Below are 72,089 nucleotides of genomic sequence, written 5' to 3'. Positions count from 1 at the left end.
AGTGGAACCTATAGGTTTTCCGAGTAGCAACCAACAATTGGTATCAGAGCTAGGGTTTTGCCTCTGTGTATTTGGTATTTAGTTTAATTATGCACATGTCATACATAATTTAGGCAGGTTAATAGTAGGATGTGCTAACTTTGTGGATGCAGGATCCAACTATTATGGCTTTTAGTTATTATGTGTGTGATTGGACCCTTGGACATGTCAAGGGCATTTAAATGTGTGTGCATGATTGTATTCAAATACAGCAGGAGCTGTATTTAGTTTTATTAGGATTTTATTTTTGATCTAGATACATGTACATTCCTTTTATGGAATATAGGATCAAAATGTAAAATTCTATTTATGTCGCGGATCGAATCTTGCAAAGCGTGGAACCTTCTAAGGACCAGAGGCGCAGCGGAACAAGGAGCAAGATGGATGCGACAGCTAGACCCGGTGGTGGTGGCCAAATATGGCAGCAGCTTGGGATGACAACACACGGAGGACAACTAAAGATAAAAGCCATAATAGTTGAAAATTAGTTTCTCTATTGCTTTTATATTATGCTGTGTGTGCATGTTAGTTTACAAGTAAAGTAGGCTAGCATAGTTAAAATTCCTCATTTATAAATAACTAAGTGGGAGAGGGATTTTTAAATAAATCCCATGGTCTCCATTACTGGTTTGTAAGTGATGCAAACAAGTTTGCGCGTTGGCTCTGAGTGCCTTCCTCCATAACGGATGAGCTTGTTTGCGGATCACTAGAACAGACTTCTATTTTTGGATGACTATAGGAAGTTAATTAAGTGCGTGTGATCTTCCCCAACGGAAGGGGCATAATCTTATTAATGGACTTAGTGTCAAGTAATGGTATACACTTAGACACATCTAAAAGTATCCTCCCCAACGGAGTCACTGCTATTATTTGTGTGACCAAATGATACCAACTATTAATTTTATTTGTCAAAAAGTTAGGTTGACAAGATAATAAAATTAATGGGTTAAAACCCTCCTCTTACAAATGTTGAATTTGTATACGTCCACACTAACGTGGCATACAAAATTCACGGTGTTATGAGGTGTTGGTTAATTTAAAATAGTATTGTTTGAGGAATCAATATTATTCTAAATTTAGAGTTCTGACCAAAAGTTATTTGTGATTCTTAGGATGTCTTTCAACCCACTGTCCATCATACAACAGAATAGACTTACTGGACCAAACTACATAGATTGGAAAAGAAACACGGACATTGTTCTTCTTGTGAAACTTAAATGTCTTTCAACCCACTGCCCATCATACCTATTGGTGAATCTACCCAAGAGGAGATTGAATATCATAGGAAATGGGCAAAAGCAGATGAGATGGCGCGGTGTTACATTTTGGCTTCAATGTCAAATGTATTGCAACATCGACATCAAGATTTACCAACGACTATGATATTATGAACAATCTCAAGGAACTCTTTGGTCATCAGGATAGGGCTTCTAGGCAAGAAGCCATGAGAAAGATAATGACAGCCACCATGCAAGAGGGTACTCCTGTAAGGGATCATATCCTAATGATGATGGCTTATCTGAACGAGATACAGATCCTTGGGGAGAAATTGATGGGGAAACCCAGATCGATATGATCCTCCAAACGCTACCTAGAAGTTTTGAGCAGTTTCGCCTGAACTATAATATGAATAAGAGGGTTTATTCATTAGCGGAACTCTTGACAGGCAGCCGAAGGATTATTTCGTCACAATGCTCAAATTCACTATCTTGAAAATGGTTCTACTTCTAAACCGAAAGGAAAGAAGAAGAAGAAACAAGTTGGTTAGGAAAGAAAGTGAATAAATCTCAGTGTACAGTTAAAGTTGGAATGAAGAAGAAGGGCAAGTGCTTCATCTGTAAGCAGGCAGGACATTGGAAGGCGGACTGTCCTCGTAGGAACCAAAACAAAGGTATATCTCATACTCTAGTTGTTGAAACATGTTTAGCGGTGTTATCTACCAGCACTGGTGTGTAGATACATGAGCCACGATCATGTCTGCAATTCCTTGCGGGGGTTCCAGGAAACCGACGACTATCTCGAAGGAGAAATTACCGTCTACATGGGCAATGCTACTAAGGTGGCATCTGTGGGAGACGTCTACTTATCTTTTAGTATAAATAGGAATTTGGTTTTAAGAAATTGTCTTTATGTACCCAGTTTTAGAAAGAATTTAATTTCAGTTTCTAAACTGTTTTTAGATGGATATTCAGTTTCCTTTAGTAACGATGTAGTTATTAAAAGAAATAAAGTGATTATCTGTCCTGGTGCATTAGTTGGCAATTTGTATACTTTAAATCCAATATCTTCCACAAAGCAAAACATGGAAATTTATAACTCATCTTCTAATTCTAATAAGAGAAAAGAACCTTCGGAAATGAACCAAGCATATCTTTGGCATCTAAGGCTTGGTCATATTAACTTAAGTAGGATTCAGAGGCTTATAGCCGATGGACTTTTGGGTTCATTAGAATTGGAAAATTTTCCAACTTGTGAATCCTGCTTAGAAGGTAAAATGACCAAGAGGTCGTTCAAGGCCAAGGGGTATAGAGCCAAAGAAGTGTTAGAGTTGGTTCACTCTGATTTGTGTGGTCCTATGTCTGTCCAGGCAAGAGGAGGTTTTGAATATTTTGTCTCTTTCATAGACGATTATTCAAGATATGGATACATTTACCTAATGCGCCGCAAGTCTGAGTGCTTTGATAAGTTCAAAGAATACAAGGCTGATGTGGAGAAACGACTAGGTAAAAGTATCAAGACACTACGGTCTGATCGTGGTGGCGAATACCTCTTAGGAGAGTTTAGGAATTACTTATCGGAGGCCGGATTCAATCCCAATTGTGCGCACTGGAACACCCAACAGAATGGTGTGGCAGAGCGAAGGAATATGACTCTTATGGAGATGGCTAGATCAATGATGAGTTATTCAGAATACCAAATTCGTTTTGGGATATGCTCTGGAAATATGTTCTGAACTTAGTACCTTCTAAATCAGTTTCTTCTACTCCCATAGAATTATGGAATGGGCGAAAGCCCGTCTAAGACATATTCGGTTTGGGGTAGTCCGGCACATGTCTTGAAACCAGATCTTGATAAGTTAGAATCCGTATGAAGTTCGCGTGTTTGTAGGATATCCCAAAGGAGCGAAGGTGGTTTATTTTATAGTCCTAAAGACGAAGGTCATTGTTAGCACCAATGCCCGCTTTTAGAAGAAGACTATATAATGGATCACAAGCCTAGTAGCAAAGTTGTTTTAGAAGAACTTAGAGAGGACATGTCTACTTCAGTACCAACAATACAAGATGAAGTACCACAAGAGACCGCAACACGTGTCACACATGATACACAACCACGATGCCTCGTCGTAGTGGGAGGGTTGTAAGGCAGCCTGAAAGATTCATGTTTTGGGAGAGTCTTGAACTTGGTTCCGGGTAAACATGAACCTGATCCACGAACATACGACGAAGCACTCCAAGATATAGATGCGATCTTGGCAAAAGGCAATGAATTACGAAATAGAGTCTATGTACTCTAATAAAGTCTGGAGCTTGTAGAACCACCGATGGTGTAAAAGCCGTTGGATGCAAGTGGATCTACAAAGGAAAAGAGGGCAGACGGGAAGGTAGAGACCTTCAAAGCTAGGCTTGTTGCGAAGGATACACTCGAAAGAGGAATCGATTATGAGGAGACCTTTTCACCGGTAGCCATGCTTAAGTCTATCCGGATACTCTTATCCATTGCTGCTCATATGGATTATGAGATTTGGCAAATGGATGTCAAGACAGCTTTCCTTAATGGAAGTCTTGAAGAGAACATTCATATGAAGCAACCAGAAGGGTTCATTGAAAAAGGCAAAGAGCATCTAGTCTGCAAGCTCAATCGGTCCATTTATGGACTGAAGCAAGCTTCAAGGTCTTGGAACATCCGGTTTAATGAAGTAATCCAGTCGTACGGATTTATTCAGTGTCCGGATGAGTCTTGTGTATACAAGAAGTGTAACGGAAACGTGGTGGTATTTCTTGTACTATACGTAGATGATATTTTGTTAATTGGCAACAATGTCAAGGTATTATCAGACGTAAGGGTATGGTTGTCCAAACAATTTGATATGAAGGACTTAGGAGAGTGTGCACACATTCTTGGGATCAAAGTGATAAGGGATCGCAAGAAAAGAATGTTGTGTCTGTCCCAAGCTTCATATATAGATACAATCCTTGCTCGTTTTAGCATGCAGGATTCCAAGAAAGGTTTCTTACCTTTTAGACATGGAGTAGCTCTGTCTAAAGAGATGTCTCCGAAGACGTCGAAAGAGATAGAGGACATGAAAGCAGTTCCTTATGCTTCGGCTGTAGGAAGCCTAATGTATGCAATGCTATGTACGAGACCTGATATCTATTTTGCCGTGGGCATGGTCAGCAGATATCAGAGTAACCCTGGACAAGGACATTGGACTGCGGTAAAACATATATTAAAGTACCTGAGAAGGACTAGGGATTATATGCTAGTTTACCAAGCAGATGATTTGCTCCCTGTGGGTTACACGGATTCAGATTTCCAATCAGATAGGGACAATAGTAAGTCTACATCAGGCTATGTGTTTACTTTAGGAGGTGGAGCCATTTCATGGAGGAGTGTTAAGCAGAAATGCGTTTCGGACTCAACCATGGAAGCTGAGTATGTAGCAGCCTCTGAGGCAGCTAAAGAAGCAGTATGGCTCAGGAACTTTCTAATGGACTTAGATGTGATTCCTGGTTTGCCCAAAATCATCACAATTTATTGTGATAATAGCGGTGCAGTTGCAAACTCGAAGGAACCACGAGCTCATAAGGCAAGTAAACATATAGAGCGCAAGTACCACCTGATACGAGATATCGTGAAGCGAGGAGAAGTTGTCATCGCCAAGATTGCATCAGTGGATAACCTGGCAGATCCTTTCACTAAGGCCCTTCCGGCGAAAGCTTTCGATCGGCATGTGGAGGGAATGGGAATCAGATGTATGGTAGAAGATATGGCAGCTTAGTCATTAGTATAAGTGGGAGATTGTTGGAGTGTATACTGAAAGCCTAAGCTTTGTAAACATTCATTATGAATAAAGAATCACATTTGGTCAAATGGTCTACATTTGTTTGTAGTTGTTCATTTAATTTATATTGTAGATAACATAGTATGTGGTGTCACATACAGAAGATGATGTTATCAGTACCTTATAAATTATAAACAGTAGCTCACGACCAGAATGGAAAGGAACAAACCATTAGAAGGTCGTAGTGTAATTAGTTATTAGTTTATCTTGACTATATAATTACACTAGTACACTCAGAGTGTATTGAGTAGGACCATTTGAGGTCGTTCCTTTTATACTGACTTTATAAAGGAACAAAGACCTCAGTTATTATGGAAGCGTGTGCTCTTAATCCTAATATAATAACAAGCACATATATTTGATATTTATTTCTTTAATTTATCAATGGGTGAGATTTAGTTCGATGAATCAATAAACCCGATAAGTTGGGAAATTGTATCACTTATAGTGTGTGTTGTTGATTATAGAAGGAAACTGTGTCCTAGAGATACTAGGTTGATAATGTCCCCAAGAGGAGCTCATAAGGATTGTCATGTTAAACCCTGCAGGTGGACTTAGTCCGACATGACGATAAGGTTGAGTGGTACTACTCTTGGACTTAGATATTAATTAAATGAGTTGTCAGTAACTCACTTAATTAGTGGACATTCGATATCTTAAACACAGGGAGACTAACACACTCATAATAAGAAGGAGCCCAAAAATGTAATTTGGGATTGGTGCGGTAGTTCAATGATAGTTCTCTAGTGGAATGAATTATCATTGATAAAATTAAGTTGTGTGTTCGGGGCGAACACGGGATGCTTAATTTTATCGGGAGACCAAAACCAATTCCTCCTCTCGGTCCCTATCGTAGCCTCTTATTTATAGAGTTCTATACCCACCTATACCCACCTTCTATACCCACCCAATAGGGGCCGGCCAAGCTAGCTTGGGAACAAGCTAGGGTCGGCCTAGGTATAAAATTGGGTGGCCGGCCCTAGCTTGAACCCAAGCTAGTAGGGCCGGCCAAAATAAATTAAAAAAGAAATTTAATTTTAATTTTTATTATTATGTGGTAGATATAATTTAAAGAAAATTAAAATTAAAATATCTCTCTTGTAAAAGATTTACAAAAGATTAAAGAAAGAGATTAGATCTCTTTCCTTATTTGTAGATTGGAGAGATTTTTTATTTTCTCTTTAAAATTATTCACATGTTAATAAAATTAAAATTATAGATATTTCCTTTTATTAACCATGAAGAGATTTTTAAAAAGAAATTTTATATTTTAAAAATTCCGAAAACAAATTAGGAAGTTTTAATTGTTGATTAAAACTTGTCCAATTTGTTCTCCAATGATGTGGTCGGCCATTGATTTTAATTTGAGAAATTTTATTTTATTTTTCTCAATAAAATCATGTCAAGGAAATTGAGGAAATTTTATGGTAATTAAATTTCCTAATTTGCCTAGGCCAAGGAATATAAAAGAAGGGGTAGGGGTGCCTTCATGAGACACAACATCTATTATTCCTCTCCCTCTTTTGTTCCTTGGTGTGGCCGGCCAACCTCTTCCTCTTTTCCTCTTGTGGTGGCCGAACCTCTCTCCCTTCCTTGGAGCTTTTGTGGTGGCCGGATACTACTTGGAGAAGAAGAAGAAGAAGGAGAGAAAGCTAGCATCTCTTGGAGCTTGGTTAGTATTTTGGTTTTTCTCCTTTGTGAAGCTTTTCCTTTGTGGCCGAACCTTGCTTGGAGAAGAAGAAGGTGGTTGGTGGTTTCTCATCTCGGTAGATCGTTGCCCACACAACGTCCGAGGTTAGAAGAGGAATACGGTAGAAGATCAAGAGATTTTTCTACAAGGTATAACTAGTAATTTTTATTTCCGCATCATACTAGTTATTTATGGAAATAATACCAAATACAAGAGGCTTACGTTCTAGAATTTCGAATATGTTTTTTCGAAGTTGTGTTCTTTTGTTTTTTCTTTTCCTTGTGATTTGATTGTTCTCTTTGGTTAACCTAAAGTTATTTTAGGAAATTAAATATTAGCTTTCTATAAAAGGTTTTGTCTAGTCGGTGGTGGTTGCTCCCATATTCAAGAAGGTCATGTGCCTCGCCACGTCAGTACTGGGAACCAATTATGGAAATTAATATTTAATGGAATTAATAACTTAAGGAGACTTGGGTCGAACGTGTTAAGTTCCGCAGGAGATCCAAGTCAAAACCTAAAAGAACAAATAGATTAAGTTTTGGATCAAACGTGTTAAGTTCCGCAGGCGATCCAAAATTTAATTTAAAAGAACACATGGTAGCTAGGAAAAGGTTCAGACCTTTGTACAAAATTTTTGTACAGTGGAACCTATAGGTTTTCCGAGTAGCAACCAACATCAATTTCTTCAGTTGGATTAGCGACATAGAGTTTGTCCATTCTTAGGACACGACCTCCCGTCGCTTCACTCCAATTAATTACCTCAACATATCTGCTAAACATTTTGTCCTCCAGATCTGTTTTGGCTTTCTCTGCTCAGTGTCTGATCACCTGATTCACTAAGACTTTTCCTGCAATACTAAATTAGCCAACGCTAATAATGCTGAATAGTATAGTAAAACTAAACTTAGGTTTACCAAGATCCACTGATCTGGTCGACCGCACGCGGTCGACCAGAAACCTTTCGATCAACCTTGCTTGGAGTTCACTTCTCCAAGGTTTCTCATTACCTAAGGTGTAACGACTCGGCCCCTCGGCCCCTCGGCCCCTTGGGCGGCCCAACTGGCGGCCCATTTGGCGGGTCGAGTCGTTACAATAAAAAGGGGCCTTTTATTGTAACGACCCGACCCCTCGGCCCCTTGGTGGTCCCTTGGGCGGCCCAACTGGCGACCCCTTATGTCGTCGACCGACGACCCTCGGCCATGTCGTTACTCACTAGGTCTTCCCACCCCTGGCCAGTGAATTTTTGTCTTTCCCAGGATTCGAACTCTAGACCTCCAGGCTAAGTACTAGAGTTTATGAATCCTGGTAGCCAAGTGAGCGGCCTCACTTGGCTACCAGGATTCATAAACTCTAGTACTTAGCCTGGAGGTCTAGAGTTCGAATTATGGGGAAGGCAAAAATCCACTGTCCAAGGGTGGGAAGACCAGTGAGTAACGACACGGTCGAGGGTCGTCGGTCGACGACATAAGGGGTCATCAGTTGGGCTGCCCAAGGAACCGCCAAGGGGCTGCCAAATGGGCCGTCAGTTGGGCCGCCCAAGGGGCCAAGGGGTCGGGTCGTTACATAAGGTTACCTCCCCCTAAGATTTTTGCCACTTAGTTTTACTCGCCAAGACCTAAGTGTTGGTTTCCTGATGGCCGACTAGAGGGAGGGAGGGGGGGTTGAATAGCCTGAAATCGAAAGAAATGAACAACACCTTCCTCGAATTTTATAGCTTTATTAAAATAAACACTTACATAAAAGGGAATAAAAAACTAATTAAAGAAAGAAGAGGCACAGAGAGGTTTACTTGGTTTGCAATAAGAAGATTGCTAATCTAAGACATTGAAAAATTACAAAAGTCTCCTTCGGGCAGAGAAGGCTCTTACAGTAATTGACGCACTGAATTACAAAACTAAACTCAAATAGAATTGATTACAAGTGTTCTATTTAGCTTTTGAGATCATGACTGTATATATATGTAACGACCCGGCCCTCTTGGCCCATTTGGCGGCCCATTTGGCGACCCTCGGGTCGTCGACCGTCGGCCCTTATGTCGTCGGCCCATTTGGCGACCTCTCATGTCGTCGACCGATGACCCTTGGCCGTGCCGTTACTCACTAGGACTTTCCACCCCTTGCAGTGGATTTTTGCCTCCCCCGGGATTCGAACTCTAAACCTCCAGGCTTAAGTATTAGAGTTTATGAATCCTGGTAACCAAGTGAGATGAAACTGTAACGCCCCGCCCCTCCTGCTAAGGCGACGGGGGTTACTGACCATACTTAACAACTTAATACCTTATTACAGCGGAAGTCTTACTTGTAAATTATTTTGAAACATAGAGTCCATATGTCATACTTAACATTATTTCAAGACATACAGAGTAAACATGATAAAATGTCATGGAGTTATAACGTAGTAATATAAACTAGGCATAATTCCTATTAAATAAAAGCAGGTCTTTTTTCTTCTTTAGCCAGTCACTGCCACACACATCCTGCTAGTCCCTCCTGCTGCTCTCCTAGTTCATCCATCCCTTGCCCTTATCTGTGGTACAAAAAAGTAAGCTGTGAGCACTCATGGCTCAGTAAGTTCCTTTCCTACTCACAAAAATCGTATAGCATGTCAATAATCACAAAGCATACATCGTAGCATAAAGTATCATGACATAACATACATGATCATCGTACATGTCATAAGCATCATCATATATATCATGGCATAATCATGGCATAAACACAAGGTAGCATGGCATAGCATAACATGATCATCATAATTATCATGGCATATTCCTACGGTATATGCAGGGTGAACTCTTAAACATACATCATGACAGTTATGCATCATGTCTTTTTAAAATGTATAGCATAGATACTTAAACATAATCTCAATCATAAGAGGGGATCCCGGCTTGTACCACGTACATAAATGTGGGCGTCCTAGTAGGTCCAAGATAGCAAGTCTTGAACCCTACAAGGCATACATATACTAGGCCCGTTTCTTAGTCCATCGACCTAGGGGCACTTAGGAGCTCATCCCTAACGAGGCCCGTTTCTTAGTCCATCGACCCCGGGGCGCTTATGGAGTCCACCCTTGGTACAAGCCTTAAAAGTAAAATAGCATGTCATATCTACATAGTCCATATCACTCATGTCATAGTCATGTCATGAAGAGTGCTCTTGACCCACTTATAGGGAAGCAACTCTTTTAGGCATAGCTTAAAGCATGTATATTTGAGCACACAGCAAATCATGATTTTGAGCACACAGCATATCATGAACACATGCATAATTAAGCATACAACCTATCATGAGTTTAAGCACACAGCATATCATGAATTTGAGCACATAGCATATCATGAGTTTAGGCACATAGTATATCATGAATTTGAGCACACAACATATCATGAAGTTAAGCACATAGCATATTCTGAAATTTAGCACACAGCATATCATGAAAATAAGCCCATAGCATATCATGGAATTTAGCACACAGCATATCATGAAAGTAAGCACATAGCATATCATGAAATTTAGCACACAGCATATCATGAACTTAAGTACATAGCATATCATGAAATTGGACCTAACATACATAAATAAACATCACAGCATGTCATACTCTTAACATATCATAAAGCATTGCATGTGAAGTTCATGGGAGAACCTAATTAGGTCTCTAACCCTAGTAACAAGGGGTGGTCAAAACATGTAGAGATAGATTGGGTTATCAAGCAACAAAAAAAAACATGTGAACCCTAAACATTTATCATTTCTTAGAACATAAGGAACATCTTAAGCATGTTAGGTATAGGTTCCAAGCTTTCTAGGTTCCTTTTCATAACATGGACGAAACCCATTAAGCCTTTATTTTGGGTTATAAACATCATACAAGCATGAAAAACCCTAACAATTGTCACATCATATTTCATAAGAAACAACTTGAGCATGTTTGATTTAGGTTCTAAGTTCTCTAAGCCTTTAACCCCAACATGGCCGAAACCCTAGCAACATGTTTCTAGGTTACAAGTAACATAAAAATGTTGAACTTCATACCAATATCCCAATACATATCATGAGAAGCACCATAAGTACTTTTAGGCTAAGTTTCAATCTTCTTAAGCTTTTTAACCTAATGTGGCCGAATCTTGTTAAGCATGGGAATTAGGTTTCTAGTGGCATAATAGCATGAAGACCATAAGAATTTTTCTAGCATTCATTTCAAGGAATATCATGGACCACTTAGTTTAGAATTTGAGCATCCTAGGTCAAAGAAACAAGTGTGGCCGAAGTTATAGAACAAGATTTCAAGTTTGAAGCATCATAAGAACATTAGTTTACTTCATATCTTTTCATCAAGAAGATCATAAGTATCTTAGGCTTGATTTAAACTTTCCTAGGGTTCAAGTCTCAACATGGCCGAATCATCATATGCATAAAAAAAACATAGTTCAACTTAACCTAAGATCATGACATTTCATATTAGCTTCATATCTTGTCTTATGAAAATCATAGCATGCTAAATTTTTAGGTTTAAAGCCCTTCTAGGCCCTCAACTCTATCATGGCCGAAAGTTCATGAAGATGGAATCAAGTTTAAATCAACATACAAGTGGGAAAAACATTAACAACACCATCTACCATAAGGTACATATCATAAGGACAAGAGAGCATGCTTTGGTTTAGGTCTAGAGTTCTTCTAGTTCTTTTGTTCTTTCTTGGCCGAAAGTCTAAGCCCATAAACTTATGTTCTAACCAAACATTCTAGCATGAAAATATTAGTTTAACCCCCTTACCATCAGATACATATCATAGGAAACATCATGAGCATACCTAGTTGGTTTTCAAGTTCTTAAAACCTTTCTTTTTTTTGTTTTGTTTTTGTTTGGCCGAAACCCTCATGAAACAAACATAGGTTTTTCTAGCAATATATTTACATGACAATCATATAGCTATTGTACCACAGGTGAGGGGAACTTACATCCTTTCGCTTGTGGTTTTTCTTAAGGAGAAGAATATCCTAGGAGCTAAGAAATGAAGGAGCTTCTTCTTCTTGTGTCTCCTTTGGTTTCCTTTGCTTGGAAGGGCTTGAACTTGAAGATTCCTTCTCGAAAATTAGTTTTCTTGGAGAGGAAACTTGACTTAGTGTTCGGATCAAGGAGAGGGAAGACCTCTTAGTCTCGGTGAAGAAGAGAAAAGGAGGAAGGAGGAGGAAGAAGGAGAAAATGAGAGATTTACTTTCTCATTTTTTTTTTCTATTTATTCACCATGAGGGGAATTTATGCCTTCATTTATTCCATTTCTTAACTCTCCCATGTCCCTTCCCTTGGTTCTCACGAGAATGAGAAGAGGGAGAAGTGAGGAAGGCAACTTGCCTTCTTCTTGTTCCTTCTCTTAACCAAGAGGAAGAAGAGGTAAGCAAATTTGGTTTTCTCTTGCTTCTTGCTTTATTTTCTTTTTCTCTCCTTTAACTAACATTTTTATCTCTTCCTATCCATATGTTACTCTCTATCCTAGTGGTGATCATGCCATAAATCTTTCTCCATTGTTTGTGGGAGGTTCAAGGTTCAATCCTTGACCTTCTCCTCTTATCATATTATTATATATCTTTATTTTCTTTTCTTTTATCTCTAAGTTCTAGTGGAAATAATTACTCATGTACTTATAAAGAAATTCGTGGGTGTTACATATTCCAGGGGTAGATAGAATTTTATCCTACGCGTTAATCTAGATAAACTATTTTTGAAAAAATTAATAAAAAATTTAGACTTGGAAAAATCCTAAAAAATTTTATAACAGTTGAACAGTTATATATAAAGCAGATATAATTTTTTTTAAAAAAAAAATTATATTATTTTAAGTAGACATAAATTCTTTTCTACATAAAGACATATTTTCCAAAAAAATGCTCAAACAATAGTTATCAACCTCGAAAGATCTTGAAATATTTTTTTAAAATGTATAATAGCAAGTAACTTTACAAAAAAAAATATTTCAAAAATTAAATTTTTGAGAGTTTTTAATATTAAAAAAAAATTATTTGGATAAATAATTTATAGAAAAAATTCACCAATAGTAAAAAAAATTCAAAAAAATTCTCTTAGATAGAGAAATGATAAAGTTCCATAGAAAAATAAATTTTGTAAAAATAACTTTGTATGATATTTTTAAATGGACAAATATAATTTTTCTTAAACAATTCATACAAAATAATTTAATGGTCAAAAAAATTTGAAAATTTTCTATTGATAAGCGATGAAATTTTCTTTCTCAGAAAAATTAAATTCAAATATGATTTGGCCCTAACCCTATTCTGATTTGGCCCTTCCGATATCTAAAGTGCCAATTTAATCTTTGATCATTTTTAAAATTTGAATTCAAATATGTAGTATTTAACTTCTCTATTTGTTCTTGTAATTTTCATTTTCTAATTTTATTTTGTCAAAATCTTCTAATCGACAAGTCATTGATAGACTTCCTTTTAACTCATTATTTTCTTTTAATAAATTTTTATTTTCTATTTTTAATTTACAAGAATTTTTTGATAATATTTTTATAAACTTAAACAATTTGTCAAGAGGTAAAGATCGTACCTGACTTACCTTGTCAATCTCAAAATCTGATGCTCCTCTTGTAGAGCTACTTTTTTCTAATGTTCCTCCCCCTTCAACACTGATTTCTTCTGAAGACTCTCCCCCTTCATCGATGCTCATCTGGGACAAGCTTTTTGTATCTTCAAGTAGGTATTCGACTATAAGAGTTATCCTAGCAATTTCCTCGGTCTCGGATTCTTCTGACGATGACTCGATGTCCATCGAGGAGTTGGATTTGACTTCTTTTGGTTCTTCATAGAGCTTCAAGAACTTTTTCTAAAGTTCTTTTGCACTCTTGTATTTGCCAATTCTATCGAGACCTGAACAAGCAGAACACTCAGAAGGTGGAACATTGTTGCGCTGCTTCTTAGTCGATCAATGCTCCTCAAGTTCTTTTCCTTCTTCACTTTTGGGCATATTAAAACCATACTTAATCGTTAGTAAAATATTGAAATCAGTTTTAAAATATACCTCCATTTGACGTCTCCAAAATGCGAACTCCTCCTCGAATACTGGTGGGTGGATGCTAGCTCCGAACATTTCTTGTGTTTTGGTCAGTGGCTAGTCATTCTAAAGTGAACCTTGCTCTGATACCACTTGTTGATCCCTTGGAGGCCGACTAGAGGGGTGAATTGCCCCTGCACAAAAAATGAACACCCTTCTTGATCTGTAAAACTTGATTAAAACTAACACTTGCATAAACAAAATTTAAACAGCTAATTAAAGAGAAAGAGGTACCAAGGTTTACTTAGTTTACAATCAGGAGATTGTTAATCCAAGACGTTGAAAGCTTACTAAAGTCTCCTTTGGGTAGAGAAGTCTCTTACAGCAGTTGACGCACTGAATTATAAAGCTAAACTCAAATAGAATTGATTATAGTGTTCTATTTAGCTTTCAGGATCAGGGATGTATTTATAGCCCTGATCGGGGCGACTGGAAGGGTTCCATCCTGGCATGGATAGAATTTTATCCTCTTCACTATGAATTACACTACATCAAGTTTCGATAAGATTTCTGGTCCAGGCACCCGGACCCAGTCCGAGCACTCGGACCCAGTCCGAGCACCCAGACCCAGTCTAGGTGCCCGGAACAAAGTCAACCCTTTGTGTTGACTTTTTGGTCTAGGCTCTCGCTCTAGCTCCGCTTGATTGAGTGATTTCGTCCATTCAGAATAAGGCTCACGCGAACTCATTTTCTAGCATTCTTGAGTAACCTTCCGCTCCTACTTCTCATCCCTAGGAACCGTCGCATACTTCCTTCTCATCCGTCAGTGTTCTCTGCTCGATTGGGTGATTTCGGTCATTCGGAATAGGGCTCACCCGAACTCATTTTTCAACCATCTCAAGCAACCTTTCGCTCCATATTCTCGTTCCTCGAAACCACTGTGCACTTCCTTCTCGTCCGCCAGTGTACTCTTTCACAACGCCTTGCCCCTCAGATGCATCGAGTCCATCGACTCTCTCCCGTGCCATTCTTCTCTCTAACTACATATTTTGCTCGACTTCCTATGATCCTAAGCTCCTGCACTCTTAGATACAAAGGTTAAACCACAATAGGATCCAACTTGACTTGGTTGATTACATCAAAACTACCTCGGGGTACTTATATTAGGGTTACCTCCTCTTAAGATTTTCACTACCTGGCTTCATTCACCAAGACCTAGGGTTACTTCCCCCTAGGATTTTCCCCATCTGACTTCACTCACCAAGACCTAACATTATCTTCCCATAGGATTTTCATCACCTGACTTCACTCACCAAGACTCAGCATCAGATCGGTCCACCAAGGATTTGATATCGATTTCTCTAGACCTACCAAATCCTACCTGGTTTTCATGAACTGTCGAGATTTTCCTTGTCTAGCCGCGACTAGAACTTCCCTTACCTAACCATAGTTAGGACTTCTCTTACCTAACCATAGTTAGGACTCCCCTTGTCTATCTATAGTTAGAACTAGCCACTCGGTAGACTTCTCACCCTACCCTTGCTAGTCATTAAGTCAACCTTGACCTGACTAAACTTTATTAAACATATTATCAAACAAACATCAAAACCCTGGAGTCGATTGCACCAACATGAGGTGCTCCTCCCACTAGCTCCTCGAATGATATTGCTACTAACACAAGGGAGTTGTCACCCTCTCACCCTTCAATGAGGATTGTGCCTACTTCCTTCGAGGAATCAATAGAACCATTGAGGATAAATAGAAAAAAGTCATCATTGAGGATAAATAGAAAAAGACATCAACCTCAAGGGCCTCTGACTGACCCAAGCTTGCCAATTGTAGCTTTGACTACTCCACGTCCCCTTATGGCAGAGTCTCCACTAGCCGTGTCAAGTGCCTATCCAGGCGAGGTGGGGTCACAACAAGTAGAGTGAGTTGTACTCCTTAACCTATAGACTCGAGATCGTCTCATTGGCTTGACACTCTTATCTCCCTAACCTCTTCACACGGCGTCCCCCATGGAAGTGATTGCCCAAGTGTGCCCTGGGGACATGACCTCTCTTTAGAACCTTAGTCCTTTGTTATGGCAAGATTAACCAACTGTATGGCGAGTATTTGGGGTGATGCTAACGAAGCGGTGAAGCATAAGTCTAGTCGTTTTCTCTATACATAATCAGGGTAAGAATCTAATTGACTTTAATGTGTCAGGGCTGGATGATTACTCAAGCTTATTCTGATTAAATTTTGATACTTATGGTAGGTGTGGGTTGAGGGCATGAAGCTAACCTCTCGATTCTTTGACTTTCTTCGATCACACCGAGCCATGCAAGCTCGGTTAAATGAATTAGAGGCTCAGCATATTCCTCCTAGTTAAGAATTGGAGGAAGTGAGGGATGACGTGGAGAATATAAGAGTCGAGTTCTTGACCCAAATGGAGCAGATGTGCCAAACGTTGCGTCTAAGGTGGTCTCCCTCGAGGTACAAGTATAAGGGCAACCCAGAAGCTACATCTCCAACCAGCCTTCTTCACGATTTTCTGATAGGATCAATAAACTATATCAAGTTGATAGTGTTCCAATTCAAATGTCAAAGCATGAATTTCTTCTTGAGTGAAATCAACAGGATAAAATTTTGATGCAAGCTTGCAAATGTCGCCCATATTAAATTTTTTAAATGAATTAGTAAGATCTAAAACTGAACAAAGAGCAAGAAATTCACTAAATCTATAATTTAGTTTTATTACTTGAAAATCTATTACAATATTAAAAATATCATAGTGATAATGATGCTCAACTATGACATGATTGTTATTGACAATAATGACTAACTTTATAACCAAGGCTCATATTAGTCATCTCAATATTACATCGTTCACAAAAAACCTTTACTTTCTCAAAAAAAAAAATCATCCCAATCATCTTTTTTAAGTTTTAGAATGATGCCTTTTGTAGCGGGCCAAATTTTAAAGCATTCACAATATCTTGTGATTTATTTTGTAGAGTTTGACAAAGAATATCAGTGCTTTCTAAGATATTTTCCATCAAAAACAACACAAATACAAATTCAAAATTCATAATATGTTGCATAAACAACTAGCTTCCCAACATATTGCACTATTTAGCCCATTTTCACTAAGATTTTCAAGGATCTTACAAGTTGTTGCATACATGTCTATCAAGTTCCTAACAAAATCATAATGAGAGCTCAAACAAATAACACCAGGTCTATGCATTGTACTAATTTGATTAGCACATGTACCAGACTCATGCTCACTAATAGCCAATATATATGCAATCTCTTCTTGTTGAGCATATTGTATGAGGTAATGAAGTTTACAATAGAAGTCAAATAAGAAAAGAATTACCAAATAGAAGGCACATCCTTAGCGGCTGTAACTAATGTTAACTACAAACGATGAGCAAAATAATATACATAATAGACATATGGTCAATATAATGCTTGAAGCTCATTTCATTCATCATACATATTACTAGCATCATCATACTCTTGTCCTCTCATGTCGTGGATTTGAATATTATGTTGAACAAAGATATCATAAGTCGATTTCTTAAGGCTTGCCAATGTTGTGTCCTCAACACTCAAAATATTAAAGAAACATTCCACCAAAAAATCAAAATTATTAATAAATCTTAAAATAAGGGTCATTTATTCCTTTTTAGATTCATCTTGAGCTTCAGAAATAAGAATACAAAACTTGACATCTTCCAATTCATTTTGAATTATTGTTCTCACTTTATTAGCAAGAATATGCAATATTTCCTTTTGAATTTGCGGAGAAGTGTATTTAACATTTTGCGGGGCATTATGTAACTCAATTTTTGTAATTTCATCATTAAATGTGCTTGAAATTTTAACAATTCAATAAAATTTACAAGGTTTAAGAAACTCTCTGACTCATCATAGTATTTGAAAAAGCATCCTTGAGTTACAAGCCATAATAAACCTTCAATTGTTGCCTTTAGGCACACCCTATTCTTCACAATTTCTTTCATAGATTAGGCATTTATCACTTTGCCAATATTTTGTTTGGTTTCATCAAATCCTGAATGCACTTTACACATCTATTATGTGATGAAGATAATGAACCAATATAAATAAGAAATGCACATTGTTCTCTATCATTAACTCTTTTCCTATGATTAAATCCTTCAGAATCAAGTGTAGAACAAGTTAATTGATTACTTGTATTCTCAAAAAGAAAGCATGAAAAAACAATATGCTTGTCCTTTGAAAGTGAATCTTCTAGCCAAGGAAATTGTTTAAACTAAGCATATTGAAATCGATGATTTTGCTTTCCAATTTTTGTTCTTGGATACTAACAAGTTTCGGTTGATAAGACCCTACTTTGATATATGCTCTTCTAATCTCATCTCGCTCATCAACAAGGTATTCACAAATCAGTTTTCGTAATCTTGTATCTTATTCAATTGAAGAAATATCAAATTCTTCTTTTCTTTGTTCTATTGATTCATAATGATGTTGTGAATCGGAAGTAGAGAATCCAACTGCTAATCTAAGAGATATATCACATTGCGATTGATTATCATATTCAGATTGATCATGTCTTTTCCTAAAAAATGACAATAATATTTTTGACATTTTATTTGAAGGTTGTTGGTGTTCTATTTATAATCTAAGGACAGAAAACAACTACAAATTAATTATTTATAACCTAAGAACAAAAAACAACTACGAATCAACTATAACAAACTCAATCATATTATTTATTTTATAACCAACTCAAATACAATAGTAAATCAATTTATAATATCATAACATTCCTAATATTAGAATCCTAATTTTTAGATAATTTAAAAAATTCAAATAAAATCGCAACTACAAATCCAAAATTATCTATAATTTGCCACTTCAAGATAAGAAAAGCTAACTGCCTACTTGTAAAATCTAGTGCAGTACTAAAAATTGAAATATCTGAAACAAAAAAAAAGACTTAAAAAGAAAACAAATATGCAAATTGAAAATGTAAATATAGTCATAATGTCAATTTGCCTGCCTACACCTACCTATTTTATATTTTCTCTTTAATGTAAAATTTTCAATTAGGGAGTAATGTAATGCTTCTCTTTAATAGGGTTAATAGCTAAGGGAAAAATGTAAATGGAAAGAAAAAAACCAATAGTAAGCATCAAAACTTGCTGCGACGACTATAACTGAGAAAAAGGTTGTAAAATAAAACTCAATTGTTAAACTGGAAAAAGGAACAGAGAGAAAAGGAGATGATCTTAGACTTATTAAGTTGAATAGCTTGAAAAACGAAACCCAATTGAATGGCCCCTATTATTGTTCTGAGATTGTGTTTTTTAAGATTTGCTGCTCCTTGGTGTGTGGAATGACAAACAAAAGAAAGCCCTTTTTTCTTCCATTAATTGAAATGACATCATTTAGTGAGTAGGACTGGGTTGAATTATGATCGACTTGGTTGTTTTTAACTAGACTGGGCTATTTTAAAATTTTGAATTTGGGTTCAATATATTAACCTAAAAATTGCTAGCTTGGAGTCTAGTGTAGCCTAACACTAGTTACACCATTGCCAACGATTAGCTATGCGTCAGCCAGCAAGCTAGCCACCCTCCCTTGCTTTAAGTCAACTAGTCAAGGCTTTGAGGAAGTGGAAGAAGAGACTTCGTTGGAGCCATCATCATTATTGAAGTACAACGGTTAAGAGCACATGGAAGAAGAGAGAATTGGAAATTTGAATGGAAAAGAGGTAGATGGAAGGGAGGGACTCCATGGGGTTTTAGTTACACATTAGAAATTTTATTGCTAGTTGGTGGATTACTTGGTTTATATTGATGCACAAACATGTGAGTTGTGAACAACGAATAGGGGGAGGTTTTCTCACTTGTGGGTACGTAAAAGGTGTAAATTTAAGGTCTAGGTTGTACTAAACCAAGTTGCATGCGTCGAATGCCGAATTGGTGGGGGCTAAGCAGCATTAATGAGAATTCGTAATCACCGACTGAAACAACCGACGAGTGGCTAGTGTTTCAAAGCTGGCAAGTAAATCAACTAACATTTTACCATATGAATAAATTATTCTTTTTTGCATTAATGAAAATCCGTAATCACTAACTGAAACAACCGATAAGCGGCTAGCATTTCAAGGCTTGCGAGTAAAGACATTGAATGACCGTTTAGATTATTTGATTTGTCATTTGAATAGAATTCTCCCACTCTTAGGATATATCTTATTATTTAATTAAAAATCTGGACATTTTAATAACTAATTTTGATGAAGTCTAAAATGAACGTTAATATTTTTTTTCTTTTTATACTAAATTTTTTTTAAGACTTATTAGTAATTTTCCTTAGTTGTTTTTTATATAAAAAAATATGTACTGCCATGATTCTCTTTGGTTCCAGATCTTAGGATTGACAACACTGTGAGCGAAGAAGTTTCTATAAATACTTTGGACCGATCATGTTAGGAAATATATTTTTTTTATATTTTGGTTAAGATCAAATATAATATCTATTTTTATTATGAACTTAAGATTCGAGGTTTTTATTTCAAGAACATAGTAAAATTTTAAATTTATTTAATTTTTTTCAAAATTAGTAATGTGGGTGTGATTGTTCGGAATGAAAATATGTCATTTGATAATGTAGGATAAAAAAAATATAGGATTTTTTTTAATTGTGGAGAGAGTAATAAATTTTTATATTTTTTTATATAGTATTAATGTGATATATTAAGAATCATAATATATATATCTTACTATTTTATTAAAAATCTCCTCCCTTTACTAACTAACTTTGGTGAAGCCTAAAATGAATTTACGTTAATATCCTTTTTTATATTCACACTAAAAATAATTTCAAGGTTTATTAGTAATTTCACAAGCAAAATAATCAGTAATCTAGAGTTCGAGACTTAGCTGCGGCATATTATTATAAAATTTTCTCATCTTTAATTTTCTCTGGTTGTTTTATATAAAAAAATATAGTTCTCTTTAGTCTCACATCTTAGAATTGACAACACTATGATTAAAGAAGCTTTTATAAATAATTTAGGCCAACAATGTTAAAAAATATACTTTTCTTAATTTTTTTACTAAGATAAGGATAATATTAAATTAAATTATTTTTTTTCATAGGGAAGCCGTAAGGGTGGCATTCGAAAATCCAAACAATTCGGATTTTTAAAGACCCAAATAATTTAGATTTTCAAAAGTCAGGTACTTTACCCTAATAACTCTACTAATGACTCTATTTTAGTATTTTAATACTACAATACTTTAATTAATATAATTTGATTATAAAAAGTCAATGTAATTTCAATATATTATATTATACACGCGACGCGTGTGCATAATTACTAGTATATATAAAATATCCCCCTTTACTAACTAACTTTGGTGAAACCTAAAATGTATTTACGTTAATGTCCTTTTTTCCATTCACACTAAAAATAATTTCAAAATTTATTAGTAATTCCATAAGCGAAACAATCAGTGATCTAGAGTTCAAGACTCAGCTACAGCGTATTATTATGAATTTTTATCATGATTAATTTTCTCTGGTTGTTTTATATAAAAAAATATAGTTCTCTTTAGTCCATATCTTAGAATTGACAACACTATAATCAAAAAAACTTCTATAAATATTTTAGGCCGATTAACAAATATACTTTTCTTAATTTTTTTTTTACTAAGACAAGTGTAATATTAAATTAAAATAATTTTTTTCATAAGGAAGCCTGTTACAATAGTGCTGGGATTCTGATTAATCTTACTCAAATAATTAATTCTTGGTTCATAAGGGTGACACTAAAAAATTCAAACAATTCAGATTTTCAAAAATCTAAATAATTTATATATTATTATATTACACACGCAATGCATGATCACACTAGTATATATAAAAGATCTAATTACCCTCTAGATTTTTTTAAATATCAGATTACTTTTTAATAATTCTGAAATCTGAATCCATCTCATTTCGCCGCATAAGGTCGCTTTTTGATTAAACATGGACAAAAATATTAAAGGCAAGATAAAATGAAACGCTAAACAGGGAGCAAAGTTGATATTCTTAAAACTATGGGAGTAAAGAAAAATAATCGGGAAATCTCCCATTCCCTCTTCCCGCTCGCCTCGAGAAAGCAGCGACACTCCTGCTTCGGCGTCGTTGCCCTCTTCCACCGGCGGAGGACGAGTAATGATGCAGCCGGGAGACTGCGACGACCGTGATGACATCGACGCTTTCGCTCGCTTTCTCATCACTCATCACTCCCCTCAACTCCGTTCCATCCTCCTTTCTCCCGATCCCAATCTCCATTACCCGATCGTCGTCGAGTAACCCTTGATTCTGAATCCCTCGATAAATATTAAATTATGCTTAGCGCAAAACGTTTTCATGCTTGGCTCCTTTCTCCCAGATTCGCGGAACTATTGGAATTCGATCCTCCCCTCGCTCACCTTCTATTCTCCCATCCCTCCGATCACCTCCCGCACTTTGATGAAGCCGCTCGTCGCTGCCAGGTACTCTTACTTTTATGTTGTGTCCTCTCCTTCGATTTGGCAGTTGTGTGTTTTTGTCCCTTACTTAGGCTCTACATTGTTTGTGACAGGATGTCATTCTTCAAGAACCCGATTTTTCGGGTCATAAGTCCAGCAAGAAGTATCACGTTCATATCAGAATCAGCACCGCAGGATCCCCGCTGGAATCCCCAGGTCCACGGCTGTCCTAATTTTGTTTTGTTTTTTTTTCTTTCCTAGTGTCAGTCCTCTTGTTTAGTAGATGAAGCTAAAGAGGAAGATATTTTGGTAGTGCGTCTATGCTCTTTTCTTTTATTGAATCTTGTCTATGTATAGAGACGTTTCCAAGCATTGGGCGGGTGAGGGTTAGGCATCGAGGAATCCTTCTCACGCTCAAGGGGACTGTTATCCGATCAGGGGCCATAAAAATGATTGAGTGGGAGCAGATTTACGAGTGTAGGAAATGCAAGCACAGGTATGGTTAAATATTGTTCAAAACTCACCTTAATATATTTCCTTTGTCTGTGTTGTGTTGGGTGGTTGTACCTAATATACATGTCATTTGCCATGTAACTCACCATGTGATTGACACACTCTTCTTCCAGCTGACAATTATTCTCCTAAGCTGTTATGTGAAGAAAATAAACTTTGTTGCATTTTAGAGGAAGCCTTACCACACCCAGACATGTTCTGCTGCTTGTGTACTACTTAATTACTTATGGAGTATATCCATTAGTTCTGGTGATCAATGAGTCAGCAAAAAGGAAATAACTCATATCTGTTTCTAACTTCTCCAAAATTATGCTATTCTTTCATGCGGTTTCATGTGGTGCACAAGAATGCATAACCTTTCAGCAAATTTAATATCGAATTATACATACTAGTCTATATTGTCTTTTTAAAAAGGCTAGTTAGTTACATTGAGAATTGAATCTTGTGACTTCATATGATGGAAATTATCATACTTTCTCTACTGGTTAAACTTCTAGCTTATAGAGTGGACAGTCTCTCTCTCTCTCTCTCTCTCTCTCTCTGTGTGTGTATATATTCTGTTTCTAGAATAAATTAAAGTTGTTATAGTATGTACGTTATTGTTGTGTACAATTAGGTTCAAAGTTCATCCTGAGCTGGAATCTGGAAAGTCCATAAAACCTCCCACCTCTTGTCCTTCTCGGGTATGTTCTGTTAAATCATCTTTTATTTCTTATATCAGGCTTTCCGTTTCATTTATTTTCATTCTCTTAGGTGCTTATAAAGTTATGTTCTGTGGCATGATTGAATCAGCTCAATTCATCTTTTTGTGTGTAGCAATAATATACATGCTATTCACATAAACATCTTGAGAATTCTGCATCTATTTCCTTTAATTACACTACTCACAGTCACCTGTGTTCTTTCCAACTGATGGTGGTACAGTGACCTGAAAAGAAGTTACCTTTGCTTTTGCAGAGGTCTAAGAGTTGTGAAGGAACCTACTTCATACCTATAGAAGACAGTAAAGTATGCCAAGATTTCCAAGAGATAAAAATTCAAGAAAGCACACAACTGTTAGGTGTTGGATGCATACCACGTTCAATTTCAGTTATTCTAATGAATGACCTTGTTGATATGGTCAAAGCTGGGGGTAACACAAAGCATTGGCTCCTTACTTTCAATCTCAGTTGTCCTGTTTTTCATTTAACTCGTTTTTCTGTTAGATTTTTCTTTGTTATCTTTGTAGATGTATACATTGAAATATGATCAAATATGAGGCATATCACAGTACTTTACACAATGACACCAAATATTTAGTAATAGTCCATATGATTTACCAGTGTGTGAATTATGGATATCTGACAGAAAATGTGAGTTAAATATTCAAACTTTATAGGCTCAATAACATGCAAAGAATTGGCAGACAACTTAGTTAGCAGATGATTGACAATTCAAACTTCAACATTAAAATAGTATGAACAATCTTCAAACTTTAGCGTTATAATTGTATGAGAAAAATTCCATTTTGCCCTCCTAGTTCCCTCATTTTCAATGATGTCATTTTGCCCCCACACTTAAAAACCTTTGTCTAAATCCCCTTCCCTCATCACTAACTAATAGTGGCCATTATTTCTGACAGTCACACATAGCATGTGACAGGGAATGAGGGGCTAATTTTTGATATCTTACGGGCATTCTATGCCAGTTTTGCCACTTTTCATGGCTCAATATGTCAGTTTATGGTCTGAAAATTAATGATTTTGGTCACTTAGGGACTGCCAACACCATTAATGGACAAACTAAAAAATTTTGTTCAAAAAAACCTAGTTAGAGAGGTATATCATGATTTTTTTCACCTAAGAAAACCTTATTATCATGAAAAATTCTACTGCAAGCTGATTTGCAACTTTCAGTTGTTGGTAATCTGTCACATGCAATGCATGTGACTGAGCCTCCGTTGTCTTGGAGGGGGTATTTTGACAAGGTTTTCAAAATTTGGGGTTAAATGATAATTTTAAAAGTATTCCTGACTACACAAAAAAAAGTAGATCCGCTACCTTAGCTACCCCACTAGTATCGGCCCCACAGATATGGAGGGAGGTAAATGTAAGTACACAGGCCATAGACACATGGTGGGGTAAACCCCAAGTCGCTAGCTCCTGAGAATTGACTCTTGGCCATTACGCCCGAGATGCCATGCACACACCTTCCACGCTAAGCCTTGGGGGCATATTCCTGACTACAAAGATTGCATGATGAGATGATTGTGGGAGAAGCCAGACACTGATTAGCATAGACATGCATACAGCAGGATGCTGTTATTTCTCTGACATTTCAACTTTACAATAACTGATCTGCCATGTGGTATCATAGATTTATCTGTGCTTGACATTCAGTCTATACATTCCTTGTCAAAATCAAAGTCGCCAGATGACCAAATATTTGTACGTACAATAAATGGGAAGATACTAACCTTAAAGTCAAATTCAATTGATGACTCATCAGTGAAAAATGCTATTTCAAATTTTGCTCCATACCTTTCGTACCTAGTTTCTCCTCCTTGTGGAAATAATGTACTAAAAAAAAAAAAACCCAACTTGGTGCATGAAGCTCCTGCTATGCGGGGTACCGGGTAAGGATCCATTGTACGCAACCTTACCCTGCTTTTTGCAAGAGATTGTTTCTAGGATTCGAACCCGTGATCTTTTGGTCACAAAGTAACAACTTTACCATTGCGCCAAGACTCCCCTTATGTGGAAGTAATGTACTATTTGATAAAATAAGCAAGTTTGACTTAACCAAGGTAGATCATGGTGTAAGTTATCTTCTGATGTTTTGCAAGTTAATGAGAGTTTATTTACGTTAAATTCTAATGATGTGAGGCAATATCCTAAAAGTTTTTAAGGAAATAAATTTGAATATTTCACATTTAAGTTTATCAATAAGAAAGGAAAAAATTAAGGAGGTTTTTTCTTGATTTATGATTCAACTACAAAAAGTGATTAATGAAGATGTCCTTTTGTAAGAAAACAGATGTTGGGTTAAAATGCATATGGTGTCTGGATTTTAGTGCAGTTATTGCATATCTTAGGTTAGTAGAAAAATTATATAAGACAATCATATGATCAACTGTCCTTTATGGGATGGAACATTGAACAATTAAGAAGCAATGCTTGCAAAATAGCTAGTATATAATAGGTCATACAGAGAAAAAAGACATGTTCACAGAACGTTATAGCACCCCATAAAAATAAATGAGGAAATAAATTAAGATGGATGAACTTGTTAAAATGACCAATAATTCAATAGTTGATAAATTTATTAGAGTTGAAAGTGTGATCTGTAGAGGAGGTTAAGAAAACTTAACTAGAATAATTACTAGGGTTTCCAATAGTCTGGGTATGGCCAAGAATGGCTTACATAGAGAACAATGATAGGATTTATTTGCTTTAAATAGTTGAGTCATAAGGCTTCTTGTTGCTTATGTTATGTACTGAGCGAGTATGGGTATGTTTACTTGTATTGTTGTTTGCTCATGTTATCTTGCTAAATATGCTAATGCTATGTCTTAAAATATTTACTGCTTTTTTCTCATGGCTTTAGATGATGTAATAGTAACCGGCATTTTGTCAGCAAAGTGGTCTTCAGATTTAAAGGATGTCCGCTGTGATCTGGACCCTATTTTACTTGCTGATTTTGTAAGGTAAATATAATTTTGTATTTTTGGAGTAATCTGGTCAGGACAATTTTAGGATCAATATGATCTTATTCCATTTATCATAAATTAACAAGCCGTATGGTAGTCATCAGAACTGGATTACTATGTAAAGTGTTTTTGTAAATGTTGTTTCTAGATTTTAATTTTTTCTGTGTCACTTTGGATTATATATGATATATCTACTATTCATAAACAATAAGCATTGGTTAAAATTGGGCAGAAAATCTACATACCTCCTCTTATTATGTAGAGATATTACATCTTTCTAATTTAAAAGGAAAAAAGAGAATCGGTAAAATAGAAGTATTAAAAAAAGACATTTGTATATCTTTTTCACTTCTCTATACAAAAAATATTTTTATATTGAGGATACTTGATCTTCTCCCATGATAAGGAAATAAATGATGATGAATATTTTCCATAAACAATATCAAGAATAACAACAACCAAGTCTTATCCCACTAGGTGGGGTTAGCTATATAGTTCTTTTTATGCCATTGAGTTCTATCTCCTACTATATCATCATCTATAGTTAAATAAATTTTATCTTGTTTTATTGTTGCTAACCAAGTCTTTTGTTTGTCTTCCTCTTCCTCGTTTGATATGTATGTTTGTCATAATTTCACATCGCTTGACTGGAGTATTTATTGATCGTCTAAGTATATGCCCGTACCATTTTAAACATGTCTCTTGGAGTTTTTCCTCAATAAATGTAACTCCGACTTTCTCTCTAATGTCTTATTTCTTATTATGTCCATCCTTGTATGTCCACACATCTACCTTAACATCGTCATTTCTACAACTCTCATCTTCTGCACATGCTCAAGTCATAGCTTAACATTCAGCTCCATATAATATAGCACTAACTGTGGTTTTGTAGAACTTTGCTTTAACTTTTAGAGATACTTTACGATCAGATAAAATACCCGACGTTCTCCTCCATTTCAACCGCTTGTATTCTATGTAAGACATCTTTTTCAATTCCTCCATCGTTTTACAAAAATGATCATAAATATTTAAAGCTCTTGGTTCCACGCAACTCATCATCTGCTATCTTAACAATTGTCTCATTACGTCTAATATTACTAAATTTAAATTTCATATATTCTGTCTTTATTCTACTAAGTCTAAAACCTTTCCCTTCTAGTGTTTTCCGTCAAGATTTTATTCAAAAAATTGAAACAATATCCTTATCAAAAAATTGAAACTGGGAAATTTTTTCAAAAATAAACAATCTTAGTTTTATTCTTGTTTTGACGTCAACCCAGGACCTCCACTTGTGATATGGATCTGCATGAGTTGGAGTGTTGAATCATGTTGACTATTAGCTGCAACAAATACTACTCATCAGAACTGGTTTTGCCTTGCACAGGCTGAGACTAAAGCCCATACCCGTGTCATTCTGGTCTTGGTTCATGTTCCCTGTAGGAACTTAATCACCTTTAGTGCTTGATATCTAACAGATCGATGGGTCTCATGTTTTCTTTTTCTTAATTTAGCAGAAAAGGGAGGATGTGTAAGGCAAGTCAACTATGATTTCTCCTCAATTATGCCTGTTGTGTATCATGTAATAGGTTAGGCCTCATTCTAGATTATCTTTTATTTTTTAACATGTATATTAATATAGGAGGGAACGGATGAAACAAGTATGATTAATTCCTTGATAGCAAATCCCAAGTAAACTGAGATTGGTGAATTTTCTCCCTCCTAGGCTAACTTATATCTCATTTTCACCATGCATCTTAGGTAGGCCGAGAAGAGTGCATCACAATGTGCAGGAATACATCAAACTTGTGCTACTTGCTAGTGTCAAAAATCAATTCCTGCAGCCACTTTAACTCCTATAATCTCTTTTGGTTTCTGTTGAGACATGAGTTGACCTTTTTATGATTTTATTGAAGGCCTTGCTTTGCTTGACAAAACAAGATATTTGTGGTCATAACTTGTTTATTTGAGTTTGCATGATTTTGCCGGTGCCTTATTGTTACATCTGAAGTCCATGTCACCAACAACAATCCATTTTTCACAATGCATTTCTAGACTGAATATTGCAGCCGTACAAGTGGGTAATAGCAGGGTGAACTAGAAAGTTTGGGTAGAGCTGGATCTAATGTTGGCTAGGCGAATATACTATAGAGTAACTATGAACCCTCTAGACCACTAAGACTATCCCCAGTAGGCACTGAGAGGAGATTTGGAAAGCATATATTCAACTTGAATTTTTGATCAGTTGAGCATATAGTAGGAAAAAAAACCCCACAGTCCATTGAGTTTTCTGATTAGTTGAAGTTCTATTCAGCTTACCACCTGCAAACAGTTGGTGAAATTCTGGGTGTGAATGCGCGGGAATGCATTTGAGCTGTATTTCTACCGATAAGCCTGCCAAACACAGGTTTTCCTTCAAGTCTAAATACTATCATATATGAAATTGTCTAAGACCTTTCCCCGTTATCCACATACTACTCTTTTCGTACAACCTGCTCATAGGTCGTTTATCTTGAGTTTTGTGAGCATGCAAAGATCTAAAGGTGTTTTATATCTATGGTTACCTATGACAACATATGCTAGAACATAGGTTGCAATGGAAACTTGTGTTGATGCCAAGAGGCGCAATATAAAACTCTCAGTTAGCATTAATTACACACAAGCTGCAATGATAGCATCGAGTACCATTGATCAATCAAAACATGAGCCATTTTGAGCCTATATCCCTTTCTTGATGGAAGGCAAACTCCTTGCTGAAGCTTTTTTCAGTCATTCAAAATTTATGGTACCCCATCCTAATTCATTGGGTAGATGTCTCTTGAAGGTGTTTGCACAAGCCTCAATGGCTGTCTAATTGACACCTTAGACGTAATTGACACCTTAGACGAATGGTTTCCTTTCAAATGTAACATGTGTGCTTACTAGATTTGAACTTATGAAGATTATTAGATTTAATTTTTATGGTAATTGAAGTGACTCATATGGTTAATTATAATATTATATAACAATTAACAATTAATTGTCTCTATATTCTTTGCAAGGTAATTTTTTGTTGAAAGATGAGATAATGCATGATCTTTCTATAATGTTCTAAAGCTAAATATAAATTATAAAATATACTTTTCAATTGTAGAATCTTAAGATCTGTTCCTAGGAAGGATATTGATCTGTTGTTGTTGTTTCCTGAGAAAAGGATTGTGAATGGATCAGAGGACCATTCGGTTTTCTAGACCTTTAGAGTTGAGACCAGATTACAGTAGTTCAAAAACATCTAATTTGATACACTCGATAGAGATTGACCTTACTGCATTACAAGTTTTATCAGTCAGTTGATACACTCAAACACTCGATAGAGATTGGACCCTGAAATTTTGAAACTCCACACCCAAGGAACCCTCGCCAAATCTGCAGAGGACAAAGTGAGTCCGGACTGCCTGATGAAAATACAATGGAGCATCTTGCAATATAAATAACATACACCCAAGCTAGAGCAAAAGTGCAAAAATTCCACTTTTTTGACAGTATTGTTTGAAATGAATGATCTTTTGATCTGTGCTTGTTAAAGATTTTGTGTGTTTCCTGAATTTGTACAATAATTTGTTTGCAGACGAACAAATGATCTGAAATCTGAAATTGACATACCTGATGAAGCAATTAAGAATTTTGAGCAATTCTGGTCACACTACAAAGCTACGCCACTTAGAGGTGCTTTTTGAGATGGAAATATTCATGTTATTTATACGTTGCCATCTTTATGTTAATGTATTTCTATGTTTGCTAGTCACAGGAACTTTATGTTAATATATTTCTCAAGTTTGTCGGTCACAGGAACTATATAGTAGGCATGAAGTTATAAGCATGAGTTATCTTTAGTGATTCCATTTATTTATATAATAAAGCTTAAATTGAACTTTATTAATGTTATATAAGTGCAATGCTAAGGCACATGAGATAGATCTTCCTGGTTTGTTTATCATCTCAAAAGCCCTTTTTTCTCTGTTGACATTCTTGAGGGAGATGTGGATAATGCTATTCTACTACTGGACAGGAAGATGGCTTGTGTTTTATGTTTAGATTTGTTTATCTGAATTAACGGGCTGCTTTTGTGATGTTGGGTGGAAAGCATTGTGTGCAATTCCATTTTGAGGAGCAGAACTGATAGACAACGGCTGAGAGATGGGATATTTTAGCTGAATGAGGAGGGAGAGTTTGTGGAAACAGAAGGCGAGGGAGGTGCTTTGTAGACTTCCCTGAAATGATAGGAACCACAGTTTGAGGTGGATTTGTGCACCAATTAAGGAAGACAACAAGCAACATGTATGTGGTTGGGCTAATAACATTTCACAAGAAAATGAAAAAAATTCTCAAGAAATTTATAGCATAGATTGAATGAGCTAAACAATGAGATGGGTCCCTCTATGTTTTATAACAAGGCGGTCTGATACGACAAAATATGTGAATTGTATTGTAACTAGTAAAAGCAAAAAAAAAAAAACTTTGGCCCAAGTAGAAATAAAAAACTAAATTATTAGTCTAACCCAATTTATTTTATTTGACTGATTTTTCTTAAGGTGATCTATTGTATATGCATCACACTCCTGTTCATCAGAGTGCATTTTAGCAGTCGTCTTTCACTTTGATACATCTACAAAACTATGTAGGAAGAAATGCCATTCTACAAGGAATCTGCCCACAAGTTTTTGGTCTGTTCACTGTGAAGCTTGCAGGTGAAGTAGAAATCCTGTATTTCAATTTGTCTCCACACAAGAAAAGAAAAAAAAAGGCCAACTTGCTTATTTAAAACAGTTTTGCAACTCAGTTACTCTGACACTGATTGGTGGTGTCCAACATGTGGATGCTTCTGGAACGAAGGTTCGTGGAGAATCTCACTTGCTTCTTGTTGGAGATCCAGGTAAATGGTAACTTTACTCTATGGTTACTGACTTTTGTTAATTGGAGAGCAATATAACCTTTTATGTTACAGAACATTTACTTGAACTTTGATGATTTAAGCTTGAGGTTTTAACATTTGTTTCATTCTCTACCTTTTAGCATCACTAGAATGTTTACATATTTTGTCACATCCTGTTGTATCTTTGTGTTGTTTTTAAAAGTACATTAGCTATACAAAATTGTATACTGCACCTTAAACTTAAAGGACCCCATAATATCAGTTTTAGTTGAAGTTAAGAAGGATCAATAACTGATTATTCATCCCAAAATCTTAAGATGTTTGGAGTACCACCTTGCACATGTATACTCATAGTACTTATCCTCACGCATTGGCGTGTGGAATTTTTGTAGATTTCTTTAACAAATTTATGTTCTCTTCCTTATTCTCTTATGTTCCTCATTATTCCCTCTAAGTCTCTATAAACTCTTTTTTACCTCTAATCTTGATCATTGCCATCATTCAGAGGATCAACGAGGGGGCTAAATGAAGGATCACAATCACTTATCATGGATCAACCAGAAGATTTCTACAAAGAATGCCATGGATTTATAGGTCTCAGATCCTTTCTTTCTTGCTAAAACCTTGTTTTGCAGGGGTTCTAGTACTCCAAAGAACCTCCTGAAAGCACTTCTCAAATTAAGCTCCTAACCCGCTTCTCTTTCTTGTCAACTCTCTCTCTCTTTCACATATTGACACACCCAAACCAATAAATAACCCGTCTGGACCTTGTTAGTGGATACTGAAGTTGTTTCCTAATTTAGCATACATGGTTAGGCATCGCGTAGACTCAGCTTAAGTCAATCAAACCTCATGCATATGAAGTTTTGGTGTTAAATTCACATGATACATCCTCCATTCTAACTACCAGGACCCTAGAACTATGCCCCAGTGCATAAATTATACTATAAATTAATGCAGAATCAATTCTTTAATAGTTAAAAAAGCTTGGACACAACTTATAAAATATGTATATGTTAGTGCAAATAGTGATATGATTTTTATAGATGCATTTGTTAATCCAGAAAACAGAGACGAGGCCATGTGATATATGCACTTTTAGTGCACATGCCATGAGTGGTATTGTGGGAGGTGGCATGGAATAAAGAAGAATCTAGAGAACTTAAGGTGAGTTGAAATTGTTACTTCTGAGAGACCCAGATGGTTGTCTAGAGTCATTTGGTTTTGAATCATATAAATATTTCTATTCAGTTTTTATCAACCACGGTGCAGTTCATTGTCACATGAGTATGTGTGGTTCTATTTCTTCTTTACATAGCTAAATCCTATAATTCAGCAGTTTGTGCACTGACAAAATTCTTACTGTAGTTGTGTCTAGGAATTTCCACCCATGTCATATCATTTACTTCACAGTTGTATCTAGGCCACTATTTAGATAAGTTTGATCATCCAGGCTTTTGATATGTTGCCAAGTAAACTGCTAACCAATTTCACCTTGAATTGCAATCTAAGATTTGACATTTCTGGACCTGGTTTTAAACTAACACTTGTGCAACTGTTTATGACTTTTAATTTTATAAAAAGATTGTAATTGTTTTTTTTTGTATGCTTCATTTGGAAAGTTACAAAATGTGCCACCACTATCAGTTACCTTTGTATTTATTTCTCTTAAATCTAAGATTATTATCCCTGTAAAACTCAAAGTCTTGCATGTAGTCCTTAGTGTTGATGCGGCGGAAGCGGTTTGGATCACTAGAGGAGAGGGGTGAATTGTGACCTATAAGTTAAAATCGATCTTTTTCTCTTGCTAATGATTCAACAAGGACACACATATTAATAGAAAAATAAACACAACATAAAAAAAAGAGACTACGAAGAATTACTTGGTTATAACCCTCAAGTTGTTAGTCCAAGACTATGAAGAGCACTACGAATATTTCCTTCTTCGAACACAAGTCGTAAGCGGAGAAGCCCCGTACAACAATTGAGCACTAGAGGAAAGTAAAGAATTGAATACAAATACAGAGAGTTAAACGAGTGTATTGTCTTAAACTTTGAACATCATTCATCCTTTTATAGCCTTCGTGGTTGATGTGACCGTTTGTTGATGTGGCACCTTCTAGGCGCCTGGACTCGTCGAACTCGATCCACTTGACAATGATCCACTCAACGACTCTGGATGACTTTGGGCATTCCGGGCTCCTGGAAGGGATCCAGGCGCTTGGATTTTGTTGACGTGGACATTATCTTGATCCATTTCGGCAACAACTCCCGCTGACGTGGCCACAATCTAGGCGCTTAGAGTTCGGGCACTTGAAAACATTTCAGGCGCTTGGAATGGTCAACTTATGAAGTTGATTTTTTCTTCTCCGGTTGTCCTTAACTTGATTTCGTTCTTCTCGAGTAGTCTTTCTCTCAGCTTCTCGTCCTTCGGATGCAACATTGCATCCTTCATGCTCCACCAGAGTACTCTTTCACAACTCCTCGTATTTCAGTTGCACCGAGCTCGTCACCTCATTTCCTGTGCCATTCTTCTTGCCCACCTACATCTTTTTCCGTCTCTGATGCTCCTTCGCCATCAGGTCCCTATATGTTCTCCTAAGTCCCTGCACACTTAGACATACATATTAGATCTACAAGGTCTAACTTAATCCGTGTTATATCATGGCTAGACCACTTGGGCCTTACAATCTCCTCATTTTTTTATATGAATCAATATAGATTAAGTTAGAGTAAAAATAAATAAAATACAATAAATATTTTCAAAGTAGCAAAGTAATAAATATTAAAAACTCCCCTTAGAGTTATGCATTTTTCCTTCTAACTTTTTTATTTTCCCCTTTAATCATATCAAAAATTGTTTAAGTGTAAAAAAAAATTAAAATTTTTACCAGTTGTAGCCCAAAATATTTTCTATCATAGAAAATTAATTTTAATTGCTTTTTATTTTCAATTTTTAGGATTTTCTTTGAACAATTATTAAAAAATATTAACAAGTCAAAAATATTGAAATTTTAGATCATTATAGGAAACATGTCATATTTTTACAGAAAAATAATTGTCATAAAAAATTTTGTCCAGTTTATTCGAAAAAAATGATTTACTCATGCATATCAAATCAATCATATTTAAAAACTAAAATTTCCTTGGTTGACCAAAAAAAGTTTCTAAATGATCAAAATAGTTTTAGGTACTCTGAATAAATTCTTACGATTTATCAAATATTTTTGCAGGATCCAATATTTTGATACTTTTCTAATTGGGCCCCTAGCATTTTGAAAATTAAGTTTTGGTCCCCCTCTTTCAAATTTTGTTATGTGGTTCTTTTCTAAATTTGCTTTAAGGGTTTCTACTTGTTTCCTTAATTTTGTATTTTCATTTTTAAGGTTTTCAAAATCTTCTTTTGCGCAAGAATTGTCCAACTTATTTTCTAAGTCTAATTTGACCTTTTTCAATTCTATGCACCTATTTCTAACTATGCATAAGGAACTAGAAGGCATTTTTATTGCCTCGTAAAGTTGATCTTAGGGTAGATTATGTATCTCACTTATCATTTCAGATTCGTGGATTGATGCTCCCCCTACATGGTTGCTTCTCCTAATGAGTTGTACCCTTCATCCTAATGAGTCACCATCATTGCAAGCCCCACTATTTGTTTTGACTCCGAATCTTCTGAGGAGTCGTCTCAAGTTGCTTTTCGATTCTTGGATTTATCTTGTGTAGGCTTCTTGTCCTTGCCCTTTTCTTTGGTCTTCTTGAGCTTGGGGCAATTGTCCTTGATGTGACCTTCCTCGTTACAATTGAAGCACCTTACCTTCCTTTTCTCTTTTCTTCTTAACAATCTTGAAGCCGGTTTCTTATCAAGTTTATTAGATTTAAAAAATTTCTTCATCTTCTTTACTAGATAAGCTTCTTCATCTCTGTCCAAAGATGTGTCGGATTTTGAGTCGTCCTTCTTGGCTTGTAGAGTGTGTCGTGGTTCGTCGTTCTTGTTTCTTTCATACCTGCACATATAGATTCGTGTAATTCCATAGTTGAAAAGAATTCATCTAAACTACTTACCTCGAGAGTCTATTATTGATACCCATTCTTGAGTTCTTGGAAATATATTGAGTACAGATCTAAGCATGTCTCGGTTTGTAATTACTTCTCCGAGGTTGCTGAGGCTAGTGAGGATCTCTTTTAACTTTGCATGTAATTGCGCTACTTCTCACCCTTTTCTAGTCGAAGGTTGCTGAGTTGATTTCTGGGCAGATCTCGCCTTGCCAACTTTGCTTCCAAGGTTCTTTTATGGAGTTCTAGGAACTTCTCCCAAAGATCTTTGGTAGAGTCTTATGCGCCAATCCAGTTGAGTTCCTGTACGGGTAGTACGCTTAGCAAGTGAAATTCAACCTTATGCATGAACTCGTCTTGTTGCTTTTTGGTCCATTGTTGTTCGTTGATTTCTCCTCCATCTTCATTCCTGGCCACTTTGAAATCATATCTTATACAAATTATAATTTCAAAATTAGTCTTAAAAAATACCTCTATTTTCTTTTTTCTCATTGTGAACTCGCCCTTGAACTTAGGTGGGTGGATGTTTGATCCGGCCATTCATCCCGATCTAGTTGCTTAGTCTGTGGTTAGTCCTTCTAAGCAGTCCGACTCTGATACCAATTGTTGGTACGACGGAATCGTTTTGGATCGCTAGAGGGGAGGGGTGAATTGCAACTTGTAAATTAAAACCAATCTGTTTCTCTTGCTAATGATTCAGCAATGACACATATTAATAGAAAAATAAACACAACATAAAAGAAAAGAGGCACTAAGAATTACTTGATTACAATCCTCAGGTTGTTAGTTCAAGACTATGAAGAGCACTACAAAAATCTCCTTCGTCGAACATAAGTCGGAGGCGGAGAAGCCTCTTACAACAATTGATGAAAGTAAAGAACCAAATATAGAGTTAAACGAGTGTGTTGTCTTAAACTTCGAACATCTGTCCTTTTATAGCCTTCGTGGTCGATGTGACCATTTGCTAGCATGACACCTTCCAGGCGCCTGGAAGTAGTCATGGCACCTGGACTCGTTGAACTCGATCCACTCGGCAACGGCCCGCTCAACAACTCTGGATGACTTTGGGCATTCCAGGCGTCTGGATTTTGTTGACGTGGACACTATCCTAATCCATTTCGGCAATGACTCTAGCTGACGTGGCCACTCAATCCAAGCACTTGGAATGGATCTAGGCGCCGGGAGACTCTGAGCGCGGAAATGTTCCAGGTGCTAGAATGGTCAACTTGCGAAGTTGACCTTTTTCTTCTCTGGTCGTCCTCAGCTTGATTTCGTTCGATTCAAGTGGTCTTCCTCCTAGCTTCTCGTCCCTTGGATGCAACCTTGCCTCCTTCACGCTCCATCGGAGTACTCTTCCGTTGTTCTTCGTACTTCAGATGTACCGAGCCCATCGACTCCTTTCCCGTGCCATCCTCTTCGCTCACCTGCTTGCGTCTTTTGTCGTCTCCAATGCTCCTTAGCCATTGGGTCCTTGTATGTTCTCCTAAGTCCTGCATACTTAGACATACAGATTAGATTTATAAGGTTTAACTTAATTTGTGTTCAACTCACATAAGAATTGTGGCTTACCACTTGGGGCTTACACCTAGCTTTTAATCATCAATAGTTGAGTATAAGTTGACTTTGAGTGAAGATATTTTAATTGTAAAACTGAGAGTAAAACCTTTCGTATTTTATGTTTTATTAGTAAGAATGTTGAGAATTTCTTCTTTTTGATTTGAAATAACTGGTAACTATAATTAGTTGAGTTTTACCATCCATGCTTAGGAGGAAGACATCTGTGGTGTATCTTTACGCTTAGGACACATATTGACAAAACAGCTTTGAAATTCCAGAAAAAAGTGTCCCTTTCTTCTCCGGAGCTTTCTCATTAAATAGAATTGCTTTACAATTTATTTTTAGTAACAAAGTAAATATAGCTACCATATTAATTACTGATAATCTAATTTAAGTATGTACTAATTACAAATAATCTACTCTAGGTAATAATATATACACAGCTAATTAGCACAATTATGGCAAAGTAAATTTCATATTTGATAGGCCATAATATCTGCCATTGATATCCCCCCTCAAATTGATGCTGGATGATCAACAAGCATCAATTTGTCAATAAGAAAGTGATGACGATGTCGGGAGAGAGCTTTAGTAAACACATCAGCAATTTAGAATTCAGTGGTTATATGTGGAAGAGTGATGACACAAGCATCATATGTCTCACGAATAGAATGACAATCTACTTCGATGTGTTTGGTGCGTTCGTGAAATACTGGATTAGCAGCAATTTGAATAGCACTAGTATTATCTGCATGAAGTGGAGTAGGTTCAAGTTGGGAAAACCCAAGTTCACCCAACAGTCCCCGAAGCCAAACTATTTCAGAACAAGCAGAGGACATAGCGCGATACTCTGATTCTGTGGAAGACTTAGACACCCGATCTTGCTTCTTACTTTTCCACGCAATAAGAGAGGTACCCAAAAACATGCACCAACCTGTAACTGAGCGTCGAGTATCAGAACAACCAGCCCAATCAGCATCACTATATGCAACCAAACGAATAGGAGAGCCCGCAGAGAAGAAAAGTCCCCAGGAAGAAGTGCCATGCAAATAGCGAATAATGCGTCGAACTGCAGCCAAATGAAGATGTGTAGGTGCTTGTAGAATTTCTTACTGCAGTTGCGAGCAATATGCCCAAACTCCTTACAACTATAGCACTGCAGTTGATCCTTACCACGGTTCCTCCCTTGAGCAGCATAAGCAACATTGATAACTGTAGATTTTTCTAGTGATGCACCTAGAACAGCTTGGGTAGCCAATCTTTGTTCTTCATGCAACAATTCTCCAAGACATATATCCAAAGAAGGAACTGGATTTCTATTTAGCAATCCAGCCCGAGCAACATCAAAGTCTGATCTCAATTTCATTAAAAATTGATCGCGTTTACTAACTTCATGAATTGCCTGAATATTAGCTAAGGCCTCCTTTGGTACTTTTGAATATATAATATTAGAATATTCACCCCAAAGATTAAGAAATCCAGAATAATATTGCTCAATAGAAATATCACCTTGACTGAGATTACCAATCTCAAGCTCTAGTTGGAATCGCCTTGCAGTATTATCTTGATGATATATTCGTTTCAGGTAATCCCACATCTCCTTAGCCGTATTCAAAGGACGTATATTGTTCACCATATGAGCTTCGATGGATCCGAGAAGCCAAGAGATAATTCGGGCATCCTTTGTCTCCCATTGACCAAGGTCCTTAGCGTTTTCAGGAGCCATTAAAGACCCATCAATGTGACCCCAAAGCTCCTTCCCTTTCAGAAACATCCGGAACTGAAATTCCCATGTTGCATAATTCTTTCCGGTAAATTTGATTGCCAAAGTCTCCGTAGGTATTCTTCCAAAAAAATTCTCATTAGCCATCCGAAAAACAAGTCAATCCAGAAAAACAGAAATCTTAATCCAAACTCTCAATCACAAGTCAATCAATCGAGAGAAAAAAAAATTTGTTGATTGGAAATCAACCCAAAAGAAACAAACCAGAGAGCTTTAAGGGCAGAAGAAATTTCAGCCTTCCTTTGGCTCTGATACCATGACAAAACAGCTTTGAAATTCCAGAAAAAAGTGTCCCTTTCTTCTCCGGAGCTTTCTCATTAAATAGAATTGCTTTACAATTTATTTTTAGTAACAAAGTAAATATAGCTACCATATTAATTACTGATAATCTAATTTAAGTATGTACTAATTACAAATAATCTACTCTAGGTAATAATATATACACAGCTAATTAGCACAATTATGGCAAAGTAAATTCCATATTTGATAGGCCATAATATCTGCCATTGATACATATGGTGTGCAATTTTTAGCATTTTCTTTTGGGGAATCTGCATTTTCTGATCTTTGCAAAAATAATAATAATAATAATAATAATAATAATTAGGTCCACAAATTTAGGATAGGAGGCAAATATCTTAGTCTTCTTTACATTTAAATGTCAATCAAGGTCAGTAAGTTATTTCATGCACTACCCTAATTATGCAGGTACTGGTAAGTCCCAATTTCTAAAGTTTGCGGCAAAGCTAAGCAACCGATCTGTGATTACTACTGGACTAGGCAGTACCAGTGCAGGCTTAACTGTTACTGCTGTGAAGGATGGAGGTCTTTTTTGGTTCTCATGCAGCTTATTACCTTTTGTAACACCAGATGAAATTTTAGAGATCGGAGTTTGTTCTTTTTACATGTTTTCTTTGATGAATATGATATTTTTCAGATTCATGACACATTCAAGTTGCTTATGACAGCTCAAGCTGTAAGGTTCTAACAGTTGCAACTTAAAATTAAGATATTTGTATTGATGGTACACTTGATAATTGGAAAACATTTATCATTGCTATCCTGAGGGTTGATATTTAACAAATATAATTCAGGTAAATTGAAGAACTTGGTTGAAACTGATATTTAAGAATACAAGCCAGGTAAATTGAAGAACTAGGTTGAAATTGATCTAACAAGTTAAACAAATGATTTCTAGCTAACTTGGAGTTGTTTGATAAAAACACAGATTGTAACAAATATGTCATCCTTATTACTTTCTATATTTTTTCTTCTACTTTTATTTTTCATCTTTTTGTTATTGTTCTTTTAATAACTTCTCAGTTGTCTTTCTTTTTAACTTTCTCTATTTATGTGATCTTTTCATGATGAGTTTTAGCTTCCAACAAAATACTTCACAATTATAAGTCAGAATAGCTTGAAGGCTGATATCTTGACATTGCATTAGCTAATAACTACTTTTCAGTGGTTGGATGTCCTTGTGTGAAAGAATTGTTTGATAACTTTGACTGTGACAGAATATTGTCTGAACCGAGCTTATTGCATTTAGTTACTTAGACTTTGGCTGAGATAGAATATTGCCTTGCATATATTGTAAAGATAGAATTATGCAGAAACCATGTATCTTAAATACCAATGTGGGACTAAATACTAATACTTCTAACAAGATAGAAGGGACAATATTGATTTTTTCTTTAGTTACACAGTTTGTAACTTGTGTCGTAGCTTAAAATTTTCTCAAACAAGGAAATTAAAATTTCTCTAAGCAACTCATCCTCGTAAGAGTTCTTGTGCTAAATGTCTGCTTTTGTTCCTACGTCAATCTAATGTCTGTCTTGAAACTTGAATCACACTTCTTGTTTTACCTTATCTTAAATTGGAAGACTTATCATGATATCATATGCCTATTTTTTTTATTTAGGCATTCTAAGACATTCCTTTGGGAAGTTGTATGGGAAATGAAAACTTTGAAATACAATTTCCCTTAAAATGAAGAAATATATAAAATTGTACTTACAAAGCTACAGGCTGAGTACCACTATATTCCATAAGATCTGATCTCAGAGTTACTATTCTTGTGACCATTGCCGATAAAATTATTTAAACAAGCATTTAACAGTTTATCACTGATTGGCTTGGTTTGTTTTCATGTAATATGCAATAGTCTGTTTATTGTGAATGTATATCTTTAACAATGAACTATTTTGTTCTATGATTCTTTTGAGTTTATAGTGAAAATAGAAACATGAAGAATTATATATTGCAGATTAAACATGAACAATATTGTTTAAAGGGATCGATCCAGTTTCAGCTATCATTATAATGTGCGTGTATTATTGGTTGACCTCTGTGCAAAGTTTTACATATGAAATTCATTGAAATTTATGTGGGACTTATTCTCTTGTTATTTTATACTCGTATGACTTGTGCCATCTCACATGGATGCTTATTGGCAGGGGAATGGATGTTGGAGGCTGGTGCCCTTGTCTTGGCTGATGGAGGGCTTTGTTGCATAGATGAATTTGATAGGTTTCCTTTCTTTTTATCATCATTTTTCTTTATTTAGGTATAATTTTAAAGTGGACCTTTTCTTTGGTTTATTTTAAGTTCGTCCCTTGCTCACACTGTCAACTGTTTTAAAATGGGCCCTTTATCAACTTAATATCAAGAACATCTTCTTTTGTGCTACCTTATTCTGAAGAGGTCTATGTGGAACAAATTCGTTAGCTTTGTTGCTCAAGTCGAGACGCACCTAGTGTGGCATGCTTAAGATATTTTTAATATGATCCGAAGAATTTATTAGATTATGGTTTGAAAAATTTACTTCTGCCATTCTTCACTTTAAAATGAATAGGAAGTATATCTCTCATCATTTCACCTCACCACTTACTCTAGAAGACATCCTTTTTCTATATAGATGACATCATTATGATGATATAACAAGAAAAAAAAACTTGGTTAGTAATAATAAAATAAAATAAAATTGATTTAAATATAAATGATAATATAATAGAGGATAGAGTCCAATAGCGAAGAAGGATCCATATAGCTGACCCCACCTAGTGAGATAAAGTTTGGTTGTTGTTGCTATATTATCACTTAAGATGATTTCTTTGGGATCACATTGATTGAACCATCAACATTTGATATTGAATACTCTAGAAGACATAAAAACTCTCGAGTACTTTTCTTAGATAGAGCCCACTTTGGAGGAAACAGTTATACCTGTCAAGGGAAGTATGTGTTTTATATGCTAGAGTAGGCTGGTATGCTAGGAATGGTTTACCATGTCAGGGATAGTGTAGTAAGATGCTAGTTTCCTATGATCCTATTATCTAAAGTGAGCTGAGTGACCGATTTTTCAAATAAATCTCGTTCTATAAGAAAGTATGTCGTATGTTCCTTACTGTTGATTTATCCTCAGTAAAGAAAATGATATGAGCTAGCTGAATTGTCTAGAATATAAACTGCCTAGGAAGTAAGAAAGTTACTATGATCAGCATATGTAGGGTCTGGAAACACTTGGATCTAGAACTTAATGCTGGTAAACAAGTTGAAGGGCTTGTGGAATTGCATCCATTGTCTTTGATGTATAGCATGTTTTTACAGGGCAACTCTTTAATGCCAGTTTTTTTTCTTGGTTTGTCATTGTCCATTTATAATTTTTATCTTGTGGGATACAAGAAAAGTCATGAGTTGATAATTCCTATGTATGCAATTTTAGCATGCGAGAGCATGATAGAGCAACCATACATGAAGCAATGGAGCAACAAACTATCAGTGTGGCAAAGGTATCTTCTATTCTCCTTTTCTCAGTTACATGATTTCCATGCATCTTTTGCCTTGGAAATGATGAAGTTGCATTATGCCTTAGGATCGATCTTTTTACAGACAAGGACCATTGACTTTGCAATAGTCAACCTGTTTTGACTTACCCTCTCAAGAAGTCCCCCTAATGGGTTAGAGATTCATCCAATGCTACCACCTGGGATAGACACCCTTTGAGATAACTAGCATTTGTCAATAGAGAAAAGAGCAAAATTTCTCCTTGGAATCTACGGAAGGAAAGAACTTTGATGTTAAACTTGCTTGCCATTGACAAAAATGCATATATGTACCTTTCACATCTCTTCATTATTACTCAATCAACTATCCTAATTCTAACTAATGGGTGTGGCACTAGAGACTGCTTGTGTTGCCATAAATGCCTCAGCCAATGATTGTACAAGATAAATCAAAGGTCATGCATTTGTTTTGCTCTACAAAGAATTGTGGTGCCGTGGTTTCCCTATAAATCTATAACATGTAAATGATGAGTTTTATTTCTTCTCCTCCTTTGTTCTTTCTTAATTGTCCACCATGGGCTTATTGATGTAAAGGTCTTGCATTTGTCTCACACTAATATGGAATTTGATTCTTGAGTATGTTTAGTTGCTTCTGAGCATGAGATTTAAAGTCTATGAATTGCAGCCTTATAGGTTGTTCTTTTCAGTGGATGATGACGGTTGACTTTTGATATAGATAAAGCGATAGAATGTAAAATGCTCTAAATAGGTAAGAGCAGCAAAAGATAAGCATATAACGGGAAGAAATTTAATATAATTTCCTGAAATTCATCAGTAATGGGAATTTCAGAAAGACAATGCATATGTTAACAATCTGATTAATGGCGTGTCTGGGGTTGTCATGGTCAAAATTTTCTATTTTGTATCCATTATCATTTTAAGATTCAAATCACCATGGCGTGATTTAGGGATTAGTTGTCAACACTATAACTAGTTGAAATCAACCATCAAGGATAATGCAAGATTTGAGAGTATTAATTGAAATAAATGTCTTAATTGTCCTTATTGGGAAGATATTGTTTTGGTTCTGGCAATATATATAGTTAATTGTTCTAATTGATAAATCAAAACATTCCTTGACTGTACACATTTGAGATAAACTCTTTCTTTATTTTTCTAGTTTTTTTTTTTTCTATCTTTTCCTTTTTAAATAGCCCATATCAGTTAGATAATTAATTATTTTGAGGTACTCCAGGTATACAAGGTCTAATACTTATTTAAAATTGTGAGTTTAAATTAAGTACTGTTTTGTTTAACAGGCTGGTCTCGTGACTACTCTGAGTACCAGAACTACAGTATTTGGTGCAACTAATCCGAAGGGACAATACGATCCTATCCAACGTATGTCATTTCCTTATATTTTTTTAAAGCAATTTTGCGTTGGTTCATAATCTAGGACATTTAAACCACGCTCTGGTCAAGTAGTTGTGATATATGAAGATATGATCTTTCTTTGCAAATCTAGTCTGATTTTATCACAGCTAATGTTTCACCAAAATTACTAGTATTGGTCTCAAGGAAGATTAAGTCAGATGTTAAGTTTTTATTTTCTGTAGATTGTGTGTTATTATTGAAGTAAAAAAAATATGAAGAAATAGCTTCATCTTTGCTCGTGGTATTCATGACATTATCAATATCAGGAAATTATTCATGAGTATTGAACTTATTTCCATCTCTCTTTGGATATCTTTGTTAGGTTCCCATAATTTTCATTGAAGCATGCATGAGTGTTATTCATAATTTGTAATTTGTATATATAATTATATTGATGTTTTCTTTAAAATTTTGATTTTTAAGGTATTGTCTAATGTTTTCAGCATTGTCTGTCAATACAACTCTGTCTGGACCACTTCTGAGCAGATTTGATATAGTTCTTGTTCTCTTGGACACCAAAAATCCTGAATGGGATGCCATCGTATCATCTCATATTCTAGGAATTGTGAGTATCCTTCTAAACTATGATAATTAAGGAATTCTTTTCTTACCTCAACACTACGTGTTGATACGATGATATCTATCTCCAGAATTTCTGTTGCTTTAAATCTTCAGAATGTAAATGAGTTTGTGTGTTGTTGACTATCTAGAAAGGAGAACCAAGAAGTGAAAGTGATGAACCTGAAACAAATATCTGGTCATTAATGATGCTTCGGAGGTACATTTCAAAATTTTTGTTTCTCTGTTTATACAATTGAAGAGAAGATTGATCAATTAAATGTGTATGCTTTCTGAACATTTAGGAGGAAAAATATTCAGTGCCTTCAAAAAGGCACTGGAATAGCTACTTGGTGTAATTAAATTAGTATATACGGAAGAGTAGATGACTATGCATAAATGTGAAAGGGGGCATGAGATATGGAAAATTCTGTGCATGATTGGTTATTCTCAAAATTTTGTTGATTACTGCTTTGTAGGATGCATTAGTTACATCAAAATGAGATTGAAAACATATTCCAGGCATTTGTAATAGAGCTGATCAATCACTACGGTGTTTTTCTTTTCTTGATTGGTCTAAGATTTTGTCTTTCATTAACTGAGGGGATATTGCAGGTATATTTACTATGTGAAGGAACATTTTAAACCTGTGTTAACAAAGGAGTCAGAAAGAATTATTTCAAGTTATTATCAACTCCAACGAAGATCTGCAACACATAATGCAGGTCAGTAGGGAATATTTATGCGTTATCATAAAACATTCACTTGCTCTGAGAAATATATGAATTTGTAGCTAGGACAACTGTGCGAATGCTTGAGAGTTTAATAAGGTTGGCACACGGTATGTTAAACAACAATTTCCTTTAACTTAATATACTCTCTATAATATGACTGTTTTCTGTTGTAGCACATGCAAGACTCATGTTCAGAAATGAGGTTACTCGTCTTGATGCTATTGCTGCAATATTATGTGTTGAATCATCAATGACAACATCAGCAATTGTGGACACCGTTGGAAATGCTTTGCACTCCAACTTTACTGATAATCCTGATGAGGAATGTATCCTTCACCACGTTCAATCACGTTATGTATTTATTTTGAATTTTTCAATCTTTGCCTGCCTAAAGAGTGCTAGTGGCAATGGTTCTTGAAAGCTAAAATTCTTACATTTTCCATGTGATTTTCTTTCTTATGGATTAAGATTTTGTTTTTCTGTTTTTTTGGGTCATAACATGGTTAGCTCCTGATTTGGTGTAGATTAGATCCAAGTATTGAATTTCCTTTGCCAAGTCGTGGATTTCTTGACATGGTATAGATGCAAAGCAAGAGGAGTTAATTTTGGAGAAGCTTATTGCGGTAGAATAATACAAATAGGACAAGGTACATGCAACTTGCTCTCGGAAGAAGGCACATGCAGCAGTTGGGCCTCGGTAGAAGACTGGAGAACAATGAATTGGTGAAATTCTGATTATAAAAATGACTTTGTATCATTAGATTATGTAGTCATACCCTGTTTTAAGTATACTTATATTTAGTAGATAATTAAGGTGTACTCTTTTACCATCCGATTCACCTGATTTGGAATTAAAAATGGGGCAGGGATTAAATCGTGACGGACGCATTGGCACAGTTAATTTCATGATTTATTTATTTTTTTAATATAATTTGGAGATAGATTGTGATAGACATTTGAGATGAGCGAAATGACTTGGTTGGTTCCGTTGAACCTTGTGCCACGTTTGTTGTCCCTCTTGACCCTGCTGCTGCTCTCACTGCGTAACAATTCAAAATCACTACCAATGGTGCCGTGGCACGTTCATTATAGGATGTGGAATCCAATGCAGCTGTCTTTTTATTTATTCACTATTTTCTTTCCTGCCATTTGATTACGATAGCTTCCCACTGTCGCGGTAGGCCGGTACCTACTCCATCGTTGGCCGATGCAATGTGATGTGATGTGATGCATTATGGACCACAACTGGATGGGATTGAAAGCCTGGAATTTGCCACTTCTAGATTTTTTTTTTTTAAACTTTGTGGGTATTCGCATGGCTTCATGAGTAAACTAATCGATGATAATGAAGTGAATGCTTATTTGTTTGTTTGTTTATTGTGCAGCTCTCATATTAGGGACGTAGTCTGGCGATACGGTGAATAACTATTAAATCTGTTAATTTATGGGTACATAGAATATAAATAGACATTTAAAAACTACTTTATACTTTGGAAAAAAGAATGGATCAGTATTGATAAAATAAATTTCTCATATCAATCCAAATAATTATTTATATACATTCGAAATTCTAAAACATCTAAAAAGGAAAGAAATTGTGATTAAAGAAAAAAAATTAAATATACTAAACTCTAAAATATCCTAAATAAATTTAAAATCTAAAAATCTAAAAGACATAAGTTATCAAAAATATCCTAAATACCAAATTCAATAAAAATAATAAAAATTATTTTCTTGTCCCGCATTATTCTCCTCATTGTGGAGAAAATTCACCCTTGAATTGTTGGTCATATTATTATCAGATGCGATGTCGACGTGTTGCGGTCTTCTTGGTGTGATACCGTAAAAAGTTATTAAATCCATTGATCCACGCATGAATACTAGAAATAATCTTCTAAATCTTGTTGATTTACGTACGAATACCAAAAAATAGAAAACCAAAACTCATCGTTCTTGAAGGAGACAGTGAGTCGGCGACTGACTCCATAAGATCAATTTCGCTGTAATACTAAACTAACACAACAAATAACTATCGATTTCGTTGATTCACACAAGAATACTAGAAATGACTATCGAATCCATTAATTATGACACTTATATAAACCCCATACTCTAAGACTCGAAGAAAGAAAAAAAATCCTCATATATAAACATCAATTTTTATCTTTTACAAAAGAAAAAAATTATCAGAAAAGAAATTTTTTTAAAAGAAATCCTAATTAACAAAACAGGATGCTAACATAAACAAATCCTAACCCATATATACCAAAAATACCCTAAATACTATAAAATAAAAATTACTAAAAATAGTAAACATATGTTTGGAGTCTTAGTTGAGGGCTTAAACGGTAGATTTTGAGCTAGAAATTTGAATTCTTTGCAACCTCAAAAATCCACAGGGTCTAAAATCAGTGTAATTAGATTTCTCTAGGTCAATCAGTAGATTTTGACCGAACCCACTAATTGACCTAGAGAATTTCGATTACACCCATTTCAGATCCTGTGAATTTCATAAGTTGTAAAGAGTTTAAATATAATATCCATTGTTTATTTCGGCTGCTCCAGAGGTATTAAAATGTTATTGAAAGAATTAGTTGATATCTCACATACGTTGGGTCTGATATAAATCTGGAGAAGCCGAAATAATCAATGAAGGATATATTTAGATTCCTTACAACCTCAGGAATCTAAATCAAACCTCTCTAGGTTGATGAATGGATTTCAATCGAAATCGACCGAAATCCCACATTGGGCCGAAATAAATAATGGAAAGTATATTTAAACTCTTTACAATCTAAGAAATTCATAGGACTTGAAATGAGTGCAAATACATCCAGAGCTCTCTAGGTCGATTAATAGATTTTGATCGAAATCAGCCAAAATCCCATATTGGGCCTGATATAAAATTCCACATCTGGAGAAGCCGAAATAAATAATGGAGGACATATTTGGACTTCTTACAACCTCAGGAATCTACAGGAACTGAAATACGTGCAATCGGAGCTCTCTAAGTTGATTAATGGATTTCAACCGAAATCGATCGAAACCCCATGTTGGACCGAAATAAATAATGGAAAGTATATTTAAACTTTTTACAACCTAAGAAATTCATAGGACCTGAAATGGGTGCAAATACATTCGGAACTCTCTAGGTCGATTAATGGATTTTGACCAAAATCGATCGGAATCTCACATTGGGTTTGATATAAAATCTCACCTCCGAAGAAGTTGAAATAAACAATGGAGAGCATATTTAGACTCCTTACAACCTCTGGAATTCACAGGAGCTGAAATAGGTACAGTCAGAGCTCTCTGTGTTGATTAATGAATTTCGACCTAAATCGACCAAAATTATACGTTGGGTCTGATATGAAATCGTATCAGGCCCAATGTGAGATTTCGACCAATTTCGTTCGATTTCGGTCGAAATCTATTAATCGACCTAAAGAGATCTGATTGCACTCATTTCGGTTCCTATGGATTTCTGAGGTTACAAGAAGTCCAAATATGTCTTCCATTGTTTATTTCGTTTTCTCCAAAGATTTGATTTTATATCAGATCCAACGTTTATAAGATAACAACCGATTCTTTCAATACCATTTTAATATCTTTAGAAAATATGAAATAAACAATGGATAGTATATTTGAACTCCTTGCAATTTCAGAAATCCATAAACCTGAAATAGGATGTGATCCTGTCCGAACCAAGAGTCAGCGGACGCTGGGCACGTGGCGCTCTCTGCTGGATCTTCGAGTGCTCCGGCGAACCTGCAACAAACCGGGCCGGGAGGGGTTCCCGGCGACGGTCCTCCGACGCTCAAGTCAGGTAGGCTATGGAGAAAGTGGCTGCCAAATCTATATCATGCGTACCTTTGGCGAAGTAATAGCCTCTTTATATAGGACGGAGAAAGAATTGATGCACGCCCATCGAGATGCGTACGTGTCAGCAACCCATACCACGGTATGCACTTGTCAGAGAGCTTACCTGATCCCATACTGCTACAGTGAGAGAATGTTCTTTGATGGGACGGCAGGACCCCCGTTGTCAGGCTAGTCGTATGGCATAGCCATACGACTTGACGGCTTGTCAGAAAATGTTCCCATCTTTTACCCACCACCTGTCTGGGGAGCCCGGCCCACCGGGCGGGCGGTGAAAGTCCGGACGCGGTGAAAGTCGTCCGGACGGCCCTGCTTCTTTGCGCCGTCCGGGGGGTGCTTCCTTCCGCTCGGTCATTGTGCACTGCTTCATTTGAGCGTCGAAACCCTGGTCCCCACCAGGGTGTCTTTTTACTATCAGATTTCCCTTTTTTCCGAGTCCGGTCGGCTCGCCCCTTTCGGGTGAGCCACTGGACCCTTTGACCTCCCCTCATCGGCGATACTTTGTCCATGCCTTGTATTTTCTTGGAATCGACGTCCGTTGTTCTTCCACACCTCCCATCACGTGCTCTGCGCACGGTAAGGGGAGTTCATTAAATGCGGCTAGTAACCGGCTGACACGTGGCGATCGTGCATTTGTCAGAGTATGGCGGTTGCGTCACTTCCGATGGGACAGCCGCCGTTTGAAACGGACGATCAGATGACAACCTCGATATCGACGACCTGGATCGGACGGTGGAGATCGCTTCCGGGCGGCGATATAAAGCCCTTGACTCCGTTTCCGCCGCCTTTCATCTTCTTCATTTCCAGATTCCTGTCGCTCCTCCTTTCGCCGGCGACCTTGTGCTCAGACTTCCCGACGATCACACGGCAACTTCCGATCATCTCCCTCGCTTGTAAGATCCTTTTTCTCGCTCGAGACGCGTTCTTCTTTCTGTTAATCATCCTCGTCAGTCGGTTTTCTTCCTTTGCTTGAACCATCCTCTTCTATCCCGCATTCTGGCCTTTCGATCATGACCAGTACCTCGCAGTCAACCGGCGGTGCTCCGGGTCTTTGGTACTCGAACATGGAAAGTCGGTTCGACGAGGAAGACGCCATGCGCCTTATTCGAGCATATGACCTACCGACCGACCACGAAATAGTGTTAGCCACGCCTTCCGATCGGCCTAACGATCCTCCGTCCGGCACTGTTGTCTTCTTCCGTGATCAATTCCTGGCCGGCCTACGTTTTCCTCCTCACAAGTTTTTCTTAGAAGTTTGCAACTATTTCCGCATTCCGCTCGGCCAAGTAGTTCCCAATTCTATTAGATTGCTGAGCGGAGTGATAGTTTTGTTCAAACTGAACGGCATTCCCTTAAACCCGAAAATCTTCCACTACTTCTACTATCCCAAGCAAGCCGAGTGGGGTACCTTTGTTTTCCAATCTAGGATAGGCTTCGTCCTTTTCGATAATATGCCGAGCTCCAACAAACACTGGAAGGAGCATTTTTTCTATATTCGTTTTCCCGAGCGGCCTACTTTCCGCACTAAGTGGCAGACAGCTATGCCTGCGCAACCGGAACTCGGCAAGTTTAGAGGTGACGCAGACTATCTCCATGCAGCCGAACGGCTAGTAGGTCAGCGCTATCACATTGACAAGATGCTTCTCCCAGGAGTAATGCATATATTCGGCTTGTCTTCTGCACCAGCCGATCTGCCTTGTAGCATGAGTAAGCTTCCCTATCTCCTCCTTTATTTTGTTCTAACTGATTTATTCTCTGCTTCTGCAGCTGAGGTCATGTGGAGAGCCAGAGCTACCGAGAAGCTCAAACTGAAAGCCGCTCAGATTGAGGCGGTGACGAGCAAGGAGGCCGCCGAACGGGGCCTGGCTCCGGCTGACCCGGCCGGCGAAGAAGGTGAGGGGACGCCAACGGTCCCAGAAGCCCCGGACGCCCCTGCCCCTCCTGATGAGGCCACGGGCAATATAGAACATGGAAGTGAAGCTGAAGTGGAGGCCCGTTCGGCCGATGATGCGCCGCTGCGCACTCGGAAACGCCGGCGACCGGAATCCGCACCTGCCTCTACACTTGATGAGCCACAACCTGAGCGGGGTGGTTTCCGTCGAGAGTACCCCTACCCCTCAGGATTCTCCGAGGGCCAGCTCGGAAGTTCCGCCGTCCAGCCCTTCGAGGACTCGACGACGTCTCAAGCGTTTAGGCGAGCTACCCTCCTCTTCTGCTGGTGGGCCATCTCAGAGCGGGCCGAGCGGCCAGAATCTACTTAAAACCGTCCTGCGCCTCCCTTCGGAGGCGTACATGGCTGCCGCCGATCGGCCGGTATTTCCCGAGCAGATGATCACCCTGACGGGTCCTCTCGCACAAGCTTGGATAGATGCTCGGAGTCGTATAGCCAAATTGACTCCCGGGCAGCTCGGCGACAGCAACCTTCAATCAGCTACCGGGGTATGGCCCCTTCCCTTCTTTTCTCTCCTATTTGAAGTTTTTAACCTGCTCGTGTTTGCTAGCAGAACTGGGTGGAGCAGATCGCCATTAGCGATCGATTGGCCGAGCTGGAGGAGGAACTGAAGAAACAAAAAACAGCTGGGGACGCCAGGCAGTCGACGGCCGCTCTGGAGAAGGCCAAAAAATCACTAGAAGCTGAGCGGAAACGAGCTGCTGATCTGGCGAGCAAGGTCGTTCGGCTTGAAACAATGATTAAACAACGAGACAAGGAGATCCAGACGGCGACCACTCGGAAGCAACAGGCCATCAATGATATGGACCACATGAAGGTGGAGATCCGGGGGCTGGAGCAACGCATTAAGGACCTGGATGCTCTGCTGGCCACCGAAAAAGAGAGCCGCTCGGCTGATCTCCAAAGATTCGATGGAGACTTGAAGGATCTCCAAGCCGCTAGCGACGCTGCCCATGCCGCGCTCAAGGAATATCAAGAGGGAGAGTCGGCCCGCTCGGAGGAAGTGAGGAAGGCGTTCCTCCGCTCGGAAGGCTTCGGAGAGAAGTTTACCGACAAGATATCCCTCACGTTCGAGGAGGCAATCAAGGCGGCGGTGGGCTACTTGAAGACCAAAGGTCACCTGTCTGCCGAGCTGACCATCCCCCCCGAGGACTTAGCGAGCGTGATGGATGCCATTCCCGACGCTCTTTTTGATTTTGATGTGTGAAGAGCGTTTTTGTAAGCTTTTTTGAATTCCCGCCGTTCGGCCCGGCTTATGTAATGACTTTTTTGACTTGCATATTAGATAATCTTCTGTTCCTCTCTATTTTAGCTTCTATTTTAGCTAGAAATCCTCGTCTCCAAAGGGGTTTTCGCTGGATTTTCGCAAGACCTCCAGCTCAGGCGTTTATAGACGCGGAGCTCGACGGCGCGGTTTTTATAGCCGGTCGGCGCGGCTCTTGATTTTTAACGACGGAGCTCGTCGGCGCGTCCGCTCGGATTATTTAAAGACGCCGGCTCGTCTCTCGATATTTATCGTCGGAGCTCGACGGCGCGGTTTTTATAGCCGGTCGGCGCGGCTCTCGATTTTTAACGACGGAGCTCGTCGGCGTGTCCGCTCGGATTATTTAAAGACGCCGGCTCGTCTCGATATTTATCGTCGGAGCTCGACGGCGCGGTTTTTATAGCCGGTCGGCGCGGCTCTTGATTTTTAACGACGGAGCTCGTCGGCGCGTCCGCTCGGATTATTTAAAGACGCCGGCTCGTCTCTCGATATTTATCGTCGGAGCTCGACGGCGCGGTTTTTATAGCCGGTCGGCGCGGCTTTGCGGTTTAACGTCTGGGCTAGACGGCTCATCCGCTCGGACTATTTATAGACGCCGGCTCGTCTCTCGATATTTATCGTCGGAGCTCGACGGCGCGGTTTTTATAGCCGGTCGGCGCGGCTCTTGATTTTTAACGACGGTGCTCGTCGATCTTCAAGTGAGACTATATACCCGGCCGAGCGGCTCGGGCCTTCCCATCGAGCGCTTGGCTCGTATATAATCCTCTCCGAGGTAGCCTCGGCTAAAATGTACCTGGCCGTCCTAAACAGCGCAGGGTTATGGTTTCCCATCCAGCCCTAATAGCATGCAGCCCGGCCGATCGGCTCGGGGGGCCTTCGATTTCGAGCCCCTGGCTCGGATATAAACCTCCCGGCCGATCGGCTCGGGGGGCCTTCGATTTCGAGCCCCTGGCTCGGATATAAACCTCCCGGCCGAACGGCGCGGCCTTCGTCGTCGAGCGCTTGGCTTGTATATAATCATCCGAGGTAGTCTCGGCTAAAATGTACCTAGCCGAACGGCTCAGGCCTTCGCTCCAGGCAATAATCTCCCTCTATCATCCTGATCAGCGCAGGGTTTTGGTTTCCTTCCTGCCACACTAGTATGCAGCCCGGCTGAACAGCTCGGGGTCTTCGAGTTCGAGCTCCCGGTTCGGACATAAACCTCCCGGCCGATCGGCTCGGGGGCCTTCGGGTCACGATGATAATGCCTTATATTCGCTCTTTTGACTTTTCATCTCTGCATTTCAAGTATTTAGTCGAAAAATGAAGTACACAGGGTGATTTACAGTGATACACCTTTCACCCCGACCGATAAGGTTGGAGGTGGTTCGCGCTCCACGGCTATCTAGCGCCTACCGTCCTCGTCTTCCAAATAATACGCGCGGAGCTTTCGATGACTTTGAAGGACCCGCCCATGGAGCTTCAAGCTTGCGACATCGCCGGCTTCACTTTCTTCCGACAAGATCGCCGACCGAACGATCCGGGAATGACGCCAGGTTGTAGTTTTGCCTCATCCGCTGTATGCCATCAGCCGAACAGACGCCTTTGCCCTCTCCTTTTCTACCAAGTCCACTCCATGTTTCTTCGTTCGGCATTGCCATCACCATAGCTCTGGATCGGGTGACTCAATGCCGACTTCGACCGGAATGACAACCTCACCGCCATATACCAAATGGAACGGTGACTCTCGTCCCTTCTTTTGGCGTCGTTCGGATGGCCCACAAGACGCCCGACACCATCCGGCCAACTTCCTCCCATATGGTCGAGCCGAGCACGCAAAATACAAAGAATTTCCGGTTGGCGACTTCAGTTGCTCTGAGGATAGGCCACGGACGTGAAATGTTGCTCAATGCCGTAGCTTTTGCACCAATCCTCTAACATCTTCCCTATGAACTGCCGTCCGTTGTCGGACACTAGTCGGCGAGGGATGCCGAACCGACAAATGATGTGTTGCCAGATGAATTTTTTAACCATTTGTTCAGTGATCTTTGCCAACGGCTCGGCCTCCACCCACTTGGAGAAATAGTCTACTGCCACTAGTAAAAACTTTCTCTGCCCGGTCGCCATCGGAAATGGACCCACAATATCCATTCCCCATTGATCGAACGGACATGAGATGGTTGATGCCTTCATCTCCTCCGCCGGTCGGTGGGAGAAGTTGTGATACTTTTGGCACGAAAGGCATGTAGATACTGTCCGAGCGGCATCTGTTTGTAAAGTTGGCCAAAAGTATCCGGCCAAGAGAATCTTCTTGGCCAACGAGCGTCCGCCCGGATGACCTCCGCATGATCCTTGATGTACTTCCCGGAGGATGTAAGCTGAGTCCTCCGAGCTTACACATTTCAGCAAAGGGCGCGAGAAAGCTTTCTTGTAAAGTTGATCTCCGATTAGTGTAAACCGACCGGCTCTTCTTCTGAGGAGCCGGGCTGCATATTCATCTGATGGTGTGGTGCCCGAACGGAGGAATTCTATAATAGGTGTCCTCCAGTCATTTGAAAACGCGAGGCCTTGCATCCGGTCGACATGCGCCACCAGCAGCGTTTTTTCAATTGGTTGCTGAACGGCGACCGGCGTTATTGAGCTCGCGAGTTTGGCTAACTCATCGGCCTCCTGGTTCTCCGTTCGGGGAATCTTCTGAATAAGCACCTCTCGGAAAGCAGCTTTGAGTTTTTCAAAAGCCTCAGCGTAGAGTTTGAGCCGAACACTGTTGATTTCAAAGGTGCCGGAAAGTTGCTGAGCGGCCAACTGTGAATCAGAATAGAGTGCCACCCGACCGGCTCCCACATGCCGTGCTGCCTGCAATCCGGCTATGAGGGCCTCATACTCTGCTTCATTGTTAGTAGCTTTGTAGTCTAGCCTGACGGATAGGTGCATCTTTTCTTCCTGAGGTGAGAGTAGTAATATTCCGATCCCACTTCCGAGCCGAGTGGAGGATCCATCCACATATATTCTCCACATAGCTTCCTGCTCTGTGCACTTCGGTCACAAAATCAGCCAAAGATTGTGCTTTAATCGCCGAGCGGGCTGATATTGGATGTCAAATTCACTTAATTCGTCGTCCACTTGATAAGCCGTCCGGACGCTTCGGATTCAACAACACTCTTTGGACTGCTCGTTCGGACAATGATGGTGTGAGCCAAGAAATACGGTCGGAGCGGCTAAAACCAAAGCTAAAGCCAACTTCTCGAGCCCGGTGTAAATTCAGCATCTTTTAAAATGTGGCTTAGAAAATACACGCTCGCCCTCACAAGTGCCGAGCCTACAACATGCTCAGTTGACGATAGATACATATAAAGTGACTCACCCCGATCGGCTTGGCAAAGGCAGAGAATTTAGATACGTCTTCAATTCTTCAAATGCTCGGTCACACTCTTCATCCCACTGGAACCTAGTAGCCTTGCGCAGGATTTTGAAGAATGGCAGGCTCCGATCGGCGGTTCTGGAGATGAATCTGGATAAAGCAATTATCCGACCGGTCAACCTTTGCACTTCTCTTGTATTTCTTGGGGGCGGCATCTTGCATCTTGCTGGGATTTGCTTCGATTCCCCGCTCGGTCACTATGTACCCCAAGAAACGCCCTCCTTTAGCTCCGAACAAGCACTTCTGGGGATTTAGCTTGACTCCATATTTGCGCAGTGTGCGGAAGGTTTCTTCCATATCCTTGAAAAGATCGGCCGCTCGGACGGATTTGATAAGAATGTCGTCCACATAAACTTCCAGATTCCGCCCGATCTGCTCCTTGAACACTTTGTTCATCAAGCGTTGATAGGTGGCCCCGGCATTCTTCAATCCGAACGGCATCACATTGTAGCAATATGTGCCGTCGGCCGTTACGAAGCTTACTTTTTCTTGATCTTCCCGGGCGAGCGGGACTTGATGATATCCTTGGTAGGCGTCAAGCATGCAAATTAATTCGCAGCCGGCCGTAGAGTCCACCAGCTGATCTATCCGGGGCAGAGGATAAAAATCCTTGGGGCATGCTTTGTTTAAGTCTCGAAAGTCGATGCAGACCCTCCACTTGCCGCCCGGCTTGGAGACCAAGACTACGTTGGCCAGCCAGCTTGGGAACTGCACCTCGCGTATGTGGCCGGCCTTCAGAAGTTTTTCTACTTCTGCCCGGATAATAGTATTCTGCTCGGCGCTGAAATCCCTTTTTCTCTGCTTCACCGGCCGAGCGTCCGGTCGGACATGCAATTCATGCTGCGCCAGGCTCGGCGAAATTCCAGGTAACTCATGTGTCGACCAGACGAAGACATCATAATTTCGTTGGAGGCACTGGATCAGCTTCTCCTTCTGTTCTTTCCCCAGATCAGAGGCGATAAAAGTCGTGGCCTCCGATCGGGTTGGATGGATCTGGACTTCCTCCTTTTCATCATAAATTAAAGCAGGAGGTTTCTCAGTTATGGCGTGTACCTCGATTCGGGGTGCCTTCCGGGCGGAACAGGCCTCCGCTCGGATCATCTCTATATAGCACCATAGCTGATCTCCCCGCACTTCTCCTACTTTGTCTTCCACGGGAACTTTATCTTTTGGTGGAAGGTTGAGACGACCGCCCGGAATTCGCCGGTCGTCCCAAAATAACGTTGTAGGATGATGGAGAGTCGACCACCACGAAGTGATTGTCCTGGTCCTCTGAGCGGCTCTTCTCCCGCCGAGGTGGCCGGATTTGTCCGACCTGAACTTCGTTGCTGTAAACCCGTAGAGCGGGTCGTCATGGGCAGCAGCTCGATCAATTGGTCGAACGCCTTCTTGAATATGATGTTGACCGAGCTCCCCGTGTCAACAAATATGCGGTGAATGGTGTAATTTGCTATTACCGCTTTAACGAGCAGAGCGTCGTGGGGCACTTCTACTCCTTCTAAGTCCCGTCCGAAAGTGATTTCGGTCCACTTGCCTTCTTGACTACGACCGCGTGGATCTGCGGTATCGGACGCGCTTCGGCTCGATTGAGTCTCCTCCGGTCCGGGCAATAACGCTGATCTCGCCGGAAGTATTGTTCGGTTTTCCTCCTTCCGGCGGCCGTGACCGTTCTCGACGCCCGCGATTCTCCCGCCTCGAGATCGGTGCCGATCGGTGTCTGCTGATGTCGCCTCTCGGTGGTCAGCTTCATGAGTCCTATGTCTCCTGTCGATGGGAGGAGACCGCCGTTTCGGAACGGGATTGGACAACAAGGGAATGCTTCGGCAATCCCTCGGGTTGTGTGTATCCGTCTGGTGGAAGGTGCAGAACATAGGGGTCCACCTCCTCTTTGGCTTGGGCCGAGCGGCAGCCACCTCTTGTACGTGAGATCTGGCATGGGGGGGTCGGATTGCATCGGCCCTCGGTCCTCTGGGCGGCTGCTGAGCGGCTTGCTGTTTCCGCTCGGCGTGAGTATGTGCCCGCTCGGCTGGAGCTTCCTTTTTCCGAGCGGCTTGCGCTTCTTCCACATTTATATATTCGTTGGCTCGATGTAGCATGTGATCATAATCTCGGGGCGGTTTTCGAATGAGCGACCGGAAGAAGTCTCCATCCGCTAGGCCTTGCGTGAAGGCGTTCATCATCGTCTCCGAGGTGGCCGTTGGGATGTCCATCGCCACTTGGTTGAACCGCTGAATGTAAGCTCGAAGCGATTCTCTCGGCTCTTGCTTGATGGCGAACAAGCTGACACTTGTCTTTTGATAACGCCGACTACTGGCGAAGTGGTGGAGGAAGGCCGTTCGGAATTCCCTGAAGCTCGTGATGGATCCGTCCGGCAACCTCCGGAACCACCGTTGAGCAGATCCCGAGAGAGTGGTAAGAAAGACTCGGCACTTCACTCCATCGGTGTATTGATGGAGCGTGGCTGTGTTATCAAACTTACCCAGATGATCATCCGGGTCCGTTGTTCCATTGTACTCGCCGATTGTCGGAGGCACGTAGTGCTTGGGCAGAGGGTCCCGTAGTATAGCCTCCGAGAATTGGCGATTGATCCGCTCGGGAGGAGTCCGCCGGGCTTTCCCTTCCTGTCATCCCGCCTTGGCATTTCATCCGAGGAAGATCCTATATCTCTTCGGGCCGGCGGCTCAGGGGTGCGAAATAAGGCCGATGGAATGCGACGGTGGTCGGAGGTGCTTCCGCTCGGCCACCGACGCGATGTTGCTTGTTGCTCCGTTACGGATGCTTTTTGTTTTGCTCCACGAGTTTGGCGGCCCTTATCTCGACGAGGCCGAGTTCCTCCTTGAAAGCGCCACCGTGTCCGCCGCCCTCGCCCATTGTCTCTGCCGGATGCGGGAGCTGCTCCCAGACGGCGCCAATTTGATCTGTCCGAACCAAGAGTCGACGAAAGCTGGGGCGCTCTCTGCTGGATCTTCGAGTGCTCCGACGAACCTGCAGGGAGGGGTTTCCCGGTGACGGTCCTCCGACGCTCAAGTCAGGTAGGCTATGGAGAAAGTGGCTGCCAAATCTATATCATGCGTACCTTTGGCGAAGTAATAGCCTCTTTATATAGGACGGAGAAAGAATTGATGCACGCCCATCGAGATGCGTACGTGTCAGCAACCCATACCACGGTATGCACTTGTCAGAGAGCTTACCTGATCCCATACTGCTACAGTGAGAGAATGTTCTTTGATGGGACGGCAGGACCCCCGTTGTCAGGCTAGTCGTATGGCATAGCCATACGACTTGACGGCTTGTCAGAAAATGTTCCCATCTTTTACCCACCACCTGTCTGGGGAGCCCGGCCCACCGGGCGGGCGGTGAAAGTCCGGACGCGGTGAAAGTCGTCCGGACGGCCCTGCTTCTTTGCGCCGTCCGGGGGGTGCTTCCTTCCGCTCGGTCATTGTGCACTGCTTCATTTGAGCGTCGGAACCCTGGTCCCCACCAGGGTGTCTTTTTACTATCAGATTTCCCTTTTTTCCGAGTCCGGTCGGCTCGCCCCTTTCGGGTGAGCCACTGGACCCTTTGACCTCCCCTCAGCGTTGACTCCTTGTGGGGTTCCAGCTTTTTACCGCCGGATTAGGGTGCAATCAGAGCTCTCAAGGTCAATCAGTGGATTTCGATCAAAACCCATTGATTAATCTAGAGAGTTCTGATTATACTTAGTTTAGATCTTGTCGATTTTTGAGATGATAAAGAGTTTAAATATATAATTCATTATTATTTTTGATCTTCTTTGATGAAGTTGTTTTGAAAAAAATAAATTCAAGTAAAATACATCGATTGATGAGAGAAAGATTAACTTTCTACAAGTAGAGAGAGGGAGTGGAAAGAGAACGAGAGAGACACTGGTTTATGCATTTAACAAGAAGGATATAATGAAAAAATCAATAAAATTAATTTGCCTTTAGGTAATTAACAAAATATATTATGTCTTTTGATAAATTTTAAAAAGTTAGATACGACTTCTGATAAAATTGTCCTTTTATCTTGCTTGTTTTTTAAAGCAAAAAATATATAAAAAAATCCATATATGTTGGTTGCGATTTATGACAACAAAATAGTAATCTCTTTTTTTCATTATAAACTAATCGCTTGCAATATTGAAAATTAGAAGAGCATTATACAATACATATTTAATTATGAGTTTTACTCTCGCCATCGTTGTCGCCGACCACTCAATTCCAATACAACCAACTGAGACATGGCGTCGGCTCGTCGTCGGCGAAGAAGCTATTGCACTGCTCCTCTTCCATCTTGATCACATGATTCGGAAAATAGTAAATCCCACCTCCTTCTCCGACTGATTTTATCGTTCTTGAATCCAGGTTGAAAAGAGGCGGCGGCGGCGGAGAATCCGGGAAGCTGGCATCGATGCCGACCGAGAGCAGGTTGGCGGCCGATGCCGATGACGACAGCCCTCGCGGGCTGTCATCGTCGTTTAGCATGGCGTCGTTCAGGACAGCGCTCGAGTCGCTATCCCACGACCCGTCCTTGCACGCCAATGGCGGAGGAGGTGGTTCATCCGTCGCCGCAATCGCCTTTTTCTCGGCCTCCGGTGCTACTGGATCCGCCTCTGCCAACTTGGCCTTCAGCTCTTTGATCTGCATCGGATAGAGAGTCAGAATCCCCCTTTGAGGACTTCCGCTAATTTCGAGCGGTCCAAATTAGGGTTTCCCCCCTTCCCACCTTAAAGCCAAGATCGGTTACCTCTGCAAGCAAGGAATCCTTGTCGCGGACGAGGGCGTCGCAGTCGAGCCGGAGGGCATCGTGGCTGGCCTTGAGTGCGGCGTAGTCGTGCTCCAGCTGCTTGGTCTTCCACCGCGCGCGGCGGTTCTGAAACCACACGGCGACCTGCCGCGGCTGGAGTTCGAGCTCCTGTGCCAGCCTCACCTTCCTCTCCGGTTCCAGCTTGTTGTCCGCCTCAAAACTCTTCTCCAGCGCTCTCACCTGCTCCGTTCTTAGTCGCCGCTTCTTCGCCCCGTGCCCTCCGCCGCCGTACACCTCCTCCTCCATGCTCTCATCCTCCTCCAGACCGTCCATGAACGACGTGAACGCGCTCCTCTCTTCTCCTACACCAATCAATTACAGGTTAGACACCAATTACACTAGAAAGATGACATCTTTCCATGATGTTTCATCATAATTTAGCTACAGGCAATTGAATTGTACCAGTAGGGATCATACGATCCGAGAAACTGAGCGACCTCTTCATGGTACCCCAACTTGGAGCTTTAAGAAGATGTTTAAGCAGTTCTCGACGAGCAAATAGAGTCTCTTTAACTGTACAACTAAGCTTAGCTAGTTCTAAAGGAAGAAAGGTAGTGGGTTGACGCACAGCAGCTGAGAGAGCAGCAGTGTGGGGAACAGAGGAAGAGCAGAGGAGGGCGGTCTCTTCCACGTTCCCTTTTCTTTCTCATTCTGGTCCATCTCCTCTCCTTCAGAGCCCATCAATGGAGATAGATAGATCTATCCGTGGTGTAAAACTGGAGGAGATGTACTCATGGATCAGTGACGAAGGAGAGGAAATGGAGTCGAAAGAGACCGATACAGAAAGGAGGAAGGTGGCAGAACAGATCAGAGAGCAAGAGATTTCCTTCCTGTATAAATAAAAGATGTCTGTAGACTTTAGTTGGTTGTGGACTTGCGAGGAGACTTTGGATCACAATTCGCAAATGAAATGGGAAATGAAATGAAACGAGGATCAAATGTATATCCCTTTCCTATTACTCTCCTATCTTACGACGGTAATTTCTAGTCGTTCTCATACAAGCGGTGAGAAAGAAAAACAGAAGCAATGAATGGCTCCGTCAGTTCGGATTTAGGGAATGAACGAGTTTAATATTTGATCAAGACATTTAATATTTAATTTGATAAGAAATTATTTATGTTCATTTAATACATATGAAATTAACTAAATAAATAAATTTAAATAATTAAATGAATAAACTTAATATAATATGGTAATTATTTGTGAATAATATTTATGATGTAAAAAATCTTTTATCAACGTGGTAAATAAATATTTTTTTTAAATAAATAAATAAATATTGTTAAGTTTAATAATCAATAAAATGAATTTAAATTTCTAAAAATTTTATACAACTAAATAAATTTGAATTGACATTTAAATAAATTAAGTTCGATTGAATCATGTTTAAGTTTAAAAAAAATATCAAATCAAGTTTAATTATTTTAATAATTTAATTTATTTTAAATTTAATTTAATGTGATTCAATTATCTTATCAAATAAATTTAAATACTATCCGATTGAATTTTTATATAATTTTTCAATAAATATCGCCATTTTCTCCTCTATCCACATCCAAAGATGCTCAACGTCTATCTTCACAGCTCATACTCGTAGAGGGATATTTTTTAAATTAGTATCAGAGATCGAGATCGGAGAAAATTTTTTGATTATAGATAAATCTGAAAAAAAATCTAATTAATTAGGTTGGATAACATCGAATATGGGATGACTGATTCAGTCCCATGAAAATTTTTCATCGATCATCAGGATAAATTGAGAAGTGTTCACAGCAGATAGTCTAGGAGGCCAACATCCTTTAATTATGTGTCCTATTTAGAGGAAAAATTCTTATAAATTCGTCATAACTAGAGCTCAAATCATGAAAACTGGATGATAACCTAAATACTCTATCACTATATTATAATCCCAAGGACATTGATAAATCTGAAAGTACTTATAATAGATGACTCGATAGTCTAATATTCTAGATTTATCATGTCACTCAACTAAAGAAATTTTGGACATGAGACTAGAGAGGGAAGGGATGAGTTATTCATAGAAAGTTATAGGTCTTGTAATATTTTTAAATTTCACTGTTCACCAGGGTAAATTGGGAAGTGCTCACAGCGGGTAGTCTAGGAGTCCAACATCCTTTAGTTGTGTGTACCATTTGGAGGAAAAATTCTTATAAATTCGTCATAACTAGAATTCGAATCATGAATAACTGAGTGATAATCTGGATATCCTACCGCTGTATCATAATTTCAAGGACATTGATAAATCTAAAAGTACTTATAGTGGATGACTCAATAGTCTAATATTCTAGATTTATCATGTCACTCAACTACAGAAATTTTGGACATGAGACTAGGGAGGGAAGGGATGAGTTATTCATAGAAAATTATAGGCCTTGTAATATTTTTAAATTTCAAGCCTATTTTGATGATTAACATATTGTTAATTTTTTTTTTATCTTTTTAAAATTTATAATCATTTAAAGGCTATAAGGGTGCATTGTATCTCAGGCGATATGCGAAGGCTATAAGAATGCATGCACATTGATATGTTATTTAAGATATCTGTATGGAGATAGATATGTGGGCTGAATGCAACTCTGGGCAGGCGTCACGGTGGTAACTAGTAGTGAATTCAATCATTATCGATCACATTTATGTTGTTCAATCCAGCCTTTGCGTTGGGTCCCCGTGTCCCCCCTCCCCTCTGGTGATTTCTTTCTGGCAGCCTTCTCTACACGTGAGCCAGTCAGCAGCCCCTTCCATGCCTGCAACCCATTCCTGCATGTCTTTATATGTTCCCTTTGTTGAATAATTGAACGATCATAGGGCTAAAGCTCTGCGACTCCCCTTTATTTTTTTCCTTTTTGTGAAAAAAATAACTTTATCGTGGTCTCGGTCTGCCAGAAATGCTTTATTAAGATGTCTTTTCAAGGGAAAAAAATCCAAATATTTCAATCTGTTTTTTTTACGATGCCCGGAAAGTTTCAACGGTTTGAACCGCATTTCATGGAAAAGTACTTGAATACTTTGCTTGCTGTTTGAGATTATGCCAAAGCCCCTATGGAGTGCCCATACAAGCTAATCTAAGTTTAGATATTGATCAGCACTGGAAATCTATATCAGGATAAAACTTTTGTGCACTCAACTGCTACAAAAAGACAGATCCCTGCTACAATTGCAATACGAACAGCACTAGGCAACTGCACAATGACATAGCTAGTGGAGCAGACTCTATCATCATTTTATGGTGTCAAGGGACCACTTTCTTACGAACCTCTCCTTGCTATGGCCAAGTGAAGTATAGTAAATTTAATTTACGATATAATTTGGGGTCGCGCCCCACATAGCCATTTATCAACAATATCATGAGCTGAGCCAATAGAAGGATGTTGGGGTGGTTGAGACCAAAGCCATGAAGTGCTGCTACCAGCGAATCTTCTACGTAAGGATATGCTATCAATACAGTTCCCAACCGAGTAAAATATTATCGACATTAACTATCCACAAGTGATCAATTGCCTTCAAGCTTTCGGGTTACATGTCCTAAAGCAACATCCATAAGTTTTCCCACTACTTCAAAAGGTGAATGGGAAAGGGATGCCTCTTTTCTGCCATCGTTTTGGTAGAGCCCAAGGGAGCACACACCTAATAAAGGGGCTCCTCCCAAATGGAAGTCAAGGAAGTGGGCAAAGGATGAAAGGAAATTAAAGTAGAGAGAGCGAGAGAAAGTGAGGGTGATACTTGCTTCTGTTGGTGCTTTGAGACATGAAATATTATGACCTGGAAGTCCAATAAGATGTTTATATTGGACTTAGAGCATCTATACTAATTTCATTTTTCAATATATCATATACCAGCTTCTCAATTTCTTCTCTCTTCTATAATATTTAGGGAATAGAATCGATTCTCTAAATTTAGAAAAGGACTGTTCATAAATATATAATTTAGGGAACGGATAGAATAACTGATGCAAAGATTTTAGTTACCCTAGTTAAAATTTAGGATAAAATTTTTAAATAAGATATCTGATATGGATACTCTTATCTTTGCTTTCAAAATTGAGTTTGCAGATGTCATGGCTCAAAGGGCATCCAAAATTGAGTTTGCAGATGTCATGGCTCAAAGGGCATCCTAAACAGTTCGTTCATTGAGTGCTGAAAGCTTAAGAAAAGTTAGGGCCGTGCAAACTCGCTCAACACTATAGATCACCTCTGAATGACTGAAGCCTACATTCCTATTAAATGATCCAATTTGTTGAAATTTCTAGTTTCACATGAATTCCTAACAAGTTTGTAGCAGAACGCTGAAATATATCACGAAGTGAAATTCTGAACGCAATATGACAAAATTGTAGCATTGAGCCAGTTTGTGATTAGTGCGTTGCAATGACTAGAACCTTCATTGCTTCTTGATATTATTAAACTGTATGCCACTTGATCCTAATCTTCATTGCTTCTTGATATTATTGAAACAGGTGTGATTCCACTCAGATCAGGCACAGGATCTCTGTAAATTTTACCTTTTGTGCTCCTTGGATGATAAATTCTTTTTCCACAAACAGTACTTTTTTCTCTACAAACACTACGGTGTCCCATAGTCTACATGCAGACTCCACGACAGGTTGGTCCCAGAATGAAGAGTTAGCAGCAGACAAAAAACCAGCCTTAGCCATCAAAATCATTATTTTTTCTTTTTTCTGTATAATCTCTGAGTCTTGCTAAATCGTACTGATTCAGCTCAAGGTCTAAATAAAGCCCGATGACAATCAATCACGGATTGGTGAGCAAAAGATTGGTTAAATCAAATTATTGACCGAACTGATGGAATTCGAATCAATTTGGAAATTTGATTTTTATATGAAAATTATTATTATTTATTTATTCCATTCGATTTTAATTTTAAAATTTTAAAATTAGTTAAACTGATTATATTATAAGTACTTACTGATATAGAACAACAATTATGCAGTTTAATTGATAATCCAACTATTTAATATCAATCGAACATTGCCAATCTATCCGTTAATTAAATAATTAACTAAATTAATTGATTTTATATTAGTTCAGTTGGATAGATTTTAATAGTAAAATTTGATCGATTTAGTATTGATTTTATTGTATTTATTTTGGTAAACCGATTACTTATTCCTAGACAAAACCATCATCCCTTGGATCCTGACGATAGAAAATAGGTCAAGAAAAAAAAAATTCTCTCATCCCTTAATCAATTTAGCGGTAGGTTATAAACTAGTCTTATGATTTATATCCTTTCTTATAATATGGGAAACGACTGTAAAATTTTTGGGATGAATGTAATCACCCCTGCAATAGAAAACCACCGGCTAATTCAATCATTTTCCTAGCAATATATAATTAATACAGAGTTTTTTTCCTAGATTTATGGCCAATTGCATTGCTCACACCTCTTGCATATTTTTCAATATGTCGCGGTAGCAATGTCTATAAATTCGAAATGATAATTTATAATTCTTCCTACAGTCTGATTAAATTGATTTAGCCTGATTAAGTTTATCGGATCGTAGATGCTCACCTTTGGTGTGGTTCGTTATATCGTCTTGGTAACGTGAAATCGATAAACGGGTTATCGGATTCGGAGACTCCAATTCGGGTTACCAATTCTCAGTCTCTTCCCTTGCGGGGCGGGACGTGCAGTCTCAAGCATGGAAAAGGCGATTTCCCTTCAATTTTTTTTTCCTGATCCCTCCCTCCCTCCGGTGGTGTTGTCTCTGGAATTATGGTGTCACGTTAGGATATTTAAATTGTCATGAATTTTTCCTCTAAATAGAGGATGTAATTAAAAGATGTGAAATTTTTGAACTGATCGTCTCGTACACTTCCTGATTGCGTCGATTGGGATTATATAAAAGTAAGGTTTTATATATAAAAATTTCTATATATCAGACCGGTCTAGTTATTCAGACTAATTGGGATTATATAAAATTAAAAAATAATAAAAAAAAGTCGGTGCGATTAAAGTAAGGTTTTTTTTCTCCTTCTCTTGCATCCTTGCCCCTTGCGTCGATTGCCTGCAACGCCACTGCGTTTATCGACTTCTCGATCCAATTAGGTGGTTCTGCGGTCTTTGGGACTAGGGATGTAAACGAGCCGAACCGAGCCGAACAATATTAGGCTTGAGCTCGGTTTGTTTAAATTATATTCGCGCTTGAGCTCGAATCGAATTTTATTACAAGGCTCGAGCTCAGTTCGTTTTAGAATTATCAAGCTAACGAACAGTTCGAGCTCGACTCGTTATTAACTCGATTATTATAGTTAACGAACCTAATTCGTTAAATAAGCTCGGGCTCATTTTCGGACTCATTTTAGAGCTCGTTTTTTTAGCTCGTTTTAAAGCTCATTTTAATATTCGTTTTAGAACTCGTTTTTTGGCTCGTTTTAGAGCTCGTTTTTTTGTTCGATTTAAGACTCGTTTTAAGATTTATTTTTTTACTCGTGAGTCTACAAACGAACATGTGCGCGAGCTCACGAGTCGAATATCCTTAAGCTCGAGCTCAGCTCGATAAAACTATCGAGCTCGAACTCAGCTCAATAAGATAAACAAACGAACTTGAACAAGTTTTTTACCGAACCGAGCTCCGAATAACTCGCGAACTGTTTGATTCATTTACATCCCTACCTGGGATGAGGTATGCTTTATTTGGTCTTTGGTGCCGATTTTTTTTCCTCTAAAACTGATGGAGATTTCCAGGTAATTGATTTAGGGGGCACTAGTTGTAACTAAAATGTGCAGTCGGGGTTGTGAAGCTGAAGTTTTCGAATTTGTTTTCCAGCCGTATGAGCGGGAAAACCGCCTTATTTTTTCTGGGTTTATACAAACAACATAAAGGTTCATACTATAATGCATTTGCATTAAACGACAGGACATCAAATCTCACATTCAATGGTTTCAAGAAGGCAAATGCGCCTCATCAAAAGCACACGGTGGGTTTGCAAGTAAACCAAATTTTCCTGAGGACAACACGCTAATACAACAAAGCACTATACAAGATGATTCAATATTTTATTCCATGCATCAATCAGATTCAATGGTCCTTGCTGAAGGTTTCTGATATCGCTACGATTCCTGAGAATTTTTCTGTCAATAGAAATGATCCTGATTTAGATTATCCTACTTAAAGATTCTCCTCTATCTCTGAAGCAATTGAGGGCATTCGTCAAGGGAAGGTTTGTTTTGATCATATTGCTTTTATTTTTTTGATCTTTGTTCTTCTTTAAATTTCATGCTCTACAGTTGGTATTGATCAACTTCTGTAGTTTGTGATTGTTGTCGATGATGAAGATAGAGAAAATGAGGGAGACCTTATAATGGCAGCTCCTTGGTGACACCAGAGTCAATGTCATTCATTGTCAAACATGGAACTGGAATTGTTTGTGCAAGCATGAAAGATCAAGACCTCGAAAGATTAGATCTTCCTCTCATGGTATCTGATCCTGTCTGAAAGTTGAGAAGACGGTTGAAAATGTAGCTCTGTAGTTGACTCGAAGAAGACTCCTCACTGTCCTGCAAAACCAAGAGCATTAGTGCCGGACCAGGAAAGGGATCCCGGCATTGGTTCTCTGACACTCAAGTCGGTCTTCGGTTCAGTGGAAAGTGCAGTAAACATAAACAGTAGTAATGAGCGTGTAGAAGGAAACCCCTTTTATAGTGCCACTGTAGCTTTTGTGCATACATCCCAAAGCATGTGCACATTTTCCAAAGCACCCTAGGAAAAAACAAGTCGAAAAGTGTCCCTAACACATTTCCTTAAAGGGACACGTAAATCTCTGATGTGACAGACTAGAAGCTTTTAAAGTACTATTTGCTTGTTGGACATTCTCAGTTGTCGACGGTACAAACTTCTAAAAGAATACGGTGAGAAATATATGTGGGTCCCGTTATAAGCTGACCGAAAACCGTTTGACCGTACTAAATGGAGCTATCGGCCTATTTTTCACTCAGCCATATTGTTGTCGGAGAGACGCATTGCGTCCGATCGGACATAAGGTTCAATCGGCCAGGACGGTGGTCTTGGTAACTTAACATTCAGCTCGTAACCTAAGCTGCAGGGTGCGAAGGATTATCGTTCGGACAGCCTGGTCAGCCTTTTACGTTCGACCGACTCTGATGGCCTGCCTTTTACGTCCGACCAGCTCCACCAGCCCGCTTGGCTAACTTTGCCAGATTCGCACTCCATGGTCTCGTAGTCCGCCCGACCCTATGACTTTAATCGTTTAACTTTGACCTCCATGTCAGCCGATTTTCATTGCTTTGACCTACTTTTGGGGGCCATCTTCATCACTGTATCACAAGCCTTTCCCTCAAGTTTAGTCAAAGGAGGCTGCAAGTCTGACTAACTGGACAATTAGCATTCTTTGCAACTCTTCTCTCCGACCGGGCGCCCTAGGGTTTAAGGCCGCTACTCGGCTTGCATAGCCATTACTTTTATGGCTCTTCAAGAAGCTGATCTCTCCCCTATCGGGAGACTCTGAGTTTGATTCCGCTCGAGCCCAACGTCGACGACACTTAGTCGTTTATCAGCTCTTTTCTGATTTCTTTCCCGAGTAGACACGCATACTTAGTGCCTTTTAATTGCTGCTGACGTCATCCAGATTTCTTGGAAATCGCTCAAATCCTTTGCCATTAATTGTAAAGCATGTTGAGCATACTTTTTAATCATACGTTTGCCAATAATTTTCATTTCTCATTAATGCCACCTGTGATTGGATGCCACGTGTTGCTTTTTCCTTGCCCCCGAATGTGTGATGCGACTGGCGATGATTGGGATTTGATGTGACGACTGCCTTTTCAAATTCGACGGCCCATATTAAGCCTTGCTTTTCTCAAGCCCTTGATCGGACGGCTCTAGGCAACCGTCCACAGGGTTTTTAAACCCTTTATTTCTTTCTTTGCAGTATTGCACATTCGTCTTCGTCTTTGTCTCCTTTGTTTCTTTCTCTCTGTTTATTGCCAGCGATTTTCTTTCAGTAAGTCATCTCTTTTTTCTCCTGTCGATCTTCAATTTTCGTCTTCTTTCACATGCAGAGCTCCCCCCCCCCCCCTCGGCTGTCCTCGGGTTGTGGTATACCTCCACTAAGTCAAACTTGAACGACGACGAGGTGGACCAAATGAAGATGACTTATCACATTCTCGATGATCACCAAATCACAATCCCTTTTGCCTACGATCGTCCCCACACCCCTCTCGATGGTTTCCTTCCTTTCTTTAAGGACTAACTATATGCCAGTTTGCGCTTTCCTATCCATCCCCTTTTCCCTGAAGTTTGTAGGTATTTTCACATGCCATTGTTGCAGTTGGTACCAAACTCCTTTAGATTACTGTGCGGGATCATGGTACTATTCTGTGTGTACGAGATTCCTCTCCTGCCTCATATCTTCCACTATTTTTATTACCCTAAACTGTCGGAGTCGGGCATCTTCCTCTTTCAAGTTCGAGTGGGAGTTGTCTATTTTGAGAAGATGCTCACCTCTAATAATTAAGGGTTGGAAGTCACACTACTTCTATGTCCAACTTCTCGATCAACCTGCTTTTTCGACCTGCTGGCAGATAGATCTACCAAACTTCCCCGGACTGGGAATATATCGATGGGAACCGACCTACCTCCAAGAAGTTGCGCAGCTAGTTGGTCTAAAATATCACATCCACAAGTTATTACTGGAATGAATCTTGTACATATTCGGGCTGAGTCCCATCCGAGCTCGGCTGCTTAGCTCTTTTGGTAAGCCATTTTTTTTCTATCAATTTTTAATCTAATTGATTTCTTTTTCTTTTTTTGCAGCTGAAGTCATGTTCAGGGCGTTGCTCAGCCGCTACAGTAAACTAAATGATGCAGAAGTCAATGCCTAAGGAGCGGATAAGTTAGAGAGCCGCTAGCTCTTGCTGGTCGGGCCCTCCGAAGAGCAGACCGGCAAAGCAGAAGTGAGCCACGTGGCAGCCAGTGACGTTGCGGCTAACACTGTCGAGTTGCCACCTGAGTGCCCTTCCATGGCGCCCATAGCAGTTTCTTCGAAATCTACTACCTCCGGCGAGCCACTGATCCATCACCAAAGCCGAAAAAGGCTTCGATCGAAGGTTAGGGCCATTGAAGATTTAGATATCAAGAACAAAGAGGCTCGGGTCATGGCAAAGAAACTTGAGGAAGCAGAAGCCACCTCGGCCACTGAGCAAGTCTGCCGTATTGTCGAGCAGGTGAGCCACGAACTCCAGCTCAGCGAGCATAAAAGAACAGTTGATGAAAAAGACGATGAGCTGCACTCATTGAAGGCCAAACTCGCAAAGTTCAAGGAGGAAGAGCCTAGCTGATTGGAAACCTTTAGGGTGGAGTACCTTCGCTCCAAACATTCAACCATATGCTGATCGATCGAACCTTTTGTTGTTCAACTATGGCATTGACGGGACCCTTGAATAGCTAAAGGAGGGCGGCTATCTTTCTACAGAGGTCCCAGCAGCGTTCATCAAGACAGAGAAGATCATGGATATGCTCCCCGACGACATAATTGCCGATCTGATGTAGTTTTTCTTTTAAGTTTGTTAACAACTCCTTGAAGCAACATAGTAGTTCTTTGTAAAAATTTTCTAAGTTTAACTTGACGCACGCCCGTTCTATGTTTTAGAGTTCTCATTATGCAGACGCACTAACTTTTACCTTTCGTCTTTGAGACTCAGCTTCTTTGATCTACTTAGCGTGAGAACGAGCTCACTTAAAACTTGCCCAAATGACACGAGAGTCTGAGACACTTAGCGTGAGACTTTGCTCTTATAACTCGGCCGAATGGTGTGAGAGTCTGGAAGCGTGAGAGCATGCTCACTTATAACTCGGTCGCATGGCGCAAGAGTATGTGACACTTAGCGCGAGGGGTTTGCTCGCTTATAATTCAGTCGAACGACACGAGAGTCTGGAAGCGTGAGAGAATGCTCATTTATAACTCGGCCGAGCGACACTAGAGTCTGGACACTTAGCGCAAGGGCTTTGCTCGCTTATAATTCGGCTCAACGACTCGAGAGTTTGGAAGTATGAGAGCATGCTTACTTATAACTCAACCGAACGACACGAGAATCTGGGACACTTAACGCGAGGGCTTTACTCACTTATAACTCGGCCTAACGGCTCGAGAGTCTGGATGTGTGAGAACATGCTCACTTATAACTCAGTCAAATGACGCGAGAATTCTGGGACATTTAGTGCGAGGGCTTTGCTCGCTTATAACTTGGCCGAACGACTTGAGAGTTTGGAAGCGTGAGAGCATGCTCACTTATAACTCGACCAAACAGTGCGAGAGTCTAGGACACTTTGGTGTGAGGGTTTTGTTCGCTTATAACTCTACTGAATGACTCAAAGCATGAGAGCATGCTCACTTATAACTCGGCCGAACGACGCAAGAGTCTAGGACACTTTGGCGTGAGGGCTTCGCTCGCTTATAACTTGGCCAAAC

General features: G+C 39.1%; 2 protein-coding genes across 5 annotated transcripts; one reads left to right on the top strand and one right to left on the bottom strand.

Moving 5' to 3' along the window:
* Positions 1-21,895: 21,895 nt before the first annotated feature.
* On the top strand, positions 21,896-46,206 carry LOC122019616 (probable DNA helicase MCM9). 3 transcript variants are annotated; one of them, XR_006121984.1, is made up of 20 exons: positions 21,896-22,144; positions 22,228-22,330; positions 22,420-22,522; positions 22,664-22,802; positions 23,436-23,502; positions 23,777-23,951; positions 26,405-26,504; positions 30,112-30,209; positions 31,166-31,231; positions 31,324-31,416; positions 39,518-39,634; positions 41,266-41,338; positions 42,534-42,600; positions 43,914-43,995; positions 44,472-44,593; positions 44,739-44,806; positions 45,202-45,311; positions 45,380-45,416; positions 45,494-45,646; positions 45,903-46,206. XR_006121984.1 is itself a non-coding variant. In XM_042577072.1 (20 exons), exons 1-20 carry the CDS (start codon positions 22,008-22,010, stop codon positions 45,950-45,952), a joined length of 1,971 nt encoding a protein of 656 aa, XP_042433006.1. In that variant the 5' UTR covers positions 21,896-22,007; the 3' UTR covers positions 45,953-46,206. The 3 variants fall into 3 exon arrangements, 2 of the variants coding, with proteins under 2 accessions (XP_042433006.1, XP_042433013.1); XM_042577072.1 differs by having other exon boundaries at positions 45,380-45,427; XM_042577079.1 differs by lacking the exon at positions 45,380-45,416.
* Positions 46,207-59,896: 13,690 nt separating this feature from the next.
* On the bottom strand, positions 59,897-61,523 carry LOC122019601 (homeobox-leucine zipper protein HOX4-like). 2 transcript variants are annotated; one of them, XM_042577058.1, is made up of 3 exons: positions 61,023-61,523; positions 60,540-60,922; positions 59,897-60,454 (listed from the first exon to the last, which is right to left on the bottom strand). In XM_042577058.1, the coding sequence occupies exons 1-3, from the start codon at positions 61,063-61,065 to the stop codon at positions 60,029-60,031; spliced, it is 852 nt and encodes a 283-aa protein (XP_042432992.1). In that variant the 5' UTR covers positions 61,066-61,523; the 3' UTR covers positions 59,897-60,028. The 2 variants fall into 2 exon arrangements, with proteins under 2 accessions (XP_042432992.1, XP_042432995.1); XM_042577061.1 differs by having other exon boundaries at positions 60,561-60,922; positions 61,023-61,513.
* Positions 61,524-72,089: the final 10,566 nt, after the last annotated feature.

The sequence above is a fragment of the Zingiber officinale genome, chromosome 1A (genome assembly GCF_018446385.1).
Source record: "Zingiber officinale cultivar Zhangliang chromosome 1A, Zo_v1.1, whole genome shotgun sequence".
NCBI classification, from domain to species: Eukaryota; Viridiplantae; Streptophyta; class Magnoliopsida; order Zingiberales; family Zingiberaceae; genus Zingiber; species Zingiber officinale.
Note: the sequence above shows the minus strand (reverse complement) of the source record. Positions and strands in the feature narration are given on the sequence as shown.

Excerpts from the sequence above, each read along its gene's own strand:
- LOC122019616 (XM_042577072.1), top strand. The coding sequence starts at position 22,008 with ATGATGCAGCCGGGAGACTGCGACGACCGTGATGACATCGACGCTTTC. Across the intron at positions 22,145-22,227 it reads CATTACCCGATCGTCGTCGA|ATTCGCGGAACTATTGGAAT; the intron begins GTAACCCTTGAT and ends CCTTTCTCCCAG. Across the intron at positions 23,952-26,404 it reads TGATATGGTCAAAGCTGGGG|ATGATGTAATAGTAACCGGC; the intron begins GTAACACAAAGC and ends TCATGGCTTTAG.
- LOC122019601 (XM_042577058.1), bottom strand. The coding sequence starts at position 61,065 with ATGAAGAGGTCGCTCAGTTTCTCGGATCGTATGATCCCTACTG. Across the intron at positions 60,923-61,022 it reads GGATCGTATGATCCCTACTG|GAGAAGAGAGGAGCGCGTTC; the intron begins GTACAATTCAAT and ends TGATTGGTGTAG. Across the intron at positions 60,455-60,539 it reads TAACCGATCTTGGCTTTAAG|ATCAAAGAGCTGAAGGCCAA; the intron begins GTGGGAAGGGGG and ends TATCCGATGCAG.